Consider the following 72,089-nt stretch of genomic DNA (forward strand, 5'->3'; position numbering starts at 1 on the left):
GGAAAGGGCTCTGCTCAGGAGGGTTATTCAGCAAGCTGAAGGCAACAACAGAGAAGAAATGTGTATGGGTTTGACTGATGAGTAAACGAGGAGTTCAATCACAGCAGGTATCAAATAGATGAAAGCTCCCTGTGGAGAGAGTTCCAAAGTTTCAGCACCACAAGGACCTTTCTTGGATTGATGTTTACCTAGCCTCAGGTGGTAGGGGCATCCAAAGCAGAGCCCATGAAGGTTCCTGGACAGGTATATTCATTATGGGAGAAGGTGGTAATTCTTTACATTGGGGCAGACTTTAAAGGGAACAGTCTAATAGTCTTCAAAACCTGTAGTTCTGTCCTAGGATGCTCTTTTTCTGACATTGCTTTGGCCTCATGTTATTAGCACGAAATACCATAAAAAAGCAAAATCTATTTCATTGCTATGCTTGATTTTATTTTTCTTTAAATCTATTTTTATTTCTTTACATTTTCAACACAGGAGGAATCAAGAGGAGGATTTTTCCAAGACTGAAAAGTTAGTAAGAGAACTGGGAATTGGGAATAAACAAAAACATTACATTTCTACACCGAACTTCTTAAGGGTGAGAAGCATTCTTAAACCTATTAGGTAGATGACAAAACTATTCCCTCGGGACCAATTTGCAATAATGATTTAAAGCAGGAAAATTCAATAAAAGTCTGCCTTATAGCAAAACATCCCCATATTCACCCTCCAACAAAGGTTAACAAACAGCCTGTGATTATTGAGCCTAGGAAATGGGATGCAAAGACAAGAGAAGGTGGCAGAGAGATGATCCATTGCAGTGAAATGTCCACCCCTATGGAGATTAATATCCAGGTCTCTGCAGCCAGCTGGGGAGAAAGAAAGGAAATTTATAGAACAAATGGACTGCTAACAGTGACTTATATGACTTTCCTTGTGTGGGGGGATGAAGTGAATTGTGGGATGCAATCTGGGGATGATATAAACCACACAAGCAAAGCTCAAGTCACCAGAATACCAAAACAGGTCCACAGCAAAGGAATACATTACCTTGTTTGTTGGGGTTTTACATTTTACAGATTACCTGAGCTAAGCAACATGCTTCCCAACAATTACAGGTTTCAGATGTATTCTTAAAGAACCCTGACCAGGATGGCCCATGCTAGACAGATCATGTCAGATCTCAGAAGCTAAGCAAAGAAATACCTGGTTAGTGCTGGATGGGAGACCATGAGGAAGTGCAGAGTTGTTATGCAAAGCCAAGCAATGGCAAACTATCTCTCGACGTCCCTTGCCTCTATAAGGCTGTCATGTCAGCTGTGACTTCAGGGAACTTTCCACCACAACCATTCTTAAGCAATTTGTTCCACATAATATATTTCTGGTAAGGCCTTGGAGGAGGAGCGTGTCTCATGGCTTAAGTGCCATGCAGTGCTTAACACCCACTCAGGGTGGCTGTCCTGCCCCTGAGTGCCTCCTCCTCCAACCAGCTTGCCTGTATATCCAGCAGCCAGCCAATCGCCTTCCATTCCCCACCCCTGTCCATCCCCTCCTCCTTCTGCTTCCCTCTGAGGCTTGGAGGCTGCAGATCCCTGCTGCATGAGAGCTGTCCCTGCTGGTGAGTTCCCTGCCTGGGGCCCTCCAGCCTGCAGCCTTTCCAGGTCCTGGGGAAAGGGAGAGGCCATCCACAGAGTTCTTCCACCCCCACCCCCCACCCCCGATCTAGCACCCATTGTATTCCTGAATGCAATGGGCTTGGCCCCTAGTTTTCAATAAGAGAAAACAGCCACAATTCAGCAGATAGTTAGCAAGCATAGAAAAATTTCCAGCCTGGGTATGGAGGTAAAAATGGAATACTGAAGGAGAGGGGGGAAATCTCACTTTAAGGGACAACACCTTATGGACCGATTATGCACAGTCAGGAAAGAGTGGGCTGGTGCCTGCATGACAGCAAGGCTAATCCTTGCTTATGCATGATGCTGGTACTGTCTGGGCTACCTCCCAGACCTGGCCCATTTTGGGCCTCTGAGGGCCCATGGAAAGGGAATGCTGATTTTTCTGCATGCCCTTTCTTGCCACATTGGCCATTAGAGGCCCGGCTGGGCCTTCAAGGCCTACCTCCTCACCTCACCTACAGGGCACAAAACACTCTGTTCAGCTTTGCAGTGCTGTGGAGCGAAAGGAGGCATTTCTATACCCTCCCATGATGGTGGGATAGCTGCATGCTGCTATCCCAGAGCTTCTCGCCCCCTCTGCCACCGCTGCCACCATGAGGCACAGCGGAAATTTCCAGCCCCGGAATTGTGCATGTATGTATGCACCAGGGGATTTCTGCCTTTTTGACTGATCAACGGGGTCTCCTCCTCAGCAGAACAGATGCTTGGGTCCTACCCATTGTGTCCTTCCCAATGATATCTCCATATTCTCGTGTACTTGTTGGGGAAGGGTGGACTGAAACACATTGGCACCAATTCTTTGCTGTCTCAGAAACATGCAAACTTGCTCACTATGCTTAAATATTTGATTAATTAATGTGACCCACATTGTATTGCAGGTGTCAAAAGAGAAAAATGTCTGTGTACACTAGTTCCATTTACTGTGCTTTTGTTCAACAAATGAAGGCTCTTAAGTAAGAAGTCAGACATTAGGGTATTTAGTCAACGAGGCTGAAATATAGCAGATGACAAAGCAATGAGTTATTACTCCATGTTTCATGCCTATGAGAGAAACTTTAGATATTAGAATTTCCTCTTAATGGACTCTTCAATAGTTTCATTGCTAAGAATAGGATTTTCATTCATTTATTATCACATTTGCAGTGAAAGTTGTGACCCTATTAAAATGGAGCCCAGCCCTCAAATGACAGAATAGGCCAAATCTGCAACCTTTCTGTCTTAGCGGTCAGACCCTTCCCTGCTTTGAGGGCCAGTTTGCCTATTTATTTATTTAATTTCTATACCGCCCTCCAAGTGGACCACTTCAGGGCAGTGTCATATCTAAACAGCAATCAAGAATAAATAATCAGACTAAATTTAAAATTTAAAATTCACTTAAAAATTGGAAATATATAATTTAATCAGCAGCACATTTTGTGGATGTTAACATGTCATCAGCCCAAACCAAAAGGCTGGCAGAAGAGCTCCATCTTGCAGGCCCCACAGAACTGAGTTAGCTGCTGCGTGTGCCACTGCCAGAGGGCTGCCACCTCCAGCACTGGTGGCTCAGACGCATAGTGTGCCACACAGGCAAGGTGCAGAGGCAGCAGTCTGGTCCTGGTCATAGCCTGTGTTGCCAGTGGTGCTGCTGTCATCATGGAGCCACCAGCTCCAGCACTGCTGCCTCGGCACTGCAGCTGTCATACAGAGGGCTGGGCAGGCGAGTGCAGTTCCACCACCCTCCATGATCAGTGTGTGTGTGGTTGTGAGGGAAGGCAAGCCACACACGGCTGTCTGGTGGGGGACAGCCTTCTAGGGACCGGCCCAATCCGGGGTCACCCAGCTTTGCTGGATGTCTGGATTGGCCCGCATTCCAGACAAGCCCGGACAGACCCGGACAGGCTCCACCCTGGAGGTTGTTTCTCTTTTATTTATATAGCCAATGTTTAAAGATGTAGTAATGTGAAGGCACAAAGAAAATATGTAGTCTTTTCATTTAAATTCCCCTTGTATTGTGAGGATAGGACAACAGGATTACATGCCTGCCTGCCATCAACTGACCCCAGCAAGGCAAGTGAGAAATAGTTGGTCATTGGCTGCCTTTGCAGAGTCTTCCTTGGTGGTCTCCTGTCCCTATGTACCTCTCTGTTTAGCTTCTGAGATCTGACAAGATTGAGAAATAACACCCTGCTTTTCCTTCCACATTCGCCTAAGCGACTGGTTAAAAATGAGAAACAGAGAGTTCCTTCTCACAACAAAACAATAAGCAGCAGGATTCCCTTGGAAATCTGTATAATGAATTATGCTATTCAATTTATTAATAAATGCATAAATGGAATGCAGCACAGCAGCTGAAATGGCAACTGAGGAATATTGTGAAGAACTGTAAGAGGTCCTCCTCTCTAAACTGGGAGATGAATAGCAAAGTGACACACAAAGTTCAGTGCATGTGAAAAAATGCACTGGGAGGCAACGTCCCACCTTTACGCACTTGCTGATGTCTGAACTGGTAGTGACTGATCAGGTCAAAAATCTTAGCAGTATGGTGAAATGAAAGGTTGATTTAGCATACAGCAGCAATTAAAACAACAGGTATTATTCTAGGAATTATCAGTAAATGGACTGCCACTAAAATGGCCAATTTGGTATTGATTTGTTGGTTAATTTAAGTATTTATACCCCACTTTCTCCCCAGTGGCTTATTGTTCTCAAAGTGGCTTACAAATATTCTCCACTTCTTGATGTTCTCTTCACAGCAACAAATCTTTGAAGAAAATACAACAGACAGACAAAGATCTGTCTACACAGATAGATATTTTTCTGCCTGGCTTGAATGCATGAAGAGAAGGCAGGCTCCGAGGAACTTCAAAGAGGAACTAGATGGGAGAAGGGACAAATGAATCAACACATTTAAGTAACAAATTGGGCATTTTAATGTCAGTCCATTAACTAAGAGCTTCCTCCTCCCTGCAAAATACCTGCCCCGGGCATTACCCCCAAATCTATAGGAATTTTCCGAGCCTGAATTGGTTGCCAAGGTAAAGAATTGTACAGAATGATACAGTTAAGTCAGAGAGGAGCCAATGTCTGGAGGAGAGGTCATCTGCTTCTTCGTGGTGTCTGGGAAGAAGAGGCTGTAGGTTTCTTAGCTCTGGGCAGAGAAATATATGGAGACTTTGGAGATAGAGCTGGGAATGGGTGGTATTTGGGGCAAGATGAGCCCTCAGTAGTGTATAATGCTATGGGGTCCACCCTCTAAACTAGCCATTTTCTCTAGGGGTCTAGTTGTTATTATATAACTAAGAATTGTTCAGTTCCTTCACTAGTGGCTGAGACCAGTTCCTGTGGAATCTGGAAGAATCCTCCTGAATTCCCATTGTAACTGCTGGAAACAGGCCAGTGTACCCTTCCATGCCAGTTTTCTTCATTTCTTCATTTTTTCTCTTGCCAGCAGTCAAAATGGTAGCTGGCAGAAGGGGTTGTTAGTGAGAAGAGATCTAGTGATTGTAATGGAGATAGTTGTCCAGGACAATGGTGTCGGTGGAACTAGCTTATTAACTGCTTATTTGAGCAACTGCTTTTTCACAGTATAATTTGTTGGGAAGACAGGGAAATTAAACTCACAATGGAATTTAAGTTGCAGAACTCGTCATATCTGTAATGCTAGTAAAGCTGTGAGATGCAAAATGCGTTGGTTCATTTGGCCATTCTGTGCAAAGAGGGAATCTTGTCTTAGCCAAAAGGTGATTGTTAATGGAGTATTATTTACAATGCCTTCCTTCTGCACTATACAAGATTTGTGTGTGGCACAGGCTAACACCAGTATCAGTAAGATTATTTTCTCTGAATACAGTAGATAGAGGTGAAGCAATCTCAACTCTGCTCTTTGATGGTAAAAAAAAGCCACCTGGGGGGGTATTCCCCTCCATATCTTACTCTCTAATGCAATCCATCATTTCCTCTTGCACTTATAAATCGATACAAGTCTGTTCCCTTTAGAATAAACTACAAAGAACCTCATCCTCTTTATTACAACCAGAGGTGAAGAAAAGGGCAGAGTTTCATTAAGGAGACCAGCTTATGAAACGGTATCAATCTCCATTTCTCTCCTCCGCCCCCCCCCCCAAAAAAAAACAAACCTTACCATGCTTCATATGCTAAAGGCTCCAGCTCACCTTCCCAAGTTTTTGTCCAGTTTTTGTTGAAAAAAATTAAGATGTCAAGATCATAGAAAGAGGCCCAATGCATGAACTGTTGAGGGAGGGGGTTGCTGGCAATAATGGGCAGAAGGAAAGGTAAATGCAAAATAACTGCAAACACGATTGTCAAGAAGGGGAGGATTTCTGCATGCCTACACTGTCATAAACTTATGGGAACAAGTGGGTGGTCAAATTCTTTTTATCATTTGAAAGAATCTTTTAAGTAACCACTTTCCTACGTGTCTGTTATTGAACACGAATGAAGGTGGAAAGTCCCAGCAAGTTTCAGTTGCCTTAGGGGTTTTCAAGGCAAGAGATGTTCAGAGGTGGTTTCCCATTGCCTTCTTAGAAATCTCCCATCCAAATAACTACCAAGGCCAACCCTACTTAGCTTCTGAGATCTGATGAGACTGGGCCAGCTTGGGCCATCCAAGTCAAGGCCACTGAATCAGATATATAAATAAAGCAGTGATATAAACAAACTGGTGTGTTAGAACCTTATGGAGAAATTCCGAGGGGTTTCAGCATAGAGCTGCTTGGCCACCAGAAATTCAGGTACTGCCTGTGTGTTGCATACAGGGAACTAGGGTTACGAGGCCCCTATTGGGGGTTAAGAGTGGCGGCCTCTAGAGAGCCAGGTTTGATTCCCAATACCTCCACATGCAGACAGCTGGGTGACTTAGGCCACACAGTTTTCTCAGAGCTCTCTTAGCCTCACCTACCTCATTGTGAGTCTGTTGTGGGGAGAGGAAGGGCAAGCCACTTTGAGACTCCTTCAGATAGTAAGAACAAAGAAGCAGCTCTTCTTCTTTGGTTTGTAGGCAACCCTCTCTATCTGGTAAGGCATATCTTTCCCATAATCTGCCAGTCAGTGAGATGCCAGCTCAGCTGTCCATCTCCATAACTGTTACAGAAGATCTTGCTCCTTGGCCTCTCATCTCACAACAGCATCAATAAAACAGTAGCATCAATAAACTAGAGCTAAAATACATATAAAGATGTAAAAACAACAATTAAACCATAGGGCAGGAAGGAGGGACCCCTTATAGTCATAGTTTCCCACCCCAAACTTATTTCAGTACCTGACCCCACCATCCATATCTGGGAGGGTGGGCATTAAAATTTTACCCATGGTTTAGTTAGAAAAGTGTCTGGAAGGTGAAAGGAAGTGAAATGTCACCGCTATAACACCTCCACAGCCATGCAGCTGTCCATCGTGCAGCTCATGTCAAACAGCTGCAGGGTGAAGAGATATGAGGCTCCGCTTACAAGGGCTTGCAGATGTTGAAAACAGTATGTTCAGCTGCGAAACACATTTGCTACAAAATTCCTAGCATCTCTGTCTTTCTAGTCTTTTAAGTGATGAGGATAGTTTATTTTGTACATATAATTTTCTAACCAAAATATGATTGCCTTTAAAAGGAGAATGGGAAGCTAATAACTGCTAGGCTCCCACAGGCCTTTCATTCTGTACGTGTAAAATGGAATTGCTTAGGGGGGTGGGGTTTCTCTAATTCTCTAACTGAAGGTATTTTTGGCATGTATTATAATGTTTTATTGTGTTTTTAAGGAAAAACACCATGTAATGCTCTACCAGTCTCAGCAGGCAAGTTGGATTAGAAATAAACAGATACAAAAATGGGTAGTCAATAAATCAAGATGAAGTAAAGTCAGAGGATGCAAACATTTTTATCTCACAGGACCAGAAATGTGGAGTTAAAGGCTGCAATACACGTACATACTCAGACAGATGGGCCACATGCAGGTATCATGCTAACCCATGAGCTCTAAACCAAAATTTCAGCAAACCCCTCTCTGAATGTGGTCAGCCCACATGTAGTTGATGGAATAGAGAGGCAGGGAACAAACAATGTTTCATGCACAAGCTGGGATTCGTTATGTGGGTGAATTACTAGGGTTTGTGGGACAAAGCTTTGGTTTATTATTAAATGCATTTATCAAATTTATATGAATGTTTTTTCTGTGTACCTGTGTCTTTGAGCAGCATCCAACATGCATAGGTGAGTCTGAGCTTTTTTTAAGAAGAAGAGTTGGTTCTTATATGTCACTTTTCTCTAACCAAAGGAATCTCAAAGGACCTTACATTCACCTTCCCTTTCCTCTCCCCACAAAAGACACCCTATGAGGTAGGTGAGGCTGAGAGAGCCCTGATATTACTGCTCAATCAGATCAGCTTTATCAGTGCTATGGCGAGCCGAAGATCACCCAGCTGGCTGCATGAGGATCAGGGAATTACACCCAGTTACCCAGATTAGAAGTCTGTACTCCTAACCACTACACCAAGCTGGCTCTCTTGCATTCCTTGAAAGTTTGTTTTGTGATGGTATCTTTGAACTCTGTTCTTGGTCTTATCAGACCTGAGTGCAGAGCCCAGTGCTAACTAAAATACTTTTCAAACTTCTTGTACATTATGTGATCATGAACTTGCTCGGGCCAGAGTGGCAGCCTCTATTCTGGAGAACTGGGTTTGATTCTCCACTCCTCCACATGCAGCCAGCTAGTTGGACCTTGGGCCAGTCACAGTTCTCTTAGGGCTGTTCTTGCAGAGCAGTTACTTCGGATCTCTTTCAGCCCGACCTACCTCACAGGGTGTCTGCTGTAGGGAGAAGAAGGGTAGGTAATCGTAAAGCTGTTTTGAGACTCCTCTGGGTAGTAAAAAGCAGCTCAAAAAACAGCATATCCACTGCCGAGGCCCATGAAGAAAAAGGAAGCCAAGAACTGATACTGATTCTCTTATTTCATTTTTATATTCTCAGAGAAAGTGAGCAGTGTAAAAGAACTTGAGGTAAAGATGTGTAGCAATGTTCAGCCTTCTTTGTAGTCTTCTATCCTGCTCAGCTTCTGAAGTCTCATGATACGGATCTAGCCTGGGCTGCCCAAGTCAAAGCTAAGAAAATGTAGATTCATGTACATTATGTACATCTTGTACAGTTTTTACACACAATTATTTATGCTATGTGGGGGAACGACTAGTGATACACACTCAGGATTAAGGTGACCAGATTGTCCCACTTTTGGAGGGACATCTGGGGGTACCTGGCAAATTGTACTTATGTTGAAATATATATATATATATATATATATATATTACAATACTATTTTTGCATTCTATGCCTTCTATGAAAGTTTTTGTTGCTCCATATAGACCACATTTTTAATCAAGAACCCCCCGGTCAATGGTGTACCACTTTACCAATGTTAAAATCTGGTCACCTTACTCAGGATCCACAGGTAGCTTTAGGCCATACACTCACTCAACCTAATGTACCGCATAATATTGTTGTGAGGATAAAATGACCAGCTCCTTAACATGTAGTAACTAAAAAAGAATATCTCTAAAACAGCTTCTATAAAAAGCCTTTCTTTTGATGGGTGATATTATTGGTATAAGTGATGGACAGCAAGTTGTTTGTCCACAAAGGCTGGTGGTGTCTTACTTTGCAATCCTTAGCAGATTTATACCCTTCTGAGCCCATTAACTTCGATTTGGCTTCAATGTGTGCAACTATGCTTAGGATTGCATGGTTAGGATTCATCCTAGGAGGTGGTTTCTAGCTCTGCTGCTGCATTCCTTTTGGCAATTTGCTTCTTGTGCCCATGTGAAATTGAACTGGTGGGACTTTTATTGGATGCTTATCTTTTAATCTTCTATTTTAATGGGATTGGGGTAGGCTCTTCCACATAAGCTTACAGAGCAATGGTGTGTCAACAGGTTCCTGTTGCCCCTAGACAGGAAGATTCACTACATGCTGAGTTAAAGATGGATTTGCACACAATCAAGTGCCGAGTGATTAATTAAATACTAGTCACATTCTGAATTCCAAGCAGCCTAAGAAGTAAAGACTAAGAAGAAAAGCATCCAAAGAGCTTGAAATAAATCCTCTTCATGCCTGGGCTGCCAATAACCCACACAATAACCAAATGACCTCAGGCCTCTTTGTGAGTCTTGTTTAATTGGAGGTAAAGTGCGAGAGGAGTTCATCTGGAAGCAGCTCTTCCATCACATTGGGAAGACAAATCATCCAAATGAACTGAACTCTTCCATTCTTAAACTTCCTTCCCCTCCTCCATTGAGCACTGCTGCTAAATTGCTAGTGTTGTGAAAATCTCCCTAACAGAAGAAGAATCAGAGCAGTCCACCAAGGACTCATTCAAGGAATTATTAAGTGAGGCAGACTGATCACCCCAACCCAGGATATTCTGCATTGCATAACTGTGAATGCCCAAATGTTCTTCTCCCCCATGTTTCCTGTAAGGTAGCAATCCCCAACCTGTGGGCTGCGGACCACATGTGGTCCTACAACTAATTGGAGGTGGGCCCTGAAGGACGCCTTCTTCCCCTCCCCCCGGTCCTTTACTTCATCCCCCCCCGGCCCTTTACAACACACTTTGGGTGTCATTGTCTCCCATCACTCCCAGATGGGACTATCTCGTTGCAGAGAAACAAGCTCAGGGTTCCCATTGATTTGCCATTGTCATGAGTTAAAATTTCCATGTAAATAAAATGTTCCTTATGTTCATTGTTGTGGCATGTCTGTATCTTATTTTGAAGGGATGTTTAAACATTACCATAGCGATCAGAGAGCGTTAGGGCAGTGGTTGAGAGTAGAGGAGTAAACTACCCCCCCACTGGGCCTCAGTAAAAGGTGTTGAGTGGTCCCCACTGAATGGTCCCTGGCGTTGAGTGGTCCTCGGTGATAAAAAGGTTGGGGACCACTGCCGTAAGGGATTCACCCTGAATAGGAAACTACCGCATCAACACACCCTCCCCCTCAACATTCAATTACCGACAGACATCATGCCCATCTTGTCCAAATCCTTCTCCATTCATTTCCAGAACCTATCACTCACCCTCTTCCCTACAGAATTGCTAACTGGGAGTAATATTCCTTATTTAAACAGAATCTGCCCCTGTGAGCAAAACTGTATACAATCTGTTTTATATGTGTGCATTGCCTGTTTTATGAGGAGATTTTGGTAAAAAAATTATCTTCAGTTTTAACCAGGAAAACTAGATCTGCTGACAAAATTAAGGTATTTTTAAATGAATAGTCCAACGAATACTCCAATGAGAAAAAGAGATAAACGTTAAAAATTGAGAGCTTACAGTCGTAGCAGTGCTCACCAGCTGCCAGTTGCCATTTTCTCACCCTTAAAGAAGAGTCCAAATCCTGTCTTGATTGAGAAATTAGCAATGTAGGTTGTTTTTTGGGTTTTGTTCAGTTTATTTGTTTGTTTGTTTGTTTGTTGGTGTGCCATGAGGTTGCAAGAGTTCAAACTGCAGATCTATAATTGTCCACTCTTGATCTCCATAAACTGCATATAACGGTTGTACTAATTTTATTTTCTCTCTTGTGATATTCCAATAAAGGGGTTGTGTCACCCTCTTCCCCCATTTGTAGTGATGTCAAATTAGTCCCATTTATTTCACCAGTTGTTGACAAAGGCAACTGAAGACAGCTCACACAGAGGTTGTGATGGTGTCCTCCTTCCTTGCATTCAGAAGAAGCTAGGGCTGTGAAACATCATCCTCTCCGATTAGCAGGCAGTATAAAGCCTCCCTATTGGACAGGTCAGTTGTGTATATTAGGACCTGGACACTGACAAGCAGAACAGCACTTCAGATTCCATTGCATACTATGTGGACCTGAGAGATCCTGAGCTGAGGAATGAGATTTTGAAGCAGACACTTATTACCCCAGGCTGGCTCTGACATACCCACCTTAGTATGTGGATTTGTAAATAAAAACTTATGGTGCCTTGATTGTTATAGATCCTGATTTGTTTGAAGCATTCAATTCGGAGTCTTTTAAACTTCAGGAGACCAGAGTGGATTCTGACTTCTTTATATTGGTTAATACTGAGGAAATTCAATTTTGTACAGTAAGGGAGTAAAATGCTGTTTCTGATTAGGTCTTTTTCATGCAAATTCTTTCTTAAAAATTACACAATATTATATTTATTTATACTCTAAAAATAAAAGCTAAGACATCTGCCTTAGGCAGATCTTTATTTTGATTGTAATTCTTGTATGAATCACATTAGTGAAAGAAAGAAAGAAAGAAAGAAAGAAAGAAAGAAAGAAAGAAAGAAAGAAAGAAAGAAAGAAAGAAAGAAAGAAAGAAAGAAAGAAAGAAAAGAGGCATGTATGGGTGTTATTAGGATGATAGTCAAGTAAAGAGAGATGGGGTATTTTGCTAAAAATGTTGGGAGAAGATTTCTCATTCCTTTTTAAAGTCTGTTCAGGCGTGTAGTGACATAGCTTGTCTAAAATATGTTCAAATTTGAAGGGGTACAGAAATTTGGGGAAAATATATGCAGAGTTTATTTACTTGCCAAACTTTAAAAGATTTTACTGCTTTAACAACATGAAATGAATTAGTTAGCATATAAAATTGTACTGTTTGGCATTTTAATGAACTGTAAGTGAATAAATGTCTTAGTATTCTATAAGGATCTGGGGAGAAGGGATCGGGGGCGGGCAGAGATTTGAGCCTGTATAAAATATTTGCCTGGATCCAACCCTCCATCATCATGCACATTATAACAGATTAATTGTGGGTAAAATCAGCCGTGGTTCATAAATGAAATGTCTATAGTATATAGAGGAAATGTCCTTCTCTGATGTTATAGACTTCATACTATACATTTTGAGTAAAATCCTCTGCTAAAAACATTTCACCCATTCCAAATGTAAAACAAACCAAAAAAAAAAAAACCCAACAAACCACCCACTTCCACAAATTTCCAGCTTTGCTGTTGGGAAAAAAAATAAGATAAAGTCATGTGGGAGGGAAAGGAAAATAGATTGGAATTGTGGCTCTCTTTATCTGTGGTGCTAATGGTCTAAAGTAAAGTCTACTGAATGAAAACTATTATTTCAGTTGTGACCTTAACGAAGGATTAGGTCATCTGCTTACATCTACAAAAATGTTGGGACCAAAGGAGAGAGAGTGTGTTTTGTAGATGGTTACTTTGGCAAGGGTTCTATATGCAAAGTATTGGATTCTATTAAGCAGTAGAAATGGAAGTTATTAAACCTCATACCGACTAAATTACCTAATTATATTTATGAAAGAAGGGAAACAGAAAATTAACATATTTGAGAGTCACTGGTTGATTAGATACGGAATAGCATGGATCAATGCAATTGATTCCCCCACCCTCATCTCAGCTAGATCAAAACTCTCATAGAAACCACACAGCAAGATTCAAAGTGTGCTTGACAAACAAAAGAGGGAGAGGACAACCATGGCAAAGTGCCTGCAGTCTAATAGGATGAATTTCCATGTGCAAAGTATTTTCCTCTCCCCTTTACTTAACAAAGATGTAGCACTTTCTTTTTGCACAGATCCACATGCCTGCCTCTTCCTTTCAGCTAGTAAAGGAATAAAAAAGGCACTCTTGTCTTGTCCAAATGGTAATCCTCACTAAACATTATAAAGTTGAAATTGTGTGCAGCCAGCTCACTCCCTACCTGATTGGTCCTGGGGTTGTGCTATCAATAGGAAGATAACTCTCTGCCAGTGAGGGCCAATCAGTTCAATTTGCATAGAGACAACTTGGTCCCTACCTGATTGGCCATCTCTGGGAGTGTGCAGCCAATAGGGGGAGAACACTCTGGCAATGAGGGCCAAGTGTCAATTAGGGCCGATCTTCCTGTGCTAGCCTTAGCCAAAAGCCTGGCAGAAGAGCTCCATCTTGCAGGTCCTGTGGGATCTTGACAGCTCTGTCAGGGCTCTCAGCTCTTCCAGGAGTTCATTCCACCAGGTCAGGGTCAGGACTGAAAAGGCCCTGCCCCTGGCCCTGGCCAAAGCCAGGCATGCCTCCCGGGGACCACCAGCAGATTCATACATACAGAGCAGAGAGCCTGTGGGGGGCATAAGGAGACAAGCAGTCCCTGAGATAGGTGGGGCCCAGACCGCAGATGGCCTTAAAGGAAATAACCAAAAACTTGAACCTAATTTGGAAGTCAATTGACAATCAATGCAGCTGCCTCAGCTTCAGTTGAACATGTACCCTCCAAAATGATCTCGTGAGGACCCCAGCAGCCACATTTTGTACCAACTGCAATTTCTAGGTCAGAGACATGACCACTGTAGAGCAAGTTATAGAGAGCCAGTTTGTTGAAGTGGTTAGGAATGCAGACTTCTAATCTGGCGAGCTGGGTTCAGTTCTGCACTCCCTCACAGCTGGGTGACCTTGGGCTTGCCATGGCACTGATAAAGCTGTTCTGACTGAGCATTGATATCAGGGCTCTCTCAGCCTCACCCACCTCACAGGGTGTCTGTTGTGGGGAGAGGAAAGGGAAGACGACTGTAAGCCGCTTTGAGCCTCCTTTGGTTAGAGAAATGCAGCATATAAGAACCAACTTCTTCTACCACTACTATTAATACTACTACTACTACTACTACTACTACTACTACTACTACTACTACTACTACAGAAGTTACCGTTGCATGGATCACTGTGGCCAGATGTTCAGGGGACATGTAGGGCACTACTCTGACTTGGCATAGATGGTAAAACACAGTTTGGGCTACCTTTGTGATCTGAGCTACCATAGATAAGGAGGCATGAAAGATCATCCCCAAATTCCTAGCCGCAGGCACAGCCAAAAGCTGCACCCCATCCAGGCAGGGGGAGTTGCTTCCTGGCTCTGCCCTTTCCTGCCCCTTCCTGTCTTTCTCTTTCATCTTCCTGAAGGTTTCCAATCCCCCACCTGAAATTTGGCCACCCAGCTGGCTGCATATGGAGGTGGAAGTCAGGAATCAAGCTCAGATTTTGGGATTAGAGTCTGCTACTCTTTAACCACTTCACCACACTGGATCTCAAGTCTGAGCAGGGGGAGGAGGGTCAAAACCTAGGAAGGTCACAATGCAGGTGTATATGCTAGCACCCGTTGTATTCCTGGTTACAACGGGTTTTGCCCCTAGTAGAATCAGTCCAACCCCCTGCAGAATGCAGGAACTCTCAACTACCTGTCCACTCACAGTGATCCCAATTCCATGTCCAGATGATGTTCTCTCCCAAAACAAGAATCCTTGGTCAGTCTGGCCTGGAAGAAATCCACCTCCCAGTCCTAAAGTGGCAATTGGCATTTCCTTGGGCATCCCAGTTTCTTGGGATGATTGGTCAGAGACATTAGGACGCATTAAAGGAGGCTGAAGTGTTTTGGTTTAGACTTCCATTTTTCACCTGAAGAAAGCTTATTCCTTGAATAAAATTTTGTTGGGCTTAAAGGTGCCGCTGGACTCAAACTCTGTTCTTGATTTTCCATCCCAGCCACAGGAGAAACATGTGCTCCTCTCTCCCTCTCCTCTCTTCATCCTAGACATTCCACGTAAATTTTGACAGGACTGAAAGAAATCCTAGCCCAGCTTTGAGTCTGACCTCTGGACCCGCACTGCATCCAGGGCGTAAGGAAGAGAAACTGTTTCCCTCCAGAGGCCTGTTTTGTGGGGCTGTGACTGTTTCTCACATAACCCCCCAGAGGGATATGAATATGAAGAAGCACAGGAAAGCTGACGTATGAGTAAACCTGGGGGACCTTTCATCCCAGGACATGCCTCCGCTGTCGTTACTGAGGCTGATATAGTGTGGCTTCCCTGTCAACAGAAGTGATGAGTGGTGTGCAATATCAGTTCAAGACCTCCAAGATGTGAGGGAAAAGGAATCCTTTGAACATAAATCCCTTGGCATCAGCACTCCGCTTAATGGCTGCGCCTTTCATTTAGGCATCTCTGGCTCAGGGAAAGGCAACAGATTTACATTATTGCGAATTCCTTTAAAAGATATTCAATTAAATTTATCAGGGCTTGTGTTCAAGCGGCCCATAAACACGGACAAAGATAAAGATAACCGAGAACAGCATTTTTATAGCCATCGCTGTGACAGGCAGTAGGAGAGAGGGCTTTTACATTACCTCATCCCGAAGGAGAGCAAGGCCAGGGGTGATTCACATATTACAACTCATATTGATTGAGTCTTCATCTGTGTAATTCAGTCATGGATTGCAGGTGATCTTCAGTTTTTATGCATGAATCACTTGATCTGGATCAGTCCACAGCAGCCTTGAATAAGGCATTTTAGCTCTCCTGGTACCATTTTTCAGGACTGAAGCTGTCCTGGGTGTGTTATTTGGCCAACTGGGGATACCCGGCTACATCCCAGAGAACATGATGTGGATTTCCTCATTGGGCCAAACAGTGCGCCCTCAAACCATTTCAGGACAGGAAAACAACAACTCGCCAGAATCATGCACCACATCCATGCGAATTAAGGAGACCCCACAAATAATTCCCAAGATGGAGTTCCTGTGGCTGAGCAGAAGGGGGCAGGATTAGGAAGCATGCCTCCCATGCCTGGATGGGGTGCAATTAATACCAGCCCTGATTGCCAGGAATTTGAGCGTGACCATTGATGCCTCCCTTTCCATGGAAGATCAGGTCACAGAAATAGCCTGAACGGCATTTTTGAGGTATGATTAGGTAAAATAGTGATAGAAAGTTGGGTGAATCAGATGAAATTATGCAGACTAAGTTGGATGGATGGATAGATGAATGGATGGATGGATAGACACGCAGAGACAAACCGATCCTAAGGACTTACACTTGTGACTCAGGATGAGTGGCCCAGTTTTGTCATGTACGTCTTCATCATTTGGGAGGAGGGCTGGATCTCATCAGAAGCTAAGCAGGGCCAGCCCCAGCTAGTTTTTGGACTGGAAGACTGCCAAAAAATATCAGGGTCATGATGCAGAAGCAGGCAATGGCAAACCACATCTGAATTGCTCTTGCTCTGAAGATATTGGGATTTGGTTAATATAACAAAGTTTGCCCAATCATAGAAGCTTGATACTGAATGCAGTAAATCAATCTCCCAAGAAGTATATTGCAAAAATGTAAAAGCATGCATTTATTCAAGTTGCAGTCAAAAGAAGAGAGGGAAGCTTAATCTAAAGTATAATTTCCCCATCACAAATAGCCAGCTAATTTGCCAGCATGTGTATGGGAGTGTAAGGGTGTTGTATCTAAGGGAGGGATCTGTGTGTCCCCCCCCACCATGGAATGCCATGTGAAGAGTGTGAGAGGGCAAAGTGGGTGAGAGAGGAGGGGCCTGAGGGCAGCTCCCAAGTTAAGATGACACCAATATTCACTTAGAGGGACAGAGTGCCCAACAGAGTCTAGGCATGCCGGGTCGTTCACTCCAACAGAACACTGCAGGGAGTCACCATCAATCGGCTTTGACTTGGCAGTGTTTTTCATCACTATCGCTGTACCAGTTTACACATGAAGACACAAGGGCAAAGGGCACGGTGATGTTCTCCCGTTTTATAAGATGTTCTATGGTTACAGGACCCCAGTTTAATACTCAGCTAACTAGTTTCCTTGACCTTAGAATCATAGAATCAAAGAGTTGGAAGAGGCCATGCAGGCCATCCTACTCTATGCAGGTTCAGCCTAAAACATCCAGAATAAGTATCTGTCCAGTCTCTGCTTGAAGACTGTCAGTGAGCTGCCTTCTTAGGCAGCTGATTTCACTGCTGAACTACTTGGACTGTGGAATCCCCCCCCCCCCGATACCTACCTCAAATTGTTCTCCACATAGTTTAACCCTATTACTGTGGGTCCTATGCTGCCAACAGGAACCTTTCTCTGCCCTCCTCTAAATGACAGCCTTTCAAATACTTAATTATGTCTTCTCGCAGCCTCCTCTTCTCAGGCTGAACATTCCCAAGTCCCACAGCCTTTCCTCCCAGAACAGGTTCCAGCTCATTCTCTGACCCCTCTCAATTTTGTCCACATCCTTTTTGAAGTGATGCCTCCAGCACCGCCTCCAGGTTGGGTCTGATCAATGCTGTGTACAGTGGGACTATGACATCTAGTGATTTTGATGTGGTACCTCTGTTGATGCAGCCCCAAGGCCATTTGCCTTTGTTATTGCTGCATCACACTGTCTGCTCATATTTAGCTTACAGCCCCTAAGTACCCCAAGATTGCGTTCAGACACACTGCCAACCAGAAGTGCATCTTCTTTAATTATTGGCTCAAAGTGTAGCTAGAACTTTGTATGGAGCCTTCCCCCCCCCCCCCATCTGAGTATTCATGGCAAACTGTACAGACTGACCTACTCTTCTCATATCCTTGCAATTTTAGGCCTATGGTTGTCCTTTTATACTTTAACAGTTGCACCTTCTCATAGTTGTCCTGATATATTAGATGCTTTCTTTCATCCCAGCAACTCTGACAAAAGTGGTTGCGGAGAGCTGAGAGTTATTGGAAAGAGTATTGCAAATGTGTGGGAACAGCTTGCAGGAAGGTAGAAACTTGTTACAGCACAGATGTCTGGATGTTCCTAACTAGAGCTGCAACAGAACTTCTCCCATTTCAGTTTTTTTCAGCACATGTCCTGCTTTTGGGGAACTAAGCAAAATCATTCAATTGAGACAATATTCATATTTTTGTGGTTCTCATATTTGCTTCTCTAATTTTACCTTTCTGTTGCAACATCATTTTCTTTCTGGTTTGGGCATCTCCTGGAATTGGTCCAGATAATTACAGATAACACAGCAAAAGCATGGCAGTGCATAACTAATCAGATTTGTCTTTACATGCATTTACATTCATACATTCCTTTATCTTTTTCTTTTCCCTCCAGTTAGGACTCAAAGTGGTTTAGAACATTTTTCTTCTCTGGTCCATTTCTTGCACCACAACCCTGTGAGGTAGATAAGGCTGAGACTATGTGATGGGCTCAAGTTCTCTTGGCAAGCTTCGATGGTAGAAGTAGGGATTCAAATCCATGTCTGTCAGGATCATAGTCTGATAGTGTCCACTATGCCACACTGGCTCTCATTAGAAGAAGAAGAAGAAGAAGAAGAAGAAGAAGAAGAAGAAGAAGAAGAAGAAGAAGAAGAAGAAGAAGAAGAAGAAGAAGAAGAAGAAGAAGAAGAAGAGTTGGTTCTTATATGTTTTATCAGTGCCATGGCGAGCCCAAGGTCACCCAGCTGGCTGCATGTGGGGGAGTGCAGAATCGAACTCGGCATGCCATATTAGAAGTCTGCATTCCTAACCACTACACCAAACTGATTACAGTAAATCAGCGGTCCCCAACATTTTTATCACTCTCAACAGTCCTTCAGAAAGGCCAAATGTCCTTTGTATTTCAATTTCTCTCTTAATTGGAATAATTGATTTGAACAACTAAATTGTAATGTAACAATGACTGGTATAAGGCTATTTAGTTTGAAATAATATATGTGTGCCTCTTTCTGGTCTGTGAACCAAATGCTCCACTTCAAAGAAATCCAGCTGCAGTGCCACTTACCTGGGCATGTGGTGTAGGGAGGACACCGACAGAACAAAGAGAGAGCCTAGGTCTCTTTCCTCATGGCTAGGCTGCTCAGGAAGCTATTCAGCTGGATGTATTTAATCGCGGCCAGGTGTGGGTATGGCCTGGTGGCTTAGTGTCTGGCCTCCCTTTGCCACTCGTGCCATCATGTATCGCTGATCTCACCTCCCTCCCTGCATTCAATGTTTCTGATGGTTTGCTTTCTTTGTCTCAGCTGTGTTCTTGTTTGGGGCCAGGTCCTTTGGGGCTGAGCCTGTGCCTAGTTCAGGAAACTCCTTATGAGGTTGTGCATGTGCATGTGCAGCTGCCACACATGGCAAGGTGGCTGAAGAGGACCCCAATAGAGGCTGCAACCCATGGGCTTCTCCTTAGCTTCACCTTCCTGACAGTCTGGCATGTCTGATGGAGAGAATCATGCAAAACAAAATTCAATATGTGTCTGTGTACCCTTTGTGTGCCGGTATTGTCTCACCTCTAACCAGCAATATGAAACCCCTAGATGCTTCCATACTTTAGAGCAGTGGTCCCCAACCTTTTTTATCACATGGGACCGGTCAACACTTGACAATTTTACTGAGGCCCGGGGGGGGGGGTAGTCTTTTGCTGAGGGATGTCGCCACCTAGGCCCCTGTTCCACTTGCTTTCCCGCCGGCGCCCCTGTCTTCCCGCCACCTGCTGGGGGCGCTGCCAGCAGCAGCTGCTCAGTGCCATGCCGAGGGGGAGCCCCAGCCATGGCGGCCACTGGTGAGCACCAAAGGTGAGCTAGTGGCAGAGTGGCAGGGCAGCCCCCGAGGCAGCAGCTGGGGAGGAGGAGGAGGAGGACCGGTCACCGGACCGGTGGTTGGGGACCACTGCAGTAAATTACATAGACATTTCTGAAGGCATAAGATGGTCATTCAAAGAATCGGCAACACTTTATGGATGACTCAGACTGGTGGTCCAAGACATTTTGAAATCCTGAACTGGGTGTAATGATGCCTATCAGATTCGGTCTCATCCTGAGTCCACAGAGGGCAAATGATGGTCATTCGGAGTAAATGTAATGTGTTGAACAGGCAGATCATTTCATGCTTTTTCAAAGCAATTACCAAAAATCCCTCAAAGGAGGCAGATTTTCTGACACAAAAATATTCATGAAAATCACTCTACTGTGTTAGTTCAGACCAATCCATATCTCATTGTTGACAAAACTTGCAATTTGCCAGACTGTGTCTTTTGTCTAAGTCAGATGGTGTGAACATTAAGTGCCCTTCACCTTTGCCACTTATGTTAAATGGATATTTCCCCCCCAGAAAAAAATTGAGGTGGTGTTGCTTGGCACACTGCATTAAAGCACTTAAGTAGCTGAGGGACTGCTAGAATCGTGGGGCACATATTTTATTCTCATATGTATTCATTTATTTAAACTACATGCCTTAATCATTATCCTTCATGGAGCCCAAGGCAGACTCCAAAAATATAAAAAGATTTGATATAACAACCGATAACATTAAAACCCAATTTTAAAAGAAGAGTTGGTTTTTATATCGTGCTTTTCTCTATCCCTGGGAGTCTCAAAGTAGCTTATAATTGTCTTTCCCTTCCTCTCCCCATAACAGGCAACTTGTGAGGTATGTGGAGGCTGAAAGAATTCTGAGAAAACTGACTGGCCAAGGTCACCAAGCAGGCTTCATGTGGAAGAGTGGGGAATCAAAGCCAGGTCTCCATATTAGAGTCTACTGCTTTGAACCACTACTCCATGTTGACTTTCCACCTTATGCTCCCACCAGCAGGTCATTCCCTGTTTGTCCAGGCCCAGGCTGCCCCCAAAGCTCTCTAGAATAACTTTCTTCTACATGCCATTTTGGGCTGTATCAACAGGGGCATCACATCAAAATCACAAGATGTCATTGTCCCATTGTATACGGCACTGGTCAGACCACACTTGGAGTACTGTGTGCAGTTCTGGAGGCCTCACTTCAACAAGAACGTAGATAAAATTGAAAGGGTACAGAGGAGAGCGATGAAGATGATCTGGGGCCAAGGGACAAAGCCCTATGAAGATAGGTTGAGGGACTTGGGAATGTTCAGCCTGGAGAAAAGGAGGTTGAGAGGGGACATGATAGCCCTCTTTAAGTATTTGAAAGGTTGTCACTTGAAGGAGGGCAGGATGCTGTTTCTGTTGGCTGCAGAGGAGAGGACACGCAGTAATGGGTTTAAACTACAAGTACAACGATATAGGCTAGATATCAGGAAAAACATTTTCACAGTCAGAGTAGTTCAGCAGTGGAATAGGCTGCCTAAGGAGGTGGTGAACTCCCCCTCACTGGTAGTCTTCAAGCAAAGTTTGGATACACACTTTTCTTGGATGCTTTAGGATGCTTTGGGCTGATCCTGCGTTGAGCAGGGAGTTGGACTAGATGGCCTGTATGGCCCCTTCCAACTCTATGATTCTATGATTCAATGATTCCTGTTCAAAAAGCCGGATGGGTCACAGCCTACCCACCCTCCAGATGTTTTCTGAGATATTGTTCCACATAGAAGTGTATTCTAAAGACAAAACAAGTGTAATTTAGAATCTGGGATTTGCGAGGAAAACTTTGCTGTGATTGCTGATTTTCAACTTGGACATTGTCAATTCAGAATTCAAATCTCTGTTTGGGGAAGGGAGGTTCTGGAATTTTAGAACTTTTATTTTGAACAGAGAACAGGTTTCAGGGTCTGGAGCAGCTGTTTTTTAAGGTTAACAGCACTAAGTTTGCACAAAACACAGTGCCCCCCCCCTTCTAATCTAGGTTCCTTTATATGCTTCCAGGCAGCCCTTTCCTCAAAGCCAGGTCTGGGAAGGGCAGCAAACAGGCTTTAGGTCTGCTGAGCCAGCTCCAGCAGGGTTGAGGAGGGTGGATACAGGGCTGACATGCCAACGTCTTGCTCTCCACTTGATCCTAGCCTGCAACTGGCTCCAGCTGGGTCAGAGACATAGGTGGCTGACATGTCAGCTCTGTGCTCATGCTTCCTGACCCCAGCCTGCATTCAGCTCCAGCAGCCATATGGCGGGGCCAAGTTTCTTCCCAGTAGAACCCTCGGCAACAAAATCTGTGGAAATTCATGGCAGCTCTTTGTGAACATTGCTTCACCAACCACAAACTGGCCAAAATTTGTGACAAACTTTAGTTCATCAGGCAATTTGTGCCCAATCTCAAACAACTCCTGTCTCACAATAATACAGCATCTGATCTGAACATGGATACTGGTACCAGAGCTTACAATAAACCCAGATGTCAACTTTACAACCATGTACATCCAGACAATACAATCACTTGACCCAACAACAACAATTACACCATCAAAGGCTTATTCACATGCTCATCTTCTAACATTGTATATGCCATCAAATGCAAGCAATGCCCTTCCGTTCCCTACATAGGACAAACAGGAAACTCTACGTCAAGGGATAAATGGACACAAATCTGACATCAGGAACCACAAAACTGATAAATCTGTGGGAGAACACTGCAATCTTCCAGGACATTCAATGTTGTTATTTGTTGTTGTTAGGTGCGAAGTCATGTCCGACCCATCGCGACCCCATGGACAATGATCTTCCAGGCCTTCCTGTCCTCTACTATTACTCAAAGTCCATTTAAGTTCACACCGACTGCTTCAGTGACTCCATCCATCCACCTCATTCTCTGTTGTCCCCTTCTTCTTTTGTCCTCAATCACTCCCAGCATTAGGCTCTTCTCCAGGGAGTCCTTCCTTCTCATGAGGTGGCCAAAGTATTTGAGTTTCATCTTCAGGATCTGGCCTTCTAAGGAGCATTCAATAGATGACATTAAAGTAGCTGTTTTATTACAAAGGAAATTTAAAAACAGAATGGATAGGGAGGTTGCTGAAATGCAAGTTATTGCAACATTCAGAACAATGGAATTCGCAGGACTAAACAAGGACATTGGTTTCTTAACTCACCATATCTGCCAGCCTGCATTCTTAAGAAGACCCCAGGTAGGCCTAATGCCCTCTGTATTTTAATTTCTCTCTTATTTGGAATAATTGATTTGAACAACTAGATTGTACTATAACTTAAGAAAGGTATTGGTTTCTTAACCTCACTACATATGCTAACCTACACTCTCAACAGTCCTTCAGAAAGGCCAAATGTCCTTTGTATTTCAATTTCTCTCTTAATTGGAATAATTGATTTGAACAACTAAATTGTAATGTAACAATGACTGGTATAAGGCTATTTAGTTTGAAATAATATATGTGTGCCTCTTTCTGGTCTGTGAACCAAATGCTCCACTTCAAAGAAATCCAGCTGCAGTGCCACTTACCTGGGCATGTGGTATAGGGAGGGCACCGACAGAACAAAGAGAGAGTCTAGGTCTCTTCCCTCATGGCTAGGCTGCTCAGGAAGCTCTTCAGCTGGATGTATTTAATCACGGCCAGGTGTGGGTATGGCCTGGTGGCTTAGTGTCTGGCCTCCCTTTGCCACTCGTGCCATCAAGTATCGCTGATCTTACCTCCCTCCCTGCATTCAGTGTTTCTGATGGTTTGCTTTCTTTGTCACAGCTGTGTTCTTGTTTGGGGCCAGGTCCTTTGGGGCTGAGCTTGTGCCTAGTTCAGGAAACTCCTTATGAGGTTGTGCATGTGCATATGCAGCAGTGTCTTCCTTGATGGGGAGATGACTGCCACACATGGCAAGGTGGCTGAAGAGGACCCCAATAGAGGCTGCAGCCCATGGGCTTCTCCTTAGCTTCACCTTCCTGACAGTCTGGCAGGTCTGATGGAGAGGGGGAGTTGGACAGACATATTGCTTGGACCCCACAGGCAGGCCTGCCGGTGGGTTCTCCTCCCCAATGAACTGTAGCCTGCTGGCTACAGGATGGGGAGGAATGGTTTTGAGCATCCACCCTCTCACATTTGGTTTGCCTATGCTCATTTATATAACAATAAAAGCTGTGGCCTCAATCATGCAAAACAAAATTCAATATGTGTCTGTGTATCCTTTGTGTGCCGGTATTGTCTCACCTCTAACCAGCAATATGAAACCCCTAGATGCTTCCATACTTTAGAGCAGTGGTCCCCAACCTTTTTATCACATGGGACCGGTCAACACTTGACAATTTTACTGAGGCCCGGGGGGGGGGTAGTCTTTTGCTGAGGGATGTTGCTACCTAGGCCCCTGTTCCACTTGCTTTCCCGCTGGCGCCCCTGTCTTCCCACCACCCGCTGGGGGCGCTGCCAGCAGCAGCTGCTCAGTGCCATGCCAAGGGGGAGCCCCAGCTATGGCGGCCGCTGGAGAGCACCAAAGGTGAGCCAGCAGCAGAGTGGCAGGGCAGCCCCCGAGGCAGCAGCTATGGAGGAGGACGAGGCGGAACCGCAGCCCGGTACTGACTGATCTATGGACCGGTAATGGTCCCCGGACCGGGGGTTGGGGACCACTGCTTTAGAGGTCAGGCAGGGGGCAAAAGGGCAAGATCTCAGCTAACTGCTGTCAGCAATTGACTATCTATTTGCCCATTATTCTCTTTATGTAGATATCTGCATTTTTTCTTATTGTGGCCAGATGTTTCCCATGCAATTCAATCTCAGGTGAATGCAAACAAATCCTAACTCGGTCTCTGGAACCTGGCAATTTCATTATGCTGTATGTTAATTTGCCCTCTCACTCCATATACAAGTCTGATTTGATTATTGTCATTCCATGATACTGTATCTGAGGAAGTGTGCATGCTCACGAAAATGCGTACCTTGAATAAGAATTGGTTGGTCTTAAAGGTGTCTCTGGACTCTAAATTTCTTCTAGTTTCAGAATACTTGACTAATTTAGCAAATGCTGACTGTAGGAGGGCATTTACTAAGGTATGTCTGGCTATTTTACCAGTGGTCAGAGGTCATTCTAATACAACCCCATACCGACCCATTATGCATGGCAGCAGTCACGGTGGGCTGCTGCCAGGCATTGCATCGGGGCAGCATGCCCCAGCACTTCCTGCATATGCACAGGAGAGGGAATCCCCTGGCATACGTGGGCTGCCCTGGTGTAGCGCGCTTGCACAAAACACTGGGATTGGAAAGCCTGATATGCTGCCTGGGGACAGCAGCAGCAGGGGAGACCAGGGGACATGCCCCCCCCCAAAAGGTGGGGAGCGGCATGCTGTTCTCCCACCAAGATGGGGGTGAGGGGATTCCCTAGCCAGCTCTGTGACTCCGCAGAGAGGACAGGGACATGGAGTGTCCCTACTGATTTTGCACAGCCCCAGCCTGACCTAGCCCCCAATGGTACCCGCGGCATCCTTACCACCACCCTGGATTTCCTGCCCTGTGCATAATCAGTCATAGTGAGCAAGTCAGCTTCTTTTAGCTATATAGGTTATATTTTAAATGCTCATTATGTATTTTAATATTTTGATATTTTATGGATTTTACTTGATATTGTGATTGTCTTATTTCTTAGTTATGTTTTTACTGTTTTGGTATTGTTTTGAACTAATGACACAAAATAATCTTGGATGTTGGTTTTTTGTCAGGTTATTGTTGTATTTTTAGGGGTATTTTATTGGGATTTTTATTGAATGTAACCCACCACGAGCCTTCCGAGAGTGGCGGGCTAAAAGTCTAATAATAATAATAATAATAATAATAATAATAATAATAATAATAATAATAATAATAATAATAATAATAATAATAATAATAATACAGTGATTTTGAATAACTGATTGCATTTGGCTCTTTCAAGAGAAAACAGATGATTCTTGGTATTGGGTATTATTGGATTTTATGAGCAACCTCAGGGGAACACAATCTTCTACCATCTTGACAAGTTCCTTCCCCTGCTTGGAGATTCCAGGAGGTCTCAAAATGGGCTTGGCTTGGCTGCCACTGACTGCCTGCATCCTGGCAGTGTGGTAGTTGCCTTCACTTTCATACTGCCCAATTCCTCCCTGACCTCTTTTTAGGAGCCTCCTTTTCTTCTCCCCCCCCCCCTGGCTCCACTCCAACTGAGGCTTTAATGCTTCCTGCTGATCCTTCCTTCCACACTCTGTGTCTTCCACATTTCAGGACTCTTACTGTCAGGTGTTTCTGATCCCACTGGGTGGTTGCAACTTTCCATTTTGCCTCCCTTGACAAGCTCTCTTAGCTGCCATTTGTGATGGCTTTGCTTCCTAGTGTCAGTGGTGTCTGGGCCCTTTTTGTCATGGTGGGGTAGCTCATCTTACCTTTGTGGCTGTGCTCCACTCTGGGATGCTGCCCCAGTAGGAGGTTTTTCCCTGTGCCCCCTCACCCCCTGCTGCAGGATGCTGCCATCCGACCATGGCCCTCTTCTCCTCCTGGCCCTACAGGGCGTGGCTGTCCCTTACTTGCTGGTGGTGGCTGGGACTTGTCCTCCATCACCTGTTCCTGCCTCTGCAGAACTCTAGTATTATCCAGCTCCACCAGGGTGGCTGGCAGGTGAGTCTTCCTGGACAAGACTGTGGGATTGATGGGCTCTAGGGAAGTTAGGGCTTGGGGATCCCAACAACCTTCGGCACAAATTTATGTTGGATACGACTCTGTTCTAGATGATATGTTTTATGAGGTATAGAATTTTAAGTAAGCATTGATCATTATTTATTATGCTGTTCTCCACAAATTCCCTCAAGGGCCTTGAAACACAAAGTTCCCTCAATTCTAATACTTTGAATTTTCCTTCAGCATCTGGCTGTGGCTTGGACAATACTTGGAGAGAAAACTTCTCAAATGTAACGTTTCTCGAGGAAATAATTAAATCAGCATTAGCAACAGCCCGTGCGGAGAGCGTCCGCTGTGTAGTTCATTACCACCAGCCCGACTCTAATTTGCATGGATGCCTGGTACCCTCTACAATAGTGTGAGGGGAAGCAACAGATCATTTATATAAATTAAACCCAATAGGGGGCTGAGTACCGAACGCACTGGCGTATCCTCTGGGCAAGAGGAAATTCGAGAGAATGAAGGATTAATCTGAGCTCCTTGGCTTCTCTCATCAAGGTAGATTTAAATCAATTAATTATCATTTGTGCACTATTAAATGCTGGAAAGGTGTTGAGTGACGTTATTGTGTTTCAGCAACATCAAAGTGAAAGCTTCTTCAAGCACTGAAAATCCAGTTGTTACCTTAGTTGGAAATCTTGCCTATGCTCATATTCTACTGAAATCTATGGTGTCTGATTCCAATGTATAAAATCTTAATGCATCTAAGCTTTCTTTACTAATCACTCTAAATGGAAAGGTCGAATTGGGATGGGAATTTTTATGATTCATTTTTCCTTGCTTCAAAATATGTTCCGTAAATGCATTCATTGGGCCAGAAGCAACAGGGGAAATGTTTTCTGCTAAGCAACCTGTGCTACAATATTAGGCCATTTTTCTCCATTATGCAGAAGATTTGAGAATCTTATTGAAATTGGGCTATGTATTATTTGCCCCCAAAGGGGAAGACTTGGATGTTGGTTTTTTCTCAGGATATTGTTGTTTTTTTAGGGGTATTTTATTGGGATTTAGGGGTATTTTACTGGTAACAGGGATATCTGTATATAGTTATTATATTAAACATATTTTTAATGTACATCATCTGCTTGTCTTTTTCACATATAAAACATAGGGCTCTAAGGAAACAACTACCAGTCCATCATGGAAGTTATTCCACTTCCCCCAGCATGTAAGAGGAGAAATTGGACAAAATTGCCCCCTCTTCTACATATGGAATTATGGAATATTCTCACTTCTGCAATGCCCCTGCTTTTTTGTCCAGATGGATCCCATTACTCTAAGCACAATCTTTTTGCTTTTTGGGAGTCTTCAGAGAGTGATGGAGAAAGCATTTAGAGAAGGATAATCCATATTTATCTAGTAGTTTCCATTGGTGTATGGTTGGATACCAGACATGATTTTGAAATATAAGTTAATGGCTGTGTTTAGAGAAAAGATGCAAGAGATTGTTATACAAAGAATATTAATTTCCAAATCATGGGTCTAAAGGCCCTAATTTCACCAACAATTTTACTACATGCATTCAATGGAACTTTTACGAGTTACATGATGAACTTCGGTCCATCATAAATTACAAAATGCTTCATTTTGGGTAAATATTTCTTGTGGTTTATTATTAAGTAGACACAGAAATATTTGGTTAAACCCCCAGGAAAGAAAGAAAGAAACTCCTGTACTAGATTTCCCAGTCCAGCTTTGACTGAAATTCTATGATGCAGTGGATTTTCAGATTGCTGTCCCAGTAGGATGTAGTAGGGAAGCTTAAAACACCCACTGTGCCTTACTACGGAAATCTGGTCATGTTAATCCAGCTGGGTGACCTTGGGCTCGCCACAGCACTGAGAAAGCTGTTCTGACTGAGCAGTAATATTAGGGCTTCTTCTTCTTCTTCTTCTTCTTCTTCTTCTTCTTCTTCTTCTTCACAGTTTACATACAATTATTCCTTGACAAAAATCTTTCCTAGATTTAAATGCAGTATTTTTTTCATCTGTTAATCCTAATTTGACGGTTCTTCTGCCCTGTTCTTTTCCTTCATTCCTGTTCATTTATGCTGAATTCACAAAGAAAATGTTTAGATCCAAATGAGAGATCCTGTTACTGTTACGGTTGCCAAATGCCATGCACATGTTCAGTGCAATCCTAAACAAAGTTATATCCTTTTAAAGCCATTAAATTCAATGGCTTTATAAGGGCATAAGATTTCTTAGAATTGCACTGCTATTTTATTATTGAAGTCATATGAAGATTAACATTCCACTGAAGTGTCTGAAATGGAAATGCTTTTAAGGGATACTCTAGCTTAAAGCATTTCACAGTGAATATTTTCAATCCCCTGAAGCTATCAAGCAGCATTTATTTGGAAGCTAATTAAATCACTACAATTAACAAAGAAGTGCTAAGAAGCTGCTGACACCTCTGGAGAAAGTGCTTAGTCTGGAAATATTTTCTGACATGGTGCAACTTCCATCTTCGGATGCCTCCTGTCATTCCTGCCTTATATGGATATCAGCATGGAAAAAAAACAGCAACCCCCCCCCTCGCCTTGAACTCTTCTGTTCTTACTGCTTATCAGCCACCTGAAGTCATAATCCTTTGTTTGTGACTGTAATCATCTCCTCAGAAGCTAATTGTGATGTCACAGGGAGAGGATTATGACTTTAGGGGCGGAACAGGCAGCCGGAGGAGGTGACCTCTAAAAAGGCAGGAAGGCCCATTGTCATGCAAATCACTCTTCTGCATGAAACAGAGAGAGCGGTGCAGACGGAAATAAGGCAAAATAAATCCTCTCTCTCACACGCACAAAAAACCCTGAAAGCATAATACGAAAGACACAAATGGGATTCCAAGTTTATTTGGAACAAATTGTTTTTACAATTAGAGGTTTTTGAGCGATGCGGAACAGTTTTCAAACTGCATGTTCAAATGGGAGTTTAGTATGCTGGTTAGCAGCCAATTCTGTTTGCAGACTTTGGCTGGAGGTAAATGTGACACCAGTGGAGTAGTTAGATAATTTTACACTGCAGTCATAGCAGAGTTACGCATTTCAAAGTTAATTGAGTTAATTTAGTAGGTCACATATTTTTATATATCGGGGTTCCCAGGTCACATAAGACTGCCAACTTTGAGTTTGGAAATATTTGGAGATTTGGGGGGGTAGAACTTGAGGATGGCAACGTTTGGGGAGGGGAAATACCTCATTGGGTATAAATCCACAGAGGTCACCTTACAAAGCAGCCATTTTCCCTAAGGGATCTGATCTCCATTGTTTGGAGGACAGTTATAATTCTGGGAGATGCCCAAGGCCCACATGGAAACCCAATTTGTCAGCAGTCAGAGGCGGTCCATAGTATCTCCTCAGTCCTGCGGAGTCTCATTCAGCGGCATGTGCTTTGCACCATAAAAATGGCAGGTCAGGAGAATGAGAAGAGACCTAATCTGACCTGCATCCTGTTTCACACAGCTGCCATCCAGGTCCCATGAGAAACCACAAAACTGGATACGAAAGTAGCAGTTTTCATCCACAATTTATCTCCAGTAGCTGTTTTTAAAGGTACAGTATATTGCTTTTAAGTATGGAAGTTTCATTTAAGGCCTGGAGAAAAATAGTCCACCCTTTTAATAGAGTATTAATATGTAGAAATGGAAGTTGAAGTTCTTTCATGGCATGGAGATCAATAATATAACCTGATAAATATTTGTGTTCTTTTGTTTATTATATTTATATACTGCCCTACCCTGAGGCTCAGGGTGGTTTATATAGAACTTAGGGAACAGGGAACTGTACAGATAACTTAATAGTTGTACACAGTAACAATACAGTGATGACAAGAGAACAGAATGCTGGAACAGTAGAACAATGGAGAATAGTAGTTTAACTACAGTGTACTGATGACCCCATGGTTTGGACAAATGGGTGGTGGTTTACATGGGGGGAAGGCTTGGGGGGGGGAGAGAGGCAATGGAATGTGATTCGTTCAGGCTGACCCCAACCAAATGCCTGGTGGAGGAGCTTCCTTTTGCAGGCCCTGCAAAATTGTTGAACTTTTTAAAAAAGTTCTCTCTGTTTCATGGATCTATTGTTCCAGCCAGCTGGCAACTCTAGTTTCCTTCAGCCATCACAACTCACACCAATGGATCTGTTTTCTCTTAAAGCTACCTCAGCACTGCCCATTCCCTCCCACCATTAGAGCCGAAATAAACATTTGCAAATATATTTTTGTAAATATTCATGCAGTTCAACAGAGGCTATTAAAATATTCAACATAATAATTTGCAAAGGGGAGTTTGGAGAAGAGGTTTCAGGAGTGTGTTTTATCTCTAGAGAATTCCATTCCCATCCAGCACAAATCTACATATATTTACTTAGAAGAAAACCCCATTGAGTTTATGAATGCTTACCAACATGCAAGCATAGTGAAAGTGTAAGATTACTTGTGCTTTATGTGCTCTGTGCTTGAAGATGGCGCTACAAGATACTTCAAGGACAAAACAGTAATAAGTAGGAAACAGTTTCTCTTTGTAAATTAATAACCAGAGGTCTTCGCAACTATCCATCTATGGACATACTGTTAATATATAGCTTAATTTGTGGCCATGGAGGGAACAGAACTCTCAGTTTCTCTCAGCTCCCGCCAATTGGCAATTGGCTCATTGCATCAGCCATTAATGAATTTGGAACACATTAAGATGAAAAGAAAAATGCACTGGGAAATAGTGGAATGTCATATGGAGTCGCACTGATGGATGGAATTTAATGGATCCCTTCTCTTGACATCTGGATGGGCCCCAGCTGGACCCAGTTTTGAGGGTTACTCTTTTAAGTAAAGGGAAAGGATGTCTAGGAGATCCACAATGTCATCCTAACCTGATTTGTACCTTTCTAAGCCCATAGACTTCAATGCAATTAGAAAAGTATGAATCTGTTTAGGATCTCAGAGTCAGAAAGAAATAATGGATAAGGATTGCAAGGGGGGGGGGGAGCTGAAGGAACCTGAGATGTTTAGGGGAACAATAAGACTAAGCAAACTCTCAGTAATAACCTAAGACCACATCCCTGGGAGTAAAGACCAATGAATAACATTTGACTTACTTCTGATTGCGATTACTTAGGATTGCTCTCTGTGAGGGGAGAAAGATTCTAGAGACAGAAAATAACCTGTTTGAAAGAATGAAACCACAGAAATATCCAGGCAGTAAGAGATTGTCGCAGTGAGAACTAGATACTTAATTCTAGTGCAAAATGGTGATCAATAGTAGGGAGCAGAGAGGAAACATGAAGTGATCAGAGAATGACAGGGCGGGGGGGGGGGAGATGAGATTACATGGACACACCCTCTATAGCAGGGGTAGTCAAACTGTGGCCCTCCAGATGTCCATGGACTACAATTCCCATGAGTCCCTTCCAGCAAACACTGGCAGGGGATTATGGGAAATGTAGTCCATTGACATCTGAAGGGCCTCAGTTTGACTACCCCTGCTATAGAGGGTGAGAAGATGCAATGGGAAGGAAGGCCAATAGGAAGAAAGTGATAATACAGTAAAATAGAAAGGGGCCAAAACATCTAGACAATAAAACATCTATTTAAAAGCCAATAAAGTCAATGCAATAAAGGTAATATAAAATGAGAAAACCCCCCAAAGAATGTGGAGGGGGGAGAGCGTGGCAGAACCTGATGCCTCTAGGACGTGAGGGGTGATAAGGATATGGAAGAGTCAAAAATGACTGCAAGGAAGAGAAGACGATAAAACCTCTAAGCTCTTTACCTGGAGGCAGTTTAGTAGTTTTATATGGCAGGGGATACAGATAATAGAACTGGCACTGCAAAGCAGCAGGCTAGAAGGGACCCTACATTGACATTTTTCTTCATGAGGCCCTGTGAAATTGAAGGTGTCTTGGATATTAAGCTCCTCCCCCATCCCTTTGATCTTTTGCAACAAAGTACTTAAAAAAACTGTTTTGAGAGGTTTAAACTTGTCTGGGTATGAACTGAAGCCATTTCAGTGTGTTTGTGTGTGTGTGTGTGTTTGTGATCACCATCTCCTCCCCTACAACAGCACAATAAAAAGCACTGGGTGATCAAGCTATATATTACTTATATTAAAAATGCTGCTCAGTTCTAGGTACTGAATGAAAGGCCGATGCTATCAGAGTTTGCTACTGCAGCATAATAGACAGGGTTATAAAACTTACTTGCCTAAATGTTAAACAGGTCTTCCACTATTTTAAAATTTGTACACACTTCTTCTGATAAATGCTTTAATTTTGCCTTCTGTAATCCTGAGTGTTTTGCATATTGGTTTATCGTGACCCCTGTCCTAGTACTTTCCTTGACCTTTATGAATTCTAAAATTGCTGCTAACTGAAATCTGTTTCCGTTTTAATCTCACTAATTAGTTACTTCAAGGCACAGCACAACAAAGGTAATGTGTACTGACACAGGGACACAAAGGAAGGAGATAAGAATGTGTTTGTTATCAGATGCAGAACTCAACTGTTTTATGGCCTATTTTATTTACCCAGAGTTAAAAATAGCATCATCATATAGCTTTCTGCAGCCCATCATCCCACATTCAAAGCAAACAGTATTATTACTGTGCATTGAGTATTTTTTATGTGTTAAACATTCTCACAGTCTTTCTTCTTTGCCTTCACAACAACCCCCACGAGATAGCCCTGCTGTTTTACAGATGGCAACATTAGGGATGTGTAAACTCCCGCTGAGGAATTTCACTACTTTTTCTCTCCCTTGGTGTTTGCCTGAATGTGGACTTACAAATTCACCCTGACGTTTCACATTAGGCAAAGCCATGGAATGAACGTTGCCATTATTTCTTCGACTAGTAAAGGGGCTGTCACCCATAAGCGTAATGAACATCAGCATATGTAGGCCACCCACAAGTACCCAGAAAAGTCGAACTTTATTAATTAAGCTAAAGAAATTTGATGTGCATGTGTGTGTCCGGAGAGGGTGGGGAGCGCAATGGAGATAAGGTCTGAATAAGCTTCAGGAGGCACAGAATGTTGAGTGAGGAGGAGAGTCCATTAAAGGGGGAAGGGGGGAGAAATCGGGTTGTGCAAGTCCCTGGGAGGTTACAGAATCCTGGAAGGGCACATCTTGATGGGTTTACTGAGATTTCCAAATAACCCCCAACAGGGCCTAAGTTTACAGTGGAAGCTCAACAAGGGCCACCACCTGTATCTACCCTAAGGATGACAGCCTGTAGATGGCATTCCTAGGGATGACATGGAAATCCCCAGTTTTACAGCGGCTCTCCAGGCAACAGAGATCAGTTCCTCTGGAAAAAATGACTGCTTTAAAAGGTGGGCTCCATAGCATTATATTCCACTGGGACTCCTCCCTACCCCTAATACTGACTACTCCTGGCTTCACCCCCAAAGTTTCTCAACCCAGAGCTGGCAACCCTAGACATCCCTGGAATTGCAGCTTGTCTCTAGACTACAACAATGAGTTCCCATGGAGAAAATAGATGCTTTGGAGGATTGATTCCATGGCATCATATCCCACTGAGGTCCCTGTCCTCCCCAGGCTCCACCTTCAAATCTCCCCAACCTGGACCTGGCATCTCTTCCTCTCCATCCCTCACCAGTGGCCGGGGGGGGGCACTCTGTAATCCTAATCTGTTTCCTAGCTTCTCCCCACCACCACCACCACCTCATTGCTGTACTGCCTCCAAGTGGAACAGCTACTATCTCTTTTTTCTCAGTTTCCAAGCATCCTTCCTTGCATCAGCCTCAAAGTTATCGATACCAGGAATTTTCCCAGAAGCACAACTGATCTTCTGACTACAGAGATCAATATTCCTGTTAGAAATGGTCACTTTGGAGAATGACCTGTCATGGGTCCTGTGTTGTTCAACATATCCATCAGTGATTTGGATGAAGGAATACAGGGGGTGCTCATAAAAAAAAAAAATCACAGCCAGAGTAGTTCAGCAGTGGAATAGGCTGCCTAAGGAGGTGGTGAGCTCCCCCTCACTGGCAGTCTTCAAGCAAAGGTTGGATACACACTTTTCTTGGATGCTTTAGGATGCTTAGGGCTAATCCTGCATTGAGCAGGGGGTTGGACTAGATGGCCTGTATGGCCCCTTCCAACTCTATGATTCTATGATTCTATGATTCTTTCTCAGGGTCTCGCTGCATGATTATTATTTGCGCAAAACATGCTACCAAACATTTACTAGTGCATTATGAATTATCATCAATAATTAAAACGGGGCTATAATTGTCAGAGTATGTGAGCAGAATACATTGCCACACACAGTTGTTTTGCTCCTGCATTGTTTATTTGTTTGCAAGATAATCCACAAACTCAGTTAATGGAAATTGGCCTCTGAGTTTTTGTGTGATTCAGAAAGATTCCACTATATTAGCGCAAATGTTTATGTTACTTGGTGTTATGGAAATGTGGAGGAAAATGCTTGCTAATTCTCCAACAATGGCATTATGATTTCTGAAATGTAAATGATGCTACCTTTGATGCAATTGCTTGATTTAAACTGGGATCCTGGTTTGCAGTGATTTCCACACTAATACTTTTATATTAACTTGATGATCCCCCAAGATGCACACTGGAATTTGCATTGCATGCATGAGATTGCATGCAGGTATTGCTGAATTCCATCCTTCTGTACAGAAACATGATTGCCAAATCCAGGGTTTGTGTGTACTGATGCTTTTATTTTGATGGACACAGCATCCGGCTCAGACCTGAAATGGTTGATGCCCAGGACTGATTAGATTTAAATCAACAAACTGCCTGAACTGAAGGAAAGTCTGTCTTCAGGCCAACACAGTGGCCCTATTGCTTAAAGCCAGGCATATTGCCTGTCGGAGTTGCAAGCACTCAAACTGGTTTACATCTGTGACCTAGTTTACATAGACAGCAGAGGGGACAATAAAACTGTTCTTGGGTAGGTGTTCACATCCTGCATTTCTAATTTTCTATGCAAATGGTTCTTTTCCCACAGGAAAGCATTCATAATGAAAGAATGGGCCGCCACCAGAAACACTGCTGCCTGAAGCCCCACAGTTTGATTAGAAAGACCATTATGAGGCCACCTCACCAAAACTAAGTGGAGCTGAGTGTGGACACTGCTTGGATGGGAGAACTTCTGGGAACATACGTACACTACTTTGGGTTCCATAATGGAATAAATGTGGGCTATAAGTATAATAATTCAAAAAAGTAATAATAAAGTGTTATGTTTGGAGAACAATATCACCATTTCACCTGTTCATTTTGCCCACTCAGCCTGATACTCTGTACATTCATGAAACCATTTCCCCTTATTCTTTTAAACTTATTCTCAGGACCTATTTCTTAAGTAGCTCTTTCCTAATCAATCTTGGATGCACTGTTCCTGTGTGTCCACTTGATTCTCCTTCATATTTTGTAAAGTACTAATGTGGATTTACATTGAATGGTTCTCTCCTATGGTCTGGCCTAAAGTGGCATGCCACAGGTGAAACTAGATCCTATACCCAAAGAATAGTAATGCTGCTCAACCATAGATATCACCTCAATAGGCCTTCATAGTTAAGAAATTGCTCTGTACAAGCACCCATTAGAACTTGGAGTACGTGATTCCCTTTTACACTATGAAATTATGCAAGAGAGAGACAGAGAGAAAGGAGACAACAGATGCTGATGTGTGTTTGATAAAGTCCCTTGAGGGTACAGTCTCAGTCTCCCTCTTTCTTGTAGCAAGTCTTCGTATTTCCACGTATGTTCTATCTGTATATCTGTAGGCTGAACACAGATTTTGTTCGGCTTAGGCAAAACCATGTTCATGGTGCCCAACAGAATTAGTCAGAGCTTTTAGTCCCTCTCCCTGCTAAGCCATAAACTTGTAGATGGGGAAATCAACAGGCAATTGCCGGTTGATCCACTGATCAGTTAAGAGTTGGATTCTGATCTCCTATCCTCAGATAGTCTGCTGCCTCCTACAGTAACTGAGAACCCCAAACTAGTGTAGACCCCCTGAGTTCATGAACCTTTGTTTGCACTTGTTAACTGTTTAGCTGTTTCCTAGGGTGCTATGCATGTGAAATTCACAGCCTCCTAATTGTATCATCTCATTGTGGACATGGTTTCTGGGTCTTGTCCAGTGTCCACCCTTCTCCCCTTTGGCTCTGGAAGGTGGTGATCTACCCAACTACCTTCCCATGTCATGATTTTCTATGGATGAAATGGGCATTGAGAGCTCCCCACAGGAGCCAAGTGGTGTCTGTACATATGACCATGAAGGTCCACAAACTTGGAGGGGCCTGGAAGGGGTGTAGCTCCCAATGCACTCCCTGGGTCCTGGATCAGATGCACTGACTTCCTAACTATGTACCTACTGATTTGGGTATCCAGCCACAACCAACCCAGATACCGGGAAAATATTCTGGGTTTAAAGCCACAGCCCCTCCCCCCACCACCACTACACACATATCCAAGTGAAGGTGAATCTTGTGGTAAAACCATGCCTCAGATTCAGAATGTTGGGAAATAAAAACCAGGATTTATGGGTGATGTTTTACCTCATTCCCAGGAAGAAAGTTTCAAATGGATTTGAGATTATTCTGTTTGCTGAAATGCTGAAAACCTATTGCTGATTTGGCTGTGATATGAAAGTAAGCCCCAAACACAGAGAACAGAGACCTTCCATCCACTCACATAGCTCTCAAGTGAAGGGAAAAGTTGAAATAAAATGTATCCCAAAATCACTTTGTAGAAAAGTAAAGTAGAAATCAGGAATTGTGTTCTTTCACCCCACTTTCAGAAAGAAAATTAGGAGAGTTAACCCAGAAAATGTTTCCAGGATACCCCTCCCATGCTTCCAGAAAGAACAATACTTAATTTTGGAGGGAAAATTAAAAGTGAAGAAATGTGAGGAAGTGTAGGGGGGTTTCTCATAGACACCAATTCCCAGTTGATCAGGGATCAGGTGGGAGTGATCTCCCCCCAAATTTGCTGCTTCCAAGAAAGACTGAAATGCAAAAAAAAACAGAGGCTTCAGATCTTTAATTTTAGTCTCTCCTGGGCTTCCTCAGACACAACTATTTTTGGGTGAGGAAATCATAAGCAGGCACTCGACCGTAATTAGCTGTGAATCAGCTTCTGATTTTTTATTGTTTATTTTTTGCCCCAAAGAACACTTTGTCTCAGTAGTAGGCTGGTAGGCAGCCAAGCTTACAGGGTTTGGGCATCAGATTCCAACTCTTACCAGATCCTTGCAATTGGTTGTGAATTAGCTTCTGTTTCTGTACCCACCCCACTTGTACATCTTCCCAGGGTTGCAGCTCCATGGGTTGAAGTTTAGCCAGGAAGAGTAAAATGCTGACTCACAGATGATGCGGAATTAACTGGGAGTGCTGAACATGCAAACAGGCTATGAACAACTAAACAATCAACCACTTAATCAGCTCCCTGTTTGGAAGTGGCAAACTAGCAGATGTTTGAGCATTCCTATTTGTACCTAACACAAGAAGATCCCTGCTGGATCAGACCAGTGGGTCCATCTGCTCTAGCATTCTGTCTCACACAGTGACCAATCAATTCCTCTGGAGGTCCAGCAACAGAACATAGAGGCTGAGGTCTTTCTCTAATGTGCATAGAATTCTATGCCATTCTTTCCTGAAGGTTCAGGGTGGATTACAACAATAAAACAATTGGATACATGCAAGAAAATAAAATCAGACACTGGTCAGTCATGAATAATCAATGAAATATAAAGTGCCTCTGGTGTTCTCTGATCTAAAAGGAACCAGGCTATTTAAACTTGCCCTGTAATTTCTCATCACACCTGAATGTGGGCTAAGCCTGACACTGTTTGTTCCTATGACATAGGGAGTTGCAAATTCTAGCAATGAATATTTCACATTATTTTTCACCACCAGTCACCACTATTGGTACTAAAGATGGTGCAGCACAATAATAAATTGAACTATCTTTCAGTCCCAGATAAAATCTCTTTCTGTTGCACTTGACTGTTTTGTTTGTTCACTGGCCAAGAGGATTTGCTGACAAGATCTGAGTGAAGGCTTTATCCATTCATGACTATTATAATGAATGCATGAGAAAATTGCTAGGCATACGTGTTACAGCCTATATTTAGTTCATCATTGGCAGAAACAAAATGGGAAAATAAAACCATTGACCAATCAGGATCTGGATATATACTCTTGGAAGAGGGAATTTGATATTTGCATCTACACTGATTAAACTCTGCATAGCATAGCTCAGTAAATGTATTTTGGGAGAAAGTTGCACAGCCAGCATTCAAATGTGGCAAGAGTTTATGCTGAAGAAAGGCCTGAAGATTTGTACAAATGTCACTGATAGTAGTAAGATAGGAGACCAGATTTTCAAAAACAATTGTGTGGTACAAACATCCCCATTTGGGTTTTCTATGTCCTTTCTGAGAGATCAGCCTTTATTTATGCCATGCTTTTTGTTTCTACTAGGATACACTCCGACTGTTAATAGAAATTCTCTTAATTCATCTTTATCCAATTTCTCCCTGAAACCCAACAAACCTTTTCTTTTCCTTCTTTTTGAAGAAATTTGAAGTCAAATTCTAATCCATTCCATGTTGATTAATGGTATATTCAAAGAGAAGATGAGCAGGAAAAAAAGGTTCTGCAAAATTGTAGAATTCAACTCAAGATCAGCCTTTCTGAACATTTACCATTGAGATAACCCTGAAACATTCTTCAGGTTTTGAGAAACCCCAGAAATGGCATGATTGTGCAGAATATGTTTGGGAAACATAGGTGTATATATGCCTACCTGGGGTCCCTTCCCTTCCCATCTACTTCATTAGCCATTTTGAGAGGGGGCATATCACATCACCTGATAAATGTTTAACAATTTTAAATAATATCTAAAAATGAATTAACTTCCATCCATTTGGGAAATCTTTCCAGGGTTTCACGAAGCCCTGGTTGAGAAAGCCTGATGTAGATGCTCAGAGGCAAGCCAAGTTCCCTCAAACCTTGCGATGCTCTGCTGGAAGTACCAGCCTGTAATGTGTATTGTAAAACAACTGCAAGGACTGAAGTTATAAAGGGTGCATTGATTTCTCGAAAAAGAGAAATATCTATGAAGAGAAATCAAAGAAAAATGAAAGGAAAACTCTTTTTAAAAAAGAGGGGGAGAAGAGTGGAATCAATAACTATAGGTTAAAAAGTGCATTTCAGAAAAAGAAATTCTCTTTCCCATACTAACTCTAACTCTCAGTTTTGTAGGGACTGCCCCTGTTTTCTGCCACCTGTCCCTAGTAAGTTTGTCCAGTTCATGTGTTTTCATCACAACAATCCTGAGAGTGTGTAACTGGCCCAAGATCATTTATCAGGCCTCCATGGCAGAGTGAGCATTTGAACTTGAGTCTCCCAGATTCTAGTCTGACATGCTAACTACTGAACTATATTCGCTATCACTGGGTAATGCTAGCCCTACTTTCCATCTTCAAGGATATTGGGCCATGACCTCCATAACATGGAAATATTCAAAACTTCTACATTTAGTCCAAGGTAGCAAAGCAGTTTGCTGAATGTTCAGCCTGGAGAAGAGGAAGTTGAGAGGGGACATGATTGCTGTCTTTAAGTATTTGAAAGGCTGTCAGTCTGAGGAGGGCAGAGAAAGGTTCCTGTTGGCAGCAGGGGATAGGGCCCATAGTAATACACATCATGATACAATAGAAATATTACTTAATCAATAGTATAGGCAAATGGTTTTATTTGTGGTCACTAGCTGTAGACACTGATGAGGTATTATTTATCTAATGACTAGATACAGCTGAAGGGTTAGGGTTTCATTGGTAGTCTCTTGTAATAACCCAGATAATAGCATGGATTACTTTCTTTGGTTACTCTACCCAATCAGCAGTGGAAAGGATTCTGTCGCTTAGAGTGACTCAGACTAATGGCTTCACAACTTGGTAGCTACTCTAATTAAATAATAGCCTAATCTGTAACACAAATAAAGCCCTACTAGGGTAGTAAGAGGAGTTGGGATTCATCGCCTACCTGATTGGCCATCCATCCAATGAACAAAGAAGAAATACCAGCCTGTGGTAAGCCAGGCAGCAAGTGGGAGCTGGCAGGGAGAGGGGAAGGGCCTGGGACTGTGGGCTCAGGTGGAGGGAGGCAACCCCACCAGCACTCCTGCTACCCCAAGCAGCTTGAGCCATGGCCTTGGTGGCTCTTGGTGGTCCTGCCTATGAAGGGGTAGAAGGCTAGAAGCCATTGTACTTTTTGTACAATGGGCTTTTCTGATAGTTTAAATATAAAACTTCCATGAAATAATAACTGTTCCATGACGAGGGATGGGAACATATCAGGAAAGTGTGGTTCAGTTCCTTGTTCGTGGCATGCTCTGTTCGTGAACCACGGACTGCCATCAAATTTTATCCACATCATGAATTGGCTCAGTTTGTGAAGCAGCATATTATATACTGTGGTGTGTTGGGGAGATCAAATTCACTGGAGATCTCTGGCTGAATCTCCTCTACCTGCTCTCCAAATTTTAGGACTGGGTTTACTGGGTCTGAGTTGCAGCCCCCTCAAAGAAGGTGCTCTTAGCAGAGGTCTTTCTGAGGAAATTACAAACTTGGAGAGCATGAACATCTTGGAAAAGAGCCCTGCAAACTTGGTGTCCTTAGCGTGTACAAGATCTGTTCTGTACACTCCTGTGGGCATCTGTTCTATACATACTTCCCCTGGATGCTCCTCTGCATGCCCTCCAAGTTGTTGCCTTGAAATTATGTAAACATTCTGATTGCCAGATGCAGTTGGTCTGGAAATGTATTCGCTCATGAACCAGCATGGACAGCTTGAAAGTTTGTGCAGGGTGACCTGCCACAAATTTGACCTTGCGATCCGTGAACTGGTCAAAATGTACGATACACCTTAGTGTGTTAGCCAGTATGTGTCCATCACAGTCCATGACTGTTATGAAATTTGGTTGCAACCAGCTTCCTTATAGCTATAGTTTTGTTTTTTCATCAACTTTGAAGTGAGTAGATGCAGGTAGAATGCGGTCTTTTCCTATCTGCTGGAGTTCCTCCTTCATGGCCTTGAATGTTAAATATTTCCCCCCTTGGGGAATGACAGATTAATTGCTCACCCTGTGCTATGATTCAAAGTGCAACCAGAAGCATGATTCAGAGAAGAAACCTGATTGGATGAATCTTCCCGCAAGTTATTGTTAAAGGAACTGTGGATGATGTTTTATCATTGTTACAGTCTCATAAAGCCATCAAGGGTGCCAGGTCTCCTGTCGAACTGTGTGCGGGAGCTGGCCTGATTATAAGCAATCAAGTTGCTTGACAAAAAATCATTAGGAGAGGAGCTCAACAAAAGACTGTTGTCTTAATTATAGCCTCTCAGATATTAGGCTGCCAACAGGAGCAGTGTCAGGGGTACTTGGAAGAAGCTGGTTTTAATTATAAAGCATTCACTTTATGGTGGTTTCATTCTGTCAGCATTTCCACCTCTCAAAAGGCTCCGGAGGATAAACAATTTGGCTTTGTTACATAACAAGATAAAATGGGCTTTTTGCTTTGTGTCCAAGTTTTCAGCAGTTCTTCGGCAAAGGGAACATCATACCTTGAGACGACTGCATTCCCGTCTCCCCCCGCCCCCATATTTACGCTAGTCAAGGTCTCTGCAGGCTCAAAGGTATACAAATTAAAATGCAGATACATCTGCACACCAAATGAGGCGGCAGCGATCAACGGAAAGTTTTATTATGTACTGCATAAATATATCTACACATTTATTTATGTGTTGCTTTTAGAGCTTTTCATGTTCGACTGTATTTCAGGGTCATGCTAGACATCCAGGTTCCTGCCCACCTGCCTTCCATGTTTACGCATCGATCTTTATTTGGAATATTTTCCAATCATACCTAGAAGTGCGAAGAGGGTTTTTAATGTGTCTATTTGTATTAACTGTGCTAATTGCTATTGCAATAATTAGGTGACAAACATTAGGAGATGATGGTTTTTATCAATAGTTATGTTATTTAGAGCATCACAAAGATAATGGATCATCAATATCTGGCAATGTGAGCTTGGGATGCAGAGAGAGAGCGGGCTAACCACAAACATTCTTCTAACTCTGTGCTGAATTCTGTGAAGATCCTAATAATGATGATCTCACGCAAGTGGTGATGATAATGGTAGCCGCTCAGCCATGTCCAATAGTTGGCTATCCTATGGCTCAGCTGTCATCACATTTTTTCAGTCTTGCACTGCTTCTTTTAGCTCTGTAATGCTCTAGCCAGTGTCCATTTTGATTGTGTCTAACCATTGTGTTTTTTATTGGCCTTCAATAGCAGCAGAATAGCAGCATCAGCCTTACAGATGGGCATAAATAGTTTCCTCCCCAATACAATGAATGATATTCAAAAAGTCTAAAATTTACATATATTGGTTGGAGCCATAATTTACAGATCCCATTCAACCACTCAACTACACTTTATAATGAGTTTAAATATTTGATATAGAGTGTATTGTCACAGTTCTGACTGCTGAGGAAGACCCAGTAGGGTCGAAACGCGTTTGGTTTTATGTGCTGTTAGTTCTTTATAGTTTTTATGTAGTTTTTATTCTGTTTTTAATTGTGCACTAAAATAAATAATTAATATTTTTCCATTATTTTATTGTACAGCTCAACTTCTGAGTTCCTACCTGTAAAGGTTGGGCTGTGTTCCTGTTTTGGTTTTGGTTTTGGTTTTGCATTGTATGTTTCGGGAATTATAACAAAGGTGGTAGAATGCCAGCCATGCTAGTCTTGTGACCTGGGCCTCCATTGAAAGGGAAGCATCCAGGATCATGCCCAGATTCCTGGTAGAGTGAGCCACTGATAGCTGCACACCACCCAGGTTGGGCAAACATGCTTCCTCACTTGGACCCTTCCTGCCTAGCCATAGGACCTCTGTCATTGATGGTTTGAGCTTCAGAAGACTCTGCTTGAGCCAACTCATCACTGCTTAAAGGCAGCTGACTAATGTTTCCAGGAGATAATCAGGGCCATCATCCATCAGGGGGAATAGCCGGGTGTCATCCGCATATTGGTGACATCCCAGCCTGAACTTCTGTACCAGTTCAGTAAGAGGGCACATGTTAAATAGAATTGGAGACAGGATTGCTCTTTGTGAGATTCCACATGTAAGCTGGTGGTCGCTAGAAGATCTAACCCACCTCGGTCCAACTGGCAATGGAGGTCACCCATCAGGGTAACTAGCACTGTTTTGACCTCATGACTAGGCCAGAAACCTGACTGGATGGGTCTATAACTGAAGCTTCTTCCAGGAATACCAAGGTATGTAGCAGCCCTTTCAACCATTTTCCCTAGGAGGTGCAAAATGGGTCAGTAGTTGTCAAGTTCTCACGGGTCTAGAGATGTTTTTTTCAGCAGTGGGCAAACCACTGCCTCTTTTAGCCCTACCAGGAATTCTCCCAAGGGAGAGGTGAATTATCTCCTGGAGGGGGCCTCTTATATTTGTTGTTTTTTATTATAAGTTGTGGATGCTATTTTCTCAAGTGGAACTGATTTCTGTAGTCTGAAGATGAGCCATAATTCCAGGATCCCACATGGAGGCAGGAATTCCTACCCTGTTTTCTCACAAATATAACTGTAAATGCTGCCAAAGATGCTGACAGGTCTTCTTACCCTTCCTTCTCATCAGGATTTTTGCTTGTAAATGCAAAGCATGGGCCAAAATATCAAAACTATGCATGAAGTAGACCATCCAAACAAAAAAAAAGAGAGAAGAAAAAGAGAACATTGCCCAATTTTCTAGAAATTGTGCTCTTTCTCCATAAATTCCAAAACAACATGAGAGTATTTGCACAAACAAAAGCATACAATTTAACTTAGTCTCCTTGTTGTATTATGCACGGCAATAAACCTCACAAAAATTCTGCCCAAAAAGACATCGTCATTTTTATTTCTGCACAAGGGACTGTTTTCGCTATATGAAACCTATGGTGTTATTTTTCATAGAATCATAGAATCATAGAATCATAGAGTTGGAAGGGGCCATACAGGCCATCTAGTCCAACCCCCTGCTCAACGCAGGATCAGCCCAAAGCATCCTAAAGAATCCAAGAAAAGTGTGTATCCAGCCTTTGCTTGAAGACTGCCAGTGAGGGGGAGTCCACCACCTCCTTAGGCAGCCTATTCCACTGCTGAACTACTCTGACTGTGAAATTTTTTTTCCTGATATCTAGCCTATATTGTTGTACTTGAAGTTTAAACCCATTACTTCATGTCCTCTCCTCTGCATTATGTTTTTGATAATGCAGGACAGCCCCTCTTCACAGCATTGACTGAATTTTTTCAGCACAGTATTTGCAACTAGCTTTGCAATTACTTTTCTTGTGTGATGCCATTGAGGACCCTCTCTTTTGATGCAGAAATGTTAGTGTGTTTTTGGTCTCCTCCCCTTTTCTGCTCACAGTCCCCTTTTCCACCAGTGGGAGCTCAAGCGCCTGCCACTGATTCTCTGTCTCTGTCATCGATCACATGAACATGCCATTTGCCCTGGCAACTGAGCCAAATGTATTGCTATGTGAATTAGTAGGATTACTCTGTGTTATGCATGGTGTATGCTCTTGAGAGCTTCTACTTCAGTGATCATGGGGGGGGGGCTTGTTTGAAAGTTTAACAGGCTGGCAAAGTGGAGAAGTCTGAAATGCTGTTTCCAGGTTGCAGGAGAATGATGAAGCAGAACTGCATCAGGCAAAGGCTCCCATTTTAGGCTTGCCAGTGATTTAAAAAAAAACCTTCATGGGGAAAAGATGGTATAATGGAGGCTTTAAGTTTGCATGGGAGCCTGTGGTCTGCTGTCGTTTGTCCTGCCCACTCTCTACGAGGAACAAGATACCTCGGAGGGGGAAAGGTGGTAGTTTTGGCATTCAAAACTCTGCGTATCTCCATGGAAAGTTCTCCGTGTCCATGAACTATAATTCCCATAAGACCCTGCCAGCAGCATGTGCCAGAGTGGTGGTCAGGTGACTTTGCAGCACAATGGAGGAAGTTCCACCTCCCACAGTTACTGTCAGAATGATTTAGAGTGCATAATCACGAGAAAAAAAAAAAACAGAATCAGAGCACATGGATAAATGCGAATGCTTTAAAAAAGTTTTTAAGAGGAAGATTTAAAAGGGTCAGTGAATTGACTGTGCAAGAAACCAGTGCATACATAATAGGACCTTGATTAAAAGCTGTGTTTTGTTCCCATGTATGTATAGACAACCCAGCTATATGTTGAACCATTGAGGTTTTTTTACATTGCTAATGAAAACTGAACAAATATTTCTCAGTTTTGATGTCCGTGTATCAAATAAAAAAGTTTGGGTAGGTTACATATTTTCCTCTCCAAAATAAGGTGCAGGGTCCTATCCAGTTTGACTCTGTCACATATATAGCTGTCATACTAGTACAGCTCTTTCACTGCAGTGGCTGGAAATGGGGAAAGCATGTATAGGGAGGGGGCAAAAGAGACATGATGGGCAACAGGATTGGACCCTTAAATTTTCTACTGTGGTTAATGGAAATTGTCTTAATGATTCTCTACACATCCCCCCCCTGAAATCCAACAATCTGTTTCACTCCCTCTTTTGAGGAATTTGGAATCTGTTTCTAGTCACTCCTATTTTGATCTAAGAGAAATTTGAAGAAAGGAGGGGCAGGTAAGGAGAGTCTGCAAAATTGCACTGTTGCTTTAGCGACACAACACAGTTTCCATTTTCTCCGGGATCAATCACATGGGTGATCTCATCCAATCAGCAACTGTTTATATTCGAGCTCACTTTGGAAGGGGTCAGGGCTCAACCTGGAGACCCAGTGAGGCTTTTCAGGTTAGAGGAAGTCATTTTACAAGTCCCGCAATCAGATATTAGCCAGCATCTTTACTCACTGACAGTGATGGAAGTGAACTTGAACATTTATCAATGCGATCCTAAGCAAAGTGGCAGTCTCTTAGCTTTGTTGAAGCCAATGGGTTTCAAAAGGTGCAACGGTGTTCAGGAGCACATGGTTATAAATGAGGCAGGCTGGATTAACATGCATGTGGCAAGTGGCCCATAGTGTGAAGAAAAATGACAGATGGAATGTGCAGACATTCATGGAATGGACTTGCTTGGCATCTGATTATAGGAGATGTGAAGCACCAGAAGTATTTTAAAATATATATCTATTTCATTAACTAACCTTCTCTGTTGCAGGGTTCACTTCAAACAGCATTCTTAAATAACTGTGTAGAAACCATTCAGATTTTGTAGGATAGAATCTAGCATTTGGGAAGAGATGGAGCCGGTAAAAGAATCATAAAAGAGACTCAATATAAAAATGCCCACTTTTGACATGGATCAATATCACTTTGCCATATCTCTCTGAAATGTCTCAGAGCTCCAATAATGGGACCTGGCAGATCCGAGGGGAGCTTGTCTTTATGCCGTTCCCCACGGCAGCAGAAAATGTAGAAATGAAACAACAGTTTTGGACCTTCCTCATGATAAATCTGCTTGGAAAATCAGCAATATGATTACAGAGATCAAAAGCAAGCAGGATTTTGGTAAATGATCTTTATCTCAACCTCAGATCTTGCCATCTGATGCTTAATATTTTATGAGCATCATATGCTCCCCCACCCCCCGCCAAGCTGTTGCCTCACTCCTCATAGGTTGTGGAGACATGTTGGTCTTTCAGATGAATGGGGTTGTGGTGAACTGTTCAAGGAGAAAAATGACATGGAGTCACTGACGGCAAAGCAGCATTTGTAAGAGTCTTGCAGCCCTGAGAACACTTTCCTAGGAGTAGACCTCGGTGGGTAAACTTAGGTTTTGAGGAGTACTGCTTAGGATTGCTCTCTTAGACTATAATCCTGTTCTAGGTATCTGAGGGTAAGTCCAGTTGAACACAGGTTGATTACTTTTATGCACTGATTGAACGTGACACCATAGCAGGAGATCCACCAATGGATCTGCTGCCTTTCCCCCCAGGTTTAATAGAAGCCATGGTGTGTGCAACACCCAATGGTAGGTAAGGTGAATTAGCTCTCCCCACCCCCTCACCACTTCCTATGTTAGTTGCCTTGCCTGAGAACAGGAGTACTTGTAGACTCATGAGATTCAGATTTAGTTTATTAGTCAGCCATTGGCCATTTCAAATAAATTGACTGTTATATACTAATCAGTTAAAATTAAGACATAAAACTGATAAGATCATGAGTTTAAAAGCTGTCATTTGAGTTCCTACTTTGTAATAAAAGGTTACAAAGATAAAAAGGAACCATAATGATTAGGGTTTTAATCCTGATTGCAGAATTTGGACCTAATTTTCCTAGCAGCGAGAGAGAACAGCGCAACTCTATCGGTAATGTAGGCATCAATATCGGACAAGAGAAAAATCATATATTCAGTTTTTGAGAGGCCTGAGGTGGTAGGGAGTATTCTTTTAATAAACTTGCCTTTTGGTTCATCATAGAGGGGACAGTCCATTACCTAGTGTGTGAGGTCCTCAATCACTCTACGCACCACTATGGGTAAGGATTGGAACCTTAAATGAGTAAATGCCATCCTGAGTGTTATGGATGGCAAATCTCCAGATATGAGGATCTGCAGTGAATTCTCTTGAAATGTTTAAAAAGAGGGACAGCTCTGGAGCAATTATATCACCATTTAGTACTGTCTCTCATGAGACAAACAGCAACTTTTGGGGAGTTGGAATGTACATCGCCAAAGTGGCATGGGGAAGAACAGCCAGTATGACACAACAGTCAGAATGCCAGATTAGGATCCGAGAGACCCAAGTTCAAATCCAAACTCTGCCATGGAAACTTGTTGTGTGTCATGCACACTCAGCTTGACCTCTCTCACCGGGTTGTTGTGTGGATAAAGTGGAGAGTGATATTAGCCACTTTGGGTCCTTACTGTGGAGAAAGGTAGGGTATTGTCACAATACAAGGCTACAAGGGGACAACTGAGACATTCTTCATAGAGAAGAATGCAGAGTTGTTTATTAGGTCCAAGATGGTACATCTGGAATATCATGAAAGATATTATTGGTAAGAGCAACTGGCTTGGCCAGTCTTATGGTACATATAGACAACCCCCTTCCCCTACCGCCTTCTTCCAACCATAAGCTATTTCCATGGCAGAAGGGTTTTTTTTTTTTTAATCTTCAGTGAGAACAAAGCAAAATCTACATTTTATCCCTAGGGAACGCAAGAGCCATAACATGTAGAATAGGAGATAGCATTGGAAGGGACACTTTTTACTTCCTGGGAACAGACTACTGCACGCATGTGTGTGTGTGAGAGAGAGATAGAGCCAGGAGATGAAAAACAGGAGAGGGAATGCAGGGGAAAATTGGGAGGACACTAAATTGGGAGGACTGGCAAATACTCCAGAAGATAGAGACAGAGTTCAACGAGATCTGAACACAACGGAAAAATGGGCAAATGAGAACAAGATACAATTTAATAAAGATAAGTGTAAAGTTCTGCATCTGGGTCAGAAAAATGAAAAACATGCCTACTGGATGGGGGATATGCTTCTAGGTAACACTGTGTGTGAAAGAGACCTTGGGGTACCTGTGGATTGCAAGCTAAACATGAGCAGGCAGTGTGATGCAGCGGTAAAAAAGGCAAATGCCATTTTGGGCTGTATCAACAGAGGCATCACATCAAAATCACAAGATGTCATAGTCCCATTGTATATGGCACTGGTCAGACCACACCTGGAGTACTGTGTGCAGTTCTGGAGGCCTCACTTCAAGAAGGACATAGATAAAATTGAAAGGGTACAGCGGAGAGCAACGAAGATGATCTGGGGCCAAGGGACCAAGCCCTATGAAGATAGGTTGAGGGACTTGGGAATGTTCAGCCTCGAGAATAGGAGGTTGAGAGGGGACATGATAGCCCTCTTTAAGTATTTGAAAGGTTGCCACTTGAAGGAGGGCAGGATGCTGTTTCTGTTGGCTGCAGAGGAGAGGACACACAGTAATGGGTTTAAACTACAACGATATAGGCTAGATATCAGGAAAAACATTTTCACAGTCAGAGTAGTTCAGCAGTGGAATAGGCTGCCTAAGGAGGTGGTGAACTCCCCCTCACTGGTAGTCTTCAAGCAAAGGTTGGATACACACTTTTCTTGGATGCTTTAGGATGCTTTGGGCTGATCCTGTGTTGAGCAGGGAGTTGGACTAGATGGCCTGTATGGCCCCTTCCAACTCTATGATTCTATGAAAAGGAACAGAATCCAGTGGCTCCTGGGACTTTGGTTCATTTTTCCTAAGAACCATGTTATGTAGTGTGGGGCCACAACACAGGTATAAATGAAATAAATAAGCAGTTCAATCCTAATCACCCTTGTAAACCCATTGAAGGCCACTGATTTCAACAGATCTGGAAAGTTGTAACTCTCTTAGCATTGCTAGATTTAAATCCAATAGAACTTCGACTCTAGAAAGTGTGTTGGCCTCTGAGGTGTTGCTGGCCTTGAATGTAGCTCTTCTACTGAAGACCAATATGACTCCCCCCCCCAAATTCTATTTTTAAGACTGCACCATGAACCACTTTCCCTATCACGTGCCTTTTCCAGACCTTCTTCTAACCTTAAGATACCCCCATCCCCATGGTAGATCCATGGTAGATCTCCCACCATTACATCTACTTTGTGTCATCAGTACACATATGATCGGCCTGCTTCCAAATAGTAACCTACTTTATGTACTCTGCCACCCCAGTGTATGTAGTGTACTCAGCTTCTGCTGACATGAAAAGGCATGCCATAGAAATGCTCTAAAAAAATTCAAATGCACTTGCAAGGCAAGGCAAAAAAAAATCAAGGCCATGAGTGAGTGGCTTGTTTAATAAAGATGAAGTTTTGTTCCAGCTTTTAAACAGATGCACATGGTAGATAAATGCTTTTCCCATTGGCCATCATCCAGGGAATGTCAGGACTGATAAAGTACCCAGCAGAATTATTATCATCTGCCACAATAAAGCACTCAACAGATTTGATCCTGAGTGTGCCAACATTTGGAAGGCCTCTTAAAAATGGGGCAAATCACTAGGTGGTCCAAGATCTTCCTTCCTGCCACCCTCATCGTTTTATTGTCCTCTGGAATAATGTTGTAGTCTGAATCAGGCTCACAGTAAAATTTTCCCTGCAATTTTGGTATGGTGTTTAGCTCCAGTGAACTTTCTACTTTCCCAAGAAGTTGGAATTTTACACTCTATTCCTACCACGGCTACACACACATTTTCATGATGGTTTGAAGCCTTCATTATATTTATTTTTAATAGCACATTCAAAAGCCATAGCTATTCACTTAGGAACTCATAGGGCCATTCCACACAACGGCCAGTGTTGCCAAATGTTTGCAGTATGCGGAAACGCTATATTTAATAGCGGAATTTTGTAATTCTGCACACCTGCAATTTTAGCGGAATATTGAAGTCCCCAGTAGCGGTCTATTTATTCCCCACACATTTCGGGTCTCGCCGGAATTACAACAAAGGAAGCTTTTTTGGGGGGGGGGTTTGCACTTCTGCCTGCCCCCGGACGTCAATCAAACAGAAAGGCCAATGAACTGTTGTATTCATGCTCCCGAAAAGCCCCTTTCCCTGAATTGCTTGTGAAGGGACCTCAGCTGAAGAATCCTCACACTCACGTATTTGTTGCTTTCGGCGGTTTACGGGGGGGAAATGGTGATCCCGGAAGCTGCGGAAGCTCAGGGGCGGGAGCTAGGGAGGGTCATTCTTTCTACCGCTATTTTGAGAATGCACATGTCTTTTGTGTTTGCTGGCAGGAGCTCATGGGAATTGTAGTACATGGACATCTGGAGGACCACAGGTTGACTACCCCTGTTTTAAGGCACTCTGAGCTCACACCTCCTCGCCTTGCATCCTGCCAGCACTACACCTGCCCCACATGATGCTGGCTCCCCTTCCTCCAGTGCATCTTCTTTAGTGTCCAGCTTCTCCACTTCTTCAATGGCAGCTGCAGGTTAGTCTTCGCCACTATTTATTTCCTGTGCTCAGTATTTAGCAACTAAATATCTCAGTGCTGATCATTCAGTCTATTCAGTTTGTGCAAAACATCCCTGAAGCCTGCCAAACCTGTTTTCCAAAATCTGTATGTACATAAAGATGCTGTCTACCTAAACAGACTGGAAGCCACTGATGTCACTAATGTGTACTTAAATGAACGAAGAAGAAGAAGAAGAAGAAGAAGAAGAAGAAGAAGAAGAAGAAGAAGAAGAAGAAGAAGAAGAAGAAGAAGAAGAAGGTGGTGGTGGTGGTGGTGGTGGTGGTGTTGGTGGCAAGCAACTGGAAGACATAGTTTGTCTTTGCCTTCCTATGCATAGCAACCCAAGTCTTCCATGGAAGGCTACCCTCCACCTACTGAGGGGTAGAGCTGTATTGAAACACCCCATATATGGATGACTGGTTCATATGATTTTTGAGTAATCTAGTCTATTCAAACAAGTTCCTGCTGAGCAGAGCAATGACGCAGCCAGGTTGGGAGAGTAGTGGAAACCAGCTGGACTCCATGAGAACATGTAAGTGCAAAAAGCTAATTGTTTTATACTGTACGGTTAATAAGAAATGCAGCGAAAATAAACTGATGCATGACCGTGAACAGACTGATGCGTTGCAATGTATTTCTGGATGTAGTGCCAACAAAATCAAGGCTGTCTGCAACTTATGAACTGGCTGTAATCCAAACTGGTTGGTGTTTGAGCATTTTCTGCATGGCTTCATATATCATACATACACTTATCTGCTAAGCATCATATAGGGATGGCTCAGTGATGGATCAGGTGTTTTGTGTGTAGAAGGTTCTAGGTTCAGTCCTTGGCAGTTAAAGGATCTCAGGACACAGAATACTATGGGACAAAATCACTCTTTGTCTGAGAGCCTGGTGCTGCTCGGAGTAGGTTACGCTGGGACAGTTGAATCTAAAGTTCATGCGAACACCAGAATTCCCACATACATATATTTTGAGGTGAAATCGGCACCACCATGGATCATATGGTATGCATGGGAAAAGAAAGAAATGAATTTAATTAGGAAGCTAAAAGGAATAAAGTTGTTCATGAGAACCAATGGAAATCAATAACCACAGAAGGCAATAAAAACAATAAAATCAGCAAATGAATCTCCAACATGAAGTGGGAAAAACCTTTAAACCAGTGGTTCTCAACCTTCCTAGTGCTGCAACCCTTTAATACAGTTCCTCATGTTGTGGTGACCCCCAACCATAAAATTATGCAAGGGTTCTTTCACAGAAATTAAACCAAAACTGACCAATGGCATGAATATCCATTGTTCATGATAGTATATAAATTGTTTTTTTCCCAGGGTTTCTCAGTTCAGTCCTGCCTCTTGTCCCACCATGCCGATCTCACTCTTTTCCGCTGCTCTAGACAGGCAAACACTCTATCTCATACCAACTAGCTCTGCTGTTCTTTAAAGCAGACTCTAATAGCAACAACTAGGTGTCCAATGACACCTTTAAGACCAACAAGCATTTATTCAAGACATGAGCTTTTGTGTGCATGTACACTCCCTCAGACAATGGAACAGGGATCATAAGAGTACAGATATAAGAAGAAAGTAAATTAGCAGCAAATTATTAAACAGCTTCATAAGTCCAAATATGCAGTATAATAATTCTTTGCTTCAGATTCCAATCAGTCCTATGAATTCAATTGTCATTTACAAAAACATGGCAATAAAAATGTAAAGTTAGTGCTTAATGGCAGGCACTTTCCCAGTTGTGAAAAGAAGTAAATAAAATCAGCTTCTTGTTAGCCCCATCCATCTCCACCCAAGCATGGAGGAAACATCACAAGGGACAAGCCGTGCTGAGTATGATATCCTGTCCAGAAAGTTAGATTCTAAACTTGCATTTCTGCAATGTCCCTTTCTAGTCTGTTCTCAAAGTTTCTTTGCAATAAAACAGCTACTTTGAGGTCTCTTATTAAATGTCCCGGAAGGTTGAAGTGTTCCCCTACAGATTTCTCAGTCCTGTGGTTTTTGATGTCAGACTTATGTCCATTTATTCTTTGGCAGAGGGTTTGTCCTGTTTGTCCTATGTTACAGAGGGGCATTGTTGACATTTAATGGCATATACAATGTTAGAAGATGAGCATGTGAATAAGCCTTTGACAGTGTAGGTGATGTTGTTAGGTCCAAAGCATTCTCAGATGAAGACTTTCTTTGAAAATCAAACAGAGAGACTTATGTAGCTTGCACTTGTATGTAAATATGAAGGCAGGTTAATAAGTATTCCAAACCTAGTTGACTTCTGATACAAAATGTAACACAGTAAAAGGAAGATTGATGGGCTTTAAAGTTTAAATATTTCACATTTAGCGAGGTAGGAGTGCAGGCATTGGGCATGAGCTGCAGGAGTAGTCAAAGCAGCACAACCCCTGGGGTGACTGGCTACTTGCAGGAGGGCACACAATTACTTTCAAGCTTAAGGCCTCATTCCGCTCTAGATCCGCACAAAATGTGGGCATCCTTTTTCACACGCAGCAGTCTGTGTACGAAGACCGAGGGCAGTATCTGGCCTGTAGTAAAAGGTTTGACAAGTATCCCAGATTTAATGCCAAGCACAACTGCTGAGGTATTGATTAACCTAATTTTTCTGTGCTTTTCCCTCTTGCTGCAGTGATAAACTGCATTAAGCAAGCCAAGACAAAACCTGAGAAGGCATTTAGAGTAATGAATGCCTTTTTTTGACACAAGGGGGTGGACTGAGGGAGGACTTAGCCTGAATTAGTGGCAGCTACCGGCGACAGAGAGAAAATGTGTTTCTTCCCCTAATCACTGCTTCATGTCAACAAAAGATAGGCATGATTTCCCTCTAATTGCACCATTTCATTATCCTTAAAGGAGCTTACTGTGTTGTTTGGAGCAGAGACTGATATCGTATCCCTTTGGAGGGCATTTCTGTACAGGACTGCGTAGGAAGATCAGAAGAATCCATTTAGTACATACAACATCTGCATGCCACACTCTCACCGGGCAGAACCTTTACTGGATACTCACCTGCCTGCATATCAAACAGGGATGCACCTGCTTGGGCTTAATGACTGCAGGCAGAATTCCTTGATAGTGAATCTCACCAAATTACTTTCCATCTGTGCCTGAAACTTTGCTCAGAGAAATCCTAAAGCTCAGAGCTGTACCAGTTCCCCAAGCTTCATCTGGCATCATCTATTTCATATTTGGTGATTAAAATGGATTGCATGTTTTTACAAAACTCCCTCATTGGTACTCCATTCTTACCAAGAGATGTTCATTTTTCATGAACACTCTTTTATTTATGATTTTTTTGCACATTTTCACTATGTGTCCTTCGTGTTGCTTAATCTTACACTGTTTGGAACTCTTTCCCCTGTATCCTGACCCCAGCTGAGAAGATGGCAGAAAACCAGATGTCCTCCCTGTAGTAAACTAGATAGTAAAGAGCCAAATACTTTAATGTTCTTTTTGAGTTGATACTGGGTAGAAGTTGAACAGTGTTTCATATTGAAGGGATAAGCAACACACCACCCATAAATGTCTTAGCAATACTCATTTTGGCCTTCCTTGAAATTTCTGTGGTATTGCTCATGTGGAAAAATAACTGATTCCCCTCAGAGATTACTTGAGATGGAATTCAAAAGCAAGTAAAAACCTCTCTTGAGAAATGTAAATTCTTGACATTCCCCCTGTCCTCAATTCACTTTGCATTCCCATTAGATAAAATCTGGCTGCCAGCTCTAGTGCTTGGACTGTTCTTGACATGGCTACTAAAATTCAGACCCTTAGGGGCCAAACTAGATGGGATAGCATCCTTCTGACAACCATGAGAATGCTGCTACCAGTTTGAAGTCATTTAGAAAAGCTGCAAGGGCCCACCTTGAGGTGCAGAGCACTGTTCCCCCCCCCAGGCCTTTTCAAGCACTGAAACAGCTACAGAATAGAGCAGCAGCCATGTTGACATCTTGATAAGGTGGAGGGATGTAGAGGGATGGCAGTGTTTCAACCTGCCATGCTCATATCATCACATTTAGCTTTGCCGTATTTGGTTTTAGATTCCTTCCCAGTGCAACACCTCCAGGGAGCAATCCAAATCATATCTACTCAAAAGTAACTCCCATGTTATCCAGAAGGGTTTACACCCAGGGAGGTATTCTTCAGAATGCCACCTTGTTACCCAAATTAGAATTTAGATTGGGGAATTTAGTTTGCAAGAGGGGTAACAACAGGATTCTCCACCTGTATATACAAGGGCCCTTCCCTTAGAAACTCGCAGAGACCAGTCTGAAATAAAACAGTTTTTAAAACTGAAAAACAAATTACAAATTAAAAATAAAGCTAACACACACCATTTAAACTAACTATACAAACAAGAGAATAGAGGTGAGATGATGCAATAACAGAGTGGGCAAAATTAAAGGGTATATCTATATTTATCTATATCTATATTGGCAGTGTGTAGATCTCCAACAGAGCCTCTTGTGGTGCAGGGTGGTAAGGCAGCCGACATACTGTCTGAAGCTCTGACCATGAGGTAGGGAGTTCGATCCCAGCAGCCAGCTCAAGGTTGACTCAGCCTTCCATCCTTCCGAGGTCGGTAAAATGAGTACCCAGCTTGCTGGGGGGTAAAATGGTAATGACTGTGGAACAGAATGGCAAGGCCACCCTGTATTGAGTCTGCCAAGAAAAGGCTAGAGCGTGTCACCCCAAGGGTCAGACATGACTCGGTGTTTGCACAGGGGATACCTTTACCTTTAGAAGTCCAACAGCGGAACAGTGAAAGTGACCAGCGTTTCAGAGGCTGTGCTTTAAATAACCAGATTTGTGTCTGGAGGCTAAGGTTGGCCTCTGCAGCACTAAAACAATGAACTTGATTTGATTGATGGTGTAACATTAAGATATCTGGGAGGCAACTGATATTCTTGTCTGGTGTGGACAAGGCATAGGGTGAGGTCACAGAGATTTCCCAGGACAGAGATAACACCTGTGATCTCTCTAGGTGGACTCTTCATGAGTTTCTCAGGCAAATGGACAAAGGCTTTGTTACATTGACTGAATTAGACTCAAGTGCTATTGTTGGAAAACAAGCCTCCTGTAAGTAAGTCTATGATTTTGCAATCCCTGCTCTCTGATAGGGATCCAGAGGTAACCATTATAGTCGCCAGAGTCTTAACTAAGATGCTTTTATAATATGTTGTCTACTTTGTATTCCATATTTTATAGCTTATTTTATCATCTTAAGATCTGTTCGTTTATGTAACCCCATGGCCTATTTTATCATCTCGTTGCATTTTTAAGTCCTGTTTCTATATATTTTATAATTGTTTTATGCCAATAAAAGGTGACTGACTGACTGACTGACTGACTGACTGACTAAAATGCAAATGCAAATAGTATCTTGACGGCCATGGAAGTAGAGGATGGGAAATGGGTACAGGTGTGTTAGGCATGCTAATCATGGCTAGTGGATCTGTAGGTGAGACAGGTAGGATGAACCACTTAAGGGTTGATAAAATTAGTAACATTCCAAGGTGTGCCATCGACCTGCAAATATCCATTGTTTCTGGAGAGGGGAAAGAAAACCTAGTGGCTGAGAACCCCTGCAAGCTGATGATGATGTCACCTGAGGAATACAGGCAGCTCCTGGAAATTATGGCATCTGGCTGAGAGTGCATTCTCCAGCTTTCTGAATGAGTGCAGACTGGTAAAACTGACACCCATATGTACATTTCTAGCACTGAGATGCAATTGCAGAACAACATAAGGGTGGGATGTATGCAGTACTGATGGAAGAACGTTTGCAGGCAAAGTTCCCTCAAAGGGAGGAGGGGTCCGACTGCTAACAACCTCAGTCTCCTAGTTACTGTGTGCTGCTTACACGCAGCTCTTGCCTGTGATTGATCAGCTCACTGCTATTCTTGTGCAGAAGAAGCACAGGGGCATCCCAAGATTCCAATTAAGATTTGCCCCTGCATTTAAAAAGCTGAATCTGCTGGTCAAGTGTGCCTATTTTCTGTCACAAAACTATCAGCTTTAAACCAGCCGTTGGCAGGAAATTTTAACAAGATTTCCTTAATGTATATAAAAGCCAAACTGACACAGTCTATTTGTAACAGAGTTTAAGGGTTTGTTTTTTTAAAAAAAGGAATTAGTATTTGCATTTGGCAGCTTTAACAACAGTCATTAAACTTGATCCTTGCATTTGATTTTTAATAGAGTCCAGTAAATAGTGGAAAATAGCTTTGCTGAATAAGCCTTAATCTCAAATTGGTGGCGTTTTCAAGTAAACCCATTAAGCTTATAGTCAACAATTTGCTGTCTAAATGATAATTTATACTTTTGTTCCATGCTTCTTTAGTTTTAAATAATGATCATTTAGTTCTTGAGAGCTGTGAGTTAGACAGAGAAACAGTAGAACCCTTGCGGTTAACCTTGTCTAGGAAGCAGCCAAGCGTCCCTTCGAAGATTCATGATGCTGATTGGCTGAATTTGCTGCTCTGAAATGGGATACAAGGAAGATGTGTTAGTTCAGGGGTAGTCAAACTGCGGCCCTCCAGATGTCCATGGACTACAATTCCCAGAAGCCCCTGCCAGCTGGCAGGGGCTTCTGGGAATTGTAGTCCATGGGCATCTGGAGGGCCGCAGTTTGACTACCCCTGTGTTAGTTTGTCTGTCTGCAACACTATCAAATACAAATGGAAAGTTTCTGCTATCATATCACCTCTTTAAAAAGCAACTCTACATTTTTACTGGCTGCTTAGTTCAAATTTTATGGTGTGAGTATTTTGGTATTTATTTCACTGAAGTTTTCACATATGCTTAAAAAAAAATTCTGCCTAAATGCCAACTGTGAATGCATTTCCATTTGCAAGTCCCAGCTTCCTAGCCTCTGCAGTTTGTCTTTCTAAATCAAATTGACAATGAAATTAAACAAATTGAATTTTAACTGCTATAAATAATCCTCTTCGAGACCCTCTACGCCCATATTTTTTCATCTGTGGAGGGGGCTGCTCAGAGGTCTAAGCCTCAAATTTGTAACAGGCAATCTCCATGGGGCAGAAATGCAAATATCAAGATCTCAAACAAGCACTCGATGTTTCGAAGGCAAATAAACGGGGATGGAGAAGATGCTCCAAACCTGTCTCCATCTTCAAAAACGGTGAGGTCTAAATCTGAATTTGAATCACTTCTCAAATTACAAATTTAAAAAAAATGGCAATGACTGTCAAAGAGCAAGTGGGAAGGAGGAGGTGGAAAAATTAAGGGGGGGGGGGAGGAACCAGGGCTGGTTTATCCACATGCTACAGCCCCTGGGCTTCCAGGGGTCCCATGTGGCACCTTCCCCCCATGGATCAGGACTGTAGCCTCTTTCCTCCCCCTTTTCCCACATTAAGGACACTCAGAAAGACACTTTTCCACTGTGTGTGTGTGTGGGGGGGGGCTCTCCACCCCCAGGCTGGCTGGTCCTGCTGAAATCATACTCTGTTAGTGCCCTGGACATCTTTAAACTGGGTTTGGTGCTATGGGCCCTGCAGATCCTTAAAACACTCCTGGTGGAGGGAACTGAGAGTACTGAGTAGGGCTGATGGTAACGGCAGGCATTTCTAAGAAGCTGCTGAAGTCCTATAGATTTGGAAAGTCTTGCCATTGTGCTAAAAGTGGTATTATGGTTCTTTCAAGGATTGGGATTGCCTCCCTTGACATCACATCACATGAGATGGGGACTTGCATGACATCACATCACATGAGATGGGGACTTGCATGACATCACATCACATGAGATGGGGACTTGTATGACATCACATCACATGAGATGGGGGCTTCCTCTCTTCCTTTCCTCCCTCTTTACCAAATTGAGGAACACTTACCTGTAGAAATGAGTGAGTGACCATCTGCGGGCGATTGAACAGAGTTTGCTTCTCCAGCAGCTCATTTATGGAAAAAGGGGTAGCAGTTGTCATATGCTCCTTCTATACAGTGTCTAACCACGATCCCCACCCCCTGAAAAAAACAACAACTTGGAAGCAGTCCTGGTACAGGCTGCATAAGACCCTTATCCCAGGAACAAGGATGTTCCAGATGGGGATGTTCTGCTCTCTTCCAGGGACTCCAAAGAGAGAATAGAGGCTGCAGAACACAATCCAATGGGAGGCAGAAATTCCCAGTGGTTTAAACTCTCTTCTCGGAAGCCTGAAAACAGGTGGATGGGCCACACCTATGGCCACACCTAGCATTGAAGATGCTTGGGCTGATGTTGCAGCCACCTCAGGACCACCTTTAGGATTGCACCTGGACCACTGTCCAAATTAAACAAGGATAATAATAGGGCTCCAAAAACAGAAGCACAATGCTAGAGCTGAATATGAACAAAACAGGGGCATGACAGAAATTTATAAAATTATACATGGAGAGGAGAGAGTTGGCAAAGAGAATTTTTTTCTCCCCCTCCCAAAACACTAGAATTCCATGGCATCAAATAAAGTTGATGGGCAGTAGGTTCAGAGTTTAAATTGGCAAAAAGGAGCAAAACACCAAGTTGGTTAAAATAATAAAATAGTTTTATTAAAGGAAGCAAAAAATTGAAAAAGGGAACTTTCTAACTGCCCTATTGTTTTCATTGTGTCTGTTGTAGAGGCAAACAGGGAGGAAGGATACTCAAAGGAGCAGTAAGTCACCACATGAGACAATCAGGGCACAGGAGGAGACTATGTGAAAAGTATCACAAGGTTCCTAACCTAACTATGCTAAATACACATCTCCTTCAATGCCCCCTGCAAGACACTTCACATTCTGTTCAGTAATGCATGCTGCAGATTTTGCATATTCCAACAAGGCCAACTTCATATTCAGGGGAGCTAAACCTCTGAATCCAAGAGCCATTAGTTAATATCACAGGGGAGGCCTTGGCTGTTATACCCTGTTGTCGGCTTTCCACTGGAACTGGTTGACAACTGTGTGAGACAGGATCCTTGTATAGATGGACACCTGGTCTGATCCAACAGGGCCCTTCTTATGTTCTACCAGGGTCCAACAGGGCCCTTCTTATGTTCTACCATGACTGCCAGGGTCATCTAGTCCAGTGGTCCCCAACCTGCGGGCCGCTGCCTGGTGCCGGGCCGCGAACGCCATGGTGCCGGGCCATGGCTCCCTCTCCCTGCCCCCCCCCCCCCGCAGTAAAAAACTTCCCAGGCCGCAAGCTTGCGGCCTGGGAAGCTTCTTACTGCGGGAGGGCGGGGAGAGGGAATCAAAGCCAGGCCGTGCATCGCGCATACGCGGCCCATGCGGGTGCGGCCCAATGTGCAGGCGTGGCCTGCACAGCCCTATGGGGACCACTGATCTAGTCCAACCCCCTGCACAGTGCAGGAACTCACAACTACCTGCCCGCCCACAATGACCCCAATTCCATGCCCAAATGATACTCCCATACATACTCTTTCCCCAAGTATGAGCACTTACAATCACTTTGACCCTTGCAACATGGCTGGCCATAGAGTTCCACTTAGCATATTTATTCACGAAGAATGTGCATGCGGTTTAAGGCATGGGATCAATGTACCACAAGCCTGAACTTGCTGTGATCAAAAACCCTCAGCAGTCAGAGAGAGTATTTGTGTTGATTCCCACAATCCCCTGCAAGTTCTAAACCTGGAACACACACGCTTACTTTCCTGAAACCAAAAACTCAAGTGTTTTGTGTGTGTCAAAATCCTGGGGAGGGGGGAATCAAGAAAAGATAACAAAAATTCACCCCTCTCTGGCCTTGTGGTTATCACTATGTTAGGGGCAGCATGTTTGCCAGACAGCTGGAGGATAAGTTCATTGAAACTCAGATTGAACGTATTTTCCTTCCAAGGTCTAGAGGCAAAGCATTGTATTTTGAAGGGTCCAAAAAAAAAAGAAAGAAAGAAAAGAAATCCTGTTCTTCAGAGAGCCATATTTGGTAACTGTTATCTGAAAAATAAATCTAAGGAGGATGAACCGCAGTGCTGGTATGCACATCATAAACATCTAGAGTCAATTCTCCTGTGTCACTGAAGAAGGGGTGTGGGGGGAGTAGTCAGGAGGAGGAATGTGTTACAGATGCTGAATCTAAACAATGGAAATTATTTAGCGTGTTGAAAAGTTGGGGATTTCCCCCCTATATCTCTCCTTGTAAGTTATTGCCTGTTATTTCTGCAGCTTTCTTTTGGGGGGCAAAGGTAGGAAACCTTCCCATTGATGGGACCAGGAGTCTCTTAACTTTTCTGACACTCATAAAATTGTCTAGAAAACACAATCATCTTTCCCTCCTTCCCCTTAGCCATAGTTTATAAACGCTGTAGCTGGAAGCTGAGCCTTTTTCATATTGATTTAAGCACTTTCTATTGGTGTTTATGGCAGCCTGCTGGCTTGCAGTTATGTTACATTCTGAGCATTAGAGCAGCAGCGGGGTTTTGTTTTTTAAGACCCTCAGATTCCATTCTAAGCAGCAGTAGAGGCGCTGTCGATGAGGGAGACATTTAAAAAGGCCCCCATTCATCTGATTTGCACAGGGCACAACTATGTTACCCTACTAGAAACTAAACCTTCCCCTCATGCTGTTAACCTAATAGAAATCACATACTCGCCCACCCCCCTCCCCAACCTCTGATAGTCATTGGCAAGGAGGGAAAGACAAGGAAAAGATATAGAGGTGTCCATATTTTCTGTCCGCTAGAGCAATTTTTATTAGGCAAACATGAGGGAACAAAGTTTGAGTCCAATAGCACCTTTAAGACTAACAGAGTTTTATTCAAGGTATAAGCTTTTGTGTCCAAGCACACTTCCTGGAGGCCTCACTTCAAAAAGGATATGGACAAAATTGAGAGGGTTCAGAGGAGAGGCACAAGGATGATCCAGGGTCTGAGATCATCACCAAGCCCTATGAGGAAAGGCGGAAGGACTTGGGAATGTTCAGCCTGGAGAAGGGAAGGTTGAGAGGGGACATGATTACTGTCTTGAGAGGGGACATGATTACTATTTGAAAGATTGTCATTTAAAGGGGGCAGGAAAAATTTCCAGTTGGCAGCAGAGGATAGGACCCACAGTGATATGCGTCGAACAGTACCAGCTAGTTATCAAGCAAAACTTTTCATGGTCACAGTCGTTCAGCAGTGGAATGGGTTGGACCAGAACCAGTGGGATGAAAATAATTAAAAAGAATTTTTGGTTTAACATCCAGAAGAAATTTCTGACAGAGCAGTTTCTCGGTGGAACAGGATTCCTTGGGAGGTAGTGGGTTCTCCTTCTTTGGAAGATTTTAAGCAGAGGCTAGATAGTCATCTGGTAGAAATGCTGATTTTATGAACTTAGACAAATTATGAGTGGGTGAGCAGAAAGGGGTGTTCCAGTGTTTGTCTCTTTTGGCCCTTCTTTGCATATCTAGGGAATTCCTAACTGCCCCTGTGTCGTGGTAGGTGAATTTCCTCCAGGCCAGGCTGGATTCTGGAGATTTTTTTTTTTGGGGGGGGGATCACTTGGACATGAAATCAGGTCACTGTGGGTGATTTCTTCCATTGTGCAGGGGATTGGACTAGATGACCCTGGGGGTCCCTTCCAACTCTCTGATTCTAAGATTCACCTGCCCGTATACCAAACAACGCCGGAAGCTTTCTTCCAATCTGAGGATATTTTCTCCAGTTTGTATTGCTCTACTTCCAATAGAAGAACCACTTAAGTTGGAAGAAAGGTTTTTAGTCTTGCTTCTTAAGTGGGGGAAAGGCTTCTTGGAAGGTTATTGGTTCTACCGCTCTGTTTCTACCAGTCCCAGCTCCATATTGAGCTGAGGCCTGGTCTGGGCATGTCTAGATTAAGGGCCATTCCGCACGACCAATATTGCAAAAGGCTTCCAAATTGTAAGCGCTACTAATTTGCAGTTATGCACGACGTCGCACACAATCTGCCACACTCCTGAAACCGATCCGCAAAAAGTGATTCATTGTAGCGCTTAAAGGGAAATCCAGAAAAGTGGATTCACCCTCCGAAAAGCGCTACACTCTTGCAAACAATCTGCAATACTAGCAACCTGTGCATTCCCATTGTTGCGGTTCCAGCCAAGTCCCTCCCCCTGGCTCTCTCCTCCGAACTTCCGGCGAAGCGATTGCCATTTTTTTTTCTCGGAGCGAGCAGAAAGCAACGAACCGGCGAGCCTTCATTCACCCAGCTGATTTAAAGCTCCATGCCCGTGCATGGGGGGGGAGGTTTCTTTTTCACTCAGGGGAGTGTGGTAACAATGAATCGCCAGCTCGCATGTCAGGTGCCAGCTAGATGAGTCTCTATGTTAGGAGGAATCAAGGAATCAAGGAATCAAGGCATATTCATTGCAACATGTGTTTTTCTTTTTGTAAAAAACCTGTTCTTAAAGGGAAAGGGGCTTTTCGGGAGCATGATAATGGCCACCCATTGGCTGTTCGTTTGATTGACAGTCAGGGGCTGGACAAAGCACAGAAAAAATTGCTTCCTTTCAAGCGATTTTTGGTGAGACCGGAAACCTGTGGGAAACGATTGAAACGCTACTAGATTCCACTACAAAGGAGGGTATGCATAACTTGAGATAGCACTATTAAAAATAGTGTTTCCGCTTTGAGGAACCAATTGGCAACATTGGTCCTGGTGTGGAATGGGCCTAAATTTGACACAGGCTATTCTCATCTAGCTATGCCCAGAGATAACCTCCTCTTTCCCCAACAGCAGAAGAGTCTATTTCCAGCTAGCCTTGCACATAACAGTGAAAGCATAAAACAGTTTTCACAATGACTTTTGCAATATTATTGTAATTGTGCTCCATCTCAGAATGGTTTTCATTCATGGAGAGAAATAGGATGCCTTTAGGTGTGTCTGTAAAGAAATGATGTTGCATTTCACCTCATCTTACTTTGCATTAAAGCAATAATATAAGAGACACAAATCTTCCATGTAAAGCATAATTTGAACCTCAGTAATCTTTAATATAGCACTGTAAAATAATATCCCTATGTTACAGGAAATCCTGACTTCAGGTACTAAATGGAGCTCATGGTAGGGTTGCCAGGAAACATCTTTGGTCTAGCAGGATCAAAAATTGAGAAGAGGGTGATGTGACATCACTCAATGTCACTACATCCCGTTGGGTTGAACCTGAAAAATAAGAGGCACAGTGGTGTAGTGGTTAAGAGCACTGGACACTAATCTGGATCTCCAGGTTTGATTCCCCGCTCCTCCACATGCAGCCAGCTGGGTGACCTGCTGCTCTCACACAGCAGTCCTGTCAGAAGCTCTCTCAGCCCCACCTACCTCACTGGTTGTCTGTTGTGGGGAAAGGAAGGGAAAGGTGTTTTTAAACCACTTTGAGACGCCTTCGGGTAGTGAAAAAGTGGAGTATAACCCCCCACACACACCAGAAGTGACATTACTTCTTCACTTCTCAACCCCATTTTTGCTCCTCAGTGAGAAGGAAGAAGCAGAATGTTCTAGTAAGGCTTGTTTGTAGTTGAGGCAAGATTTTACTTTCCAGATCACGCTCTTATCTGCAGCAAGAAAAACCACCAGTTTATAATTATGTATCTAGTATACAAAGCTTGGGAAGACTATGGTTTCCAAACATTCTCATGTGTTCCACAGAGTGAGTTCACACAGTTCCATTGGCCAAAGCTTCTTCAGAAGCACTTGATTTCTTAATAAGAAGCCCCACGGGATGTTTCCTAAGCCTCCATCACTCCCAGCTCAGAGGCTCCTTTTAAATGATGACAGATGGAGGATACTTGTCCTCTGCAGACATTGCTTTGCATGCAGACACTTCTCCCAGCTGTTCATCAAAAGGGACCATGTAACCACTTTCCACACACATAGGCAATGAGATCTTTGATCATCCCAACTGATTATGTAATATGATGATATTTTAATCGTAGTGCATGTAGATGCAAAGAATCCAAGGCCTCCCTGACTCCAAAGCAGCCCCCTAAACCAGTGAAAGCTTTTTGCTTTTAGGGGGAATAATCTTGTCACTTTCTAAAGCAGTTCCCACAAACATGCCTGGTATGTGTGGAAGAGTTTGGGCCACTGAGAAGAAAAAGCAAAACCAAAGACGGAATCCGACCCTCACAAACTCACAATGTTTCTAGACATGAACAAACAACAAAACCGAGCCTCCATACTTATACTTCCGTTGAATTCCATTGATGATATTGGTTCTGACCAAAGGTGGTTCCACAACAATCAGCTACGGAGCAGTTGCCATCAGTTGTCCGCATGGGTAGAATAGTAGTTAAGATGACATCAGTAACAATCCACACGTTTGTATTAGTTCCCACAGGACAGCCATGATTATTCCAGCAGCCCATTTATTGGGTTTCTTCTTCTTCTTTTGCCCACAGTAGCAGCACAATCTCTATGACATGGGGTTGGTTTCCATGCTGTGTGATGCAGTGGCTAAGAGAGTGTCAGACTAATATTGAGGAGACCTGAATTTCAGTTCCCGGTCATGCTATGGAAGCTCACTGGGTGACCTTAGGTCAGTCCCATACTCAGCCTAAGTGAAGAAGAAGAAGAAGAAGAAGAAGAAGAAGAAGAAGAAGAAGAAGAAGAAGAAGAAGAAGAAGAAGAAGAAGAGTTGGTTCTTATATGCCGCTTTTCCCTACCCGAAGGAGGCTCAAAGCGGCTTACAGTCGCCTTCCCATTCCTCTCCCCACAACAGACACCCTGTGGGGTGGGTGAGGCTGAGAGAGCCCTGATATCACTGCCCGGTCAGAGCAGTTTTATCAGTGCCGTGGCGAGCCCAAGGTCACCCAGCTTGTTGCATGTGGGGGAGCGCTGGTTGCATGTGGGGGAGCGCAGAATCGAACCCGGCATGCCAGATTAGAAGTCCGCACTCCTAACCACTACACCAAACTGGCTCTCTCACCAAACTGAACTCACATAGCTGTCGTGAGGTCAAAATGGAGGTGAGGAGAATGATGTAAACTGTTTGGGGTTCCCATTGGGGAGAAAGGGGATAAATAAATATCAGCTGTATGTCTCACCATGCTTTTGAATATGTGGTTTCCAAGGGAAATCTTAAATTGGTGCATGAGAGCTGGGTGCTCCTAGCTGGAGCTCATGGAAACCAGGGTACAGCATTAGGAAGAAGAGGCCACACAAGCTTGTTCCTGGAAACTGGATGCAGAGTTGGTTTCATATGCAAAACAAAAAAACCCACAGAAACAAACAGAGAGGCATCCATTAATGTTACTGAGGACTATATGGGCAACCAACATTGGGTTTAATATTCTTTAAAAATCAACAGTTATTTATGACTGATTTACTTTGTTTGTCATTGATTTCTCTGATTGTGATTGTGTGGATCTCAGCAACTGCCTGCTGAGATTGTGACACCAAGGCTTCACGTTCCAATGGGCAATGCATTGAACTGCACTGAAGGAAGACCATGACACGTCCTGCTGAACAGCCATGAACAGGTCAATGTACAGCAAAACAACTCACTGGGAATTTTTCAAAAGCTCTTTGTTCATAACTGTTAAACAGGATATAAACTAAACTGGATGCTTTTGAGCATCCCTAGTTATTCGATGGAACAGTACTGATTAATTTTCAGAATGTAGCTTCACTGTGGAACCAACAAGGGCATTAAATGAACTGAACGACATTGCATTGCAAGAATTACAGCACTCTTCTGCTTTTGTGTATTCCAGTCCAAGTCCCTTGGCTATGAAGGCAACTGTTCCTCACTGGGTACTCCCTGTAGGGAGGGTGAAGACTCCCAGACTCTTCAAAAGCAACTTCTTTCCCAGCGTATTGGTGAAAAGCCAAGACTGGTATTTTACATAGGGAAGATATGCCAGGAAACATTGTATTGGGTGCCATAGTAGCTATGGACATCACACTGGGGATCACTGCTTTAACCACTATATGTCATTGGCTCTTCATTACACAGTCCATATAAACTCCTCCATAATCCAGCAAGGGAGAGGGGACAGAAAAGATCTTCAGTTATGCAGCTCAGGAAAATGCATTGCCAAGCTCATTCAGTGAGGACATCTATCTGCAGCTAGCAGTACTTATCTACAATTAGAGTTGAATTGTCCTGTCCTGGATGCCCCGAGCTAGCCCAGTCTCTTTGGATGTTGTACACTAAGCAGGGTTGGCCTTAATTAATACTTAGATGGGAAATTTAGGGTTGCTACACAGAGCCCAACAATCTGATAATCTCTTGGTTTGAAAACCGTATAGGGTCACCATTAATCAGCTGTTACTTGACAATACTTTCTACCACCAGATTTGGATTATGGGCAGGATTGGTTCACAAGGGACAGATTGAACCAGCTTCTTTGAGCTCAAGAAAAAAAAAACAATTAAAACAAAAATTTAACCATTGACTTTTGAAAGGTAACAATGGACTGGATGCATGGTATTATCTCCTGGAATGTTGAACAGGACAAATATCTACCTCTGAACCATGCCTTCCTTAAATAAATAAAGGCTTTTTATTTGCTGTTTGAGATTGTTAGATCAAAGGAGCTTGAAGGGAGGAAAAGAATGTTGGACAGATATTTATTGGGGTGATTTGGAGAAGATGGTAATTTAGCAAGTGAGGGTTACTTCTATAGTTGATTACACTCAACATCCTGTTCCATTCAGAGCCTATGTAAGATTAAGCAGGACACCATTCAGCATTGGAGACAGGCTTCTCCAGAGACACTGAGAATGTGCAAAAGAAATGAAAAATGATGAATTTGCCTATCTGTAATCCAGGTGGAGAATGTCATTCTCCTTGTCTCATTTGGTCTGTGCAGTACACTGCAGAAAACAGATGCCTGATTCCTTCTGGGAGAATCCAGTTTGTGCCAGCCACAGAACTGAAGAGAAATGTATTGCGTGTTGTGTTTGTCCTCTGAGGTTTCAAGTAGTTCCTGTTGCAAGAGAGCCATTCCACGTCAGTGTGCAGGCACAGTCAGATTTCAACTTGAGTGAAAAAATGTGTTCTTAATGAAGCAGGCTGGGGGGAGAGCACATATTCAAAAATGTAAATGCCGTAAATTGTGAGAATTGGGCAAGCAGAGCCAATAAGTGGCAGAGGCAAGAAATTAGGGGGTTGGGATCTGGCAACAAGATTCCTGCAAAAGAGTTAGCATGTGTTTTTTTTTTCTTATATTAACCTATTAAAACAACTTTAAATCCTTTGAATTCAAGGATTATTGCAAAAAAAAATCAAAACTATTATCAAAAATAATTCAAAGGAATTATTTGTGTTTGTATGTATTATGTTTAAAATGCACATCTTTAATGTGCCTTTTATCCATTTATTATTTCTTTTGACTAAGAAATAAGACAGGGCAAAGCTAGACATTGTAGAGGATTCATCCAGAACTGGTCTGACTTGAATAGGCCAGGCTAGCCCAGTTTTGTCAGATCTTGGAAGAGAAGCAGTATTTGGTCAGTATTTGGATGGGAGATTTCTACAGAATACTAGGGTCATGGTTTGGAGGAAGGCAATGGCATACCATCTCTGATCATCTTTTGCCTTGAAAACCCTACAGGGTCATTATAAGTCAGCTGTGATCTGGTGGCAAAAAAACATTCAGAATTTCACCTCTAGGTTATGTGCTCCTCCTCCAAAAAATATATTTTAGTTTCTCCATGTGTTGTGATGTCATGACACAACATTTCCTTGTTTGTGATAGAGCAATTGATGATGTGGAGTGGGAAACACACAATGTCAGGTCATGCATTGATATATGTGATGGGGAAGACTTTACATGGGACAGCCTAAAAAGTAGGCTGGGTCTACTGGAGTATTTCTGAAAACTGAAGGACTGCTGCAGGGCATAATTCCTGGAGCAGTATTTTGGACAGGACAGAGGGGGAAGAAGGGAGAAGGGAGAAGAAGGAGAAGGAGAAGAAGGAGGAGGAGAAGAAGAGTTGGTTCTTATATGCCGCTTTTCTCTACCAGACGGAGTCTCAAAGTGGCTTATATTCGCCTTCTGTTTCCTCTCCCAACAACACACACCCTGTGAGGGAGGTGATGCTGAGAGAGTCCTGATATTACTGCTAGGTCAGAACAGCTTTATCAGTGCTGTGGCAAGCCCAAGGTCAACGAGCTGGTTGTATGTGGAGAAGCACGGAATCAAACCCAGCTGGCCAGATTAGAAGTCAGCACTCCTAACCACCACACCAGGCTAGCAAGACATCTGTCTCTCTGCAAAAATGCTCTGGTAGAGCCAATCCCAAACTGAAGCTTTTGTTACAAGGCAGAGTTTCAGAAGCTCCTCTATATATGCGGAGCTCATCATGGCCAAGGTGATAGAATGTATTGTTACAGCTAAGACAGGAATCTTCAAGGATAATAATTTTGTCCTCAATCACTCATGTATCATTTTAATTTAAATTTGTATCCTGCATCCATTTTCATCATCATAGGAATGTTTTAATTCATGTCCAAAAGTGACTGCACTCCTATAGACTGGTGGGTGAAACCAATATTGTGTGTGTGTGTGTTGTTGTTGGCCTTGACAAAAAGTGAAGGACTTAGGAATGCAGGTTGTGTTTTCTTTGTTTCTTCCTGTTAATGGCCAAGGCTTAAGAAGGGAAAGAAAAACAATGTAGATAAAGGAATACGAGTGGGTGGGCAGGAAGGAATGAGCCAGTGTTTGTCTCTTGTGGCCCTTCCTTGCATATCCAGGGAATTGCTGATTGCCACAGTGGGATGGTCGGTGAATTTCCTCCAGGTCAGGCTGGATTCTGGATATTTTTGGTGGTGGTGGGGGGGGATCATTTGGGCATGTAATTGGGGTCATTGTGGGTGGGCAGGCAGTTGTGAGTTCCTGCATTGTGTAGGGGGCTGGACGGGATGACCCTGAATGTCCCTTCCAACTCTATGATTCTATGAACTCATGTGTTACTTCAAATGGGCAAATAGCATTCTCTGGGACTGCTTCAGATCAGAAAGTAGTACAGAGAAGAAAAATAAAGCCCCTTTCGCAAATGCAGTGCAGTCCCTATCAGATTCAAGCATTGCATATGAGGGAATTTAGGAGAACCGACCGCTACACAGGGTGGGAACTTCAGAACAATCTTCTATGTAGTTCATAATATGCAAATTGACCTTCAGTATGCAATCATTTTAATAATAGCTTAGTGAATTAGGCCAAGGACCTGCAGAATATTGAATTGACGGCTGGCCTGAAATGGAAAGGAGACTCCCTGTTTCAGCCCCTACGCAATGCTCTCTTTCTCATTTTTTTAAAATGCTCATGCTCCAGAAAATATGATCTGGGAATGAATGAGATGTTATCGGATTGCACTGTCTTGTGGCGAGATCCATTTCCCTTTTCTGCGGGGAATGCTACACCATGTCGCCAATTGGCTGAAGGACAAGGCGTGCATTTCCTATTATACCTGCAAGTTAATAATTTCCTGATGTGTGTGCACACAGAGATCTCCTGAGCACCACAAAAAAGGAAGACGTTGTCAGCATTAGGTGCTCCCACAGGTATCAAAAGCCACTCAGAATAGCATGTCAAAAGAGAAATGCATCTTGGCATACTTCTCCTTCCCTCCCTCTCAGCCTGTGGTAGCTCACCCAGACGGTACTTGCCATCATCTGCAACACCTACAGGAGATGGGAGTTCAGCTTTGCAGCCCCTTACAAACTTACTATCAAGTTCTTCACATTAAGCATCCAGCTAGGAGAATGAGGTTGGAGGGCTCCTGCCACTCAGAGACAGATTTTGTTTTTTACTGTCCTAATCTTTTTTGATTTGCCTCCCAAAGGATTTCCTTGTCTTCTATTAAAACCATAAATGGCACCCACTGTCTCCTCACAGGGGAAAAGAGGGAAAGCAAATCTATAGGTGTGCCAGTCTTTTCTCCTCCTGTCTCTTCATTGCAGTGAGAATTTGGGAACCCCCTCTCCCCCCATGCTGTAATGATACTGAAATACAAATCAGCTTGGCAGGCACTTCCCAGGAGAAAAGCCCTAGACAAATAAGGAAGGGTACCACAGGACATGCATCCTGAGAAAGAGGCCAAAAAAACAACCATTTGCATCACATTGCATTTCAGATGGAAAGGTATGTTTCTGTCTGTCTGGGGTAGTGTAAGAGGGGGAATTCATGCCACACATCCCGATCTTCCTTGCAAGCAGGGTGGTTCTCATACAGATGTGAAAGATGTTGTGTCTTATGAGGAAATTGTAATATTGTATCTACAAGATTGTCTTCCCTTGCAGAATCTGGGGACAAAAGTGTTTTGCAGGATTTCTGGATAGTTGAACTATACATAAAGCCCAAGGGAAAGATACAGTGTAGCTGCATCATCTCCATCCCTTG

The 72,089-nt window shown here is 43.1% G+C and overlaps 1 long non-coding RNA gene across 1 annotated transcript; it reads left to right on the forward strand.

Annotated features, from left to right (window-relative positions):
* Window positions 1-29,373: 29,373 nt before the first annotated feature.
* LOC143828830 (uncharacterized) lies at window positions 29,374-35,946 on the forward strand. Its single transcript, XR_013227913.1, has 3 exons — window positions 29,374-29,478; window positions 30,168-30,257; window positions 35,696-35,946. It is a non-coding gene; the product is annotated as an uncharacterized LOC143828830 (long non-coding RNA).
* Window positions 35,947-72,089: the final 36,143 nt, after the last annotated feature.

The sequence above is a fragment of the Paroedura picta genome, chromosome 2 (assembly GCF_049243985.1).
Source record: "Paroedura picta isolate Pp20150507F chromosome 2, Ppicta_v3.0, whole genome shotgun sequence".
NCBI lineage: Eukaryota > Metazoa > Chordata > Lepidosauria > Squamata > Gekkonidae > Paroedura > Paroedura picta.